Source organism: Ricinus communis, chromosome 7 (genome assembly GCF_019578655.1).
Source record: "Ricinus communis isolate WT05 ecotype wild-type chromosome 7, ASM1957865v1, whole genome shotgun sequence".
NCBI lineage: Eukaryota > Viridiplantae > Streptophyta > Magnoliopsida > Malpighiales > Euphorbiaceae > Ricinus > Ricinus communis.
The window spans coordinates 20,282,306-20,354,394 of record NC_063262.1 but is presented as its reverse complement, the minus strand read 5'-3'; the positions used below and the strand labels follow the sequence as shown (position 1 = coordinate 20,354,394).

Genomic DNA, 72,089 nt, shown 5'->3' with positions numbered 1-72,089 from the left:
ACAGTCAAATTTTCACAGCCTAGAGAGTTATATTCAATCAGGGCAAATTCCAAAAATAATCTTTTACTACCTGTTTCTGATTAATACCAGCGCGCGCGGTCCTGATGCAACCCATCAGGTGGCATGTTCTACTGCCGCCTCATTCTGAAGTTACAATTATAACAGACATGAGAATTATATGTTATAATAATAATAATAATAAAATAAAAAATAAAGATAATAGTCAATAATAATAATAATAGATTACAATGAGGATATAGAAATAACAAAAATAAAATAAAATTTATAATAATGACGCTTCTAGTATTCGTAATAATTATTAATCAAATAAAATTAATGATAATAATGCTAATAATAATCATAGTACTTATGTACCCTTTAGTATTGCATTTAATTTAAACATGACACAAGTTTAGTTGACTATATGACTTTAACTCACAGTTCTGCCGCACTGCAGTCTGATCCTACACTCCGGATGGAGCTAGCTGGACGGACAGATTATCTATTCACAAAAATAACTCGATTAGTATGATATTCTTAACTTTTCTTAGGCATAAACTCCTAGATTAGACTGCCTAAGGAAACCAGACTCAGGAATTTTACCGAAAATTCAGCAAAACCTTTCCTAAATATGGACGTTTACTCCCTATAAAACGGGTCTAGATCCTGCTAGAAACACTTCGAATATTCTACGATTATTTAATGGGAGTCGGGCCACCAAAATTGCATTATTTACCGACTCCACAACACAATCCAAATCACAATACAAAATCAATAGTCCAACAAAATAATAATATCATTCACGATACAACACAAGTATTTTCCTCGCATTTAATTTAATTAATTACAGTCTCAATTTACACAACAAAATAATAATTCCTTCTATAGTTAATCTGTAGTATTTCTAGGATCATGCTACTAATTAATTAAGTAATTTAATTAATTATTAATAACTAACAATTGATACACCAAATATTTTTTAATGATTTTCAAGATCTAAATAAAATTATACCGAGCTAAAATCCAAGATTGCGCATCCGAAAAACATCAGGGTCTGAAATCTGGTACTGCCAACGGTGCCGGATTTCGAATTCGGATATGCCTACGTGAAGCTTGAATTGCGAGGAGTCCGAAAACACTAAAATCACCGCCTAACCCTTGCGGTGAGAAGGGAGTTGCTCCACTGAGACTCTCCCAAGGCTGTTGGTGGAGGAAAAATGGTGAAGGGGAAGCTAGCTTGGGGTTGTCGACGGTGGGGAGCTTGATTCCGGCATCGCATTTACAAAGAAATGGCTGCAGGTGGTAGTTCTGGCGATGGCAGTAAAGAGGACGCCTTCCCATTTTGCTGCAGCGAAGAAAATGACGAGAGGGAGAAGGAAAGGGTGGCGCCGACGAGAAGAAGGAAGAGGGAGAGAAGCTTGGTGGTTGGGCGGCGGGGTTGTGGCCGAAAATAGTGGAAAACAGAGAGAGAGAGAGAGAGAGAGAGAGAGAGAGAGAGAGAGCAGCAGCAGCAGCAGCAGGGAGGAAGAAGGAGGAGAAGGGAAAGGAATGAAGGAAAAAAAGTTTTTTTCTTCCTTTATTATTTATTTATTTGTTATTATTATTTTTATTATTATTTTATTTAATTTTAGAGTATTACAAGGACAAATGTATAGAGACAAGGAAGTTCTTGAAACAATCATAAACTTCTATATAGTACAAAATCACTTTCAATACAAAGTGATTAAGTCATGTCACAACAAGTATCTACTGCAATGCATAGAAGACAATTACAAATGGTATATAAGAGTATCAAGATGTTCAAAGTTAAAAATGTTGAAAGTCAGAAAATTATACAATATTCATAATTGCTTTTTGGAGATCAGATTCAATGACAATCGATAAGCAACATTTGATATTGTAGAAGAGTGGACCAAATCAAAGTTCCTTGATATCAAAACCATATACACTCCAAATGATATAATAAAGAACATAAAGCAAGACTATGGTATTTCTATAAACTATGGAGATCAAAGGAAAAAGACTTTAGAAAAAATCAGAGGTATAATAAAGAAAATTCTTACGATTTAATATAATATTTCTTGTACATATATATACTATTATGTTATATCTTTTAGATATACCATAAATATCTTTTATATCTCGTACTTAACAATCAAAACGTAAATCTAAATTTAAAAATAATGTGTGATACAATTATATGGTATACTTATGATATCCTAGGGTATCTTATTTAATAAATTTAACTATTATTTACAGGTTACTAAATTAACTTATACACATACCATAAATATCTTTTAAATATCTCATTATTAAAAATAAAATAAATAAATTAATAAGTAATATTAAATACAATCACATAGTATATCTATGATATACTAAGAATATCTTATTTAATAAATATATCTAATATTTGTAGATGATCGAGAAGAATCTTATCAACTAGTATCAAATTTTTATACATGTTAGAGAATACAAATCTTGGTTCAATAGTTGATCTTGAAAGAGATGACAACAACAAATTTAATATATATATATAGCTCTAGATGTATCAATCAAGGGATGAAAATACTACAAGTCAATAATGGTGGTAGATGAAACTTTCTTAAAGGCGGCCTATGGAGGTACTCTACTCTCAGCAGCAACACAAGATGAAGGTGGCAAAATCTTTCTTCTTACATTCTGCATAGTGGATTCAGAAAATGATGCATCACAGGAATGATCTTTTTCTAGACTAAAAAAAACTTTTGATTCAAGAAGTAGCATGTGCATAATTTTGGATAGGCATGAAAGTAGTGAAACTTCTATTATAAAAACGTATCCAGAAGTATCTCATGGAGTTTGCATGTATCATCTGCTGAACAACTGAAAAGCAAATTCAAGAAAAATTTAAAAAAAAATTAAGGACTCTTTTTATATAGTAGCAAAGTCATACACAATTGATGAATTCAACTACCACATAAAAGAATTAGAAAGAATACATAAAAGTATCAAACTTTATCTAATATAAATTAGGTATCACAAATAGTCAAAAGCATACTCTTCAAACAATAGATACTTAACAATGATATTAAAAGTAGTTGAATATTTGAATGCAACAAATACAGCTGTTAGAGAACTATCAATTACAACTTTACTTGAGTACCTAGGAGCTCTAGTTCAAGATTGACATGGAAAAATAGAAATGTCACAAGGATTACATTCGCAAAGCTATTAAAAAGAGCATAAGAAATGTTAAGTGAAAACTACATCTTATCCATGAAAATGCATGTATGATTCAAAAAATATATACTTTCATAAAATATATTAAAAGTATATCAAAAGTATATTTTAAATGTATTGTTATAGAAAAACATAAATAAACTATATTTCAAATAATTCTAAAGTTTACTGATAAATAGTATCTTTATAGTATCTTATTAATAGCTTTTTGAAATATACATATTTGTAGGTGAAACCATCGAGTGACCAAGTGTACGATATGATAGATAATGCCTCAAAAGTTCAAGTTAATATGGAAAAGAAAACATTCAAATGCAACAAATTTCAAATTGATGAGATACCATATCCTCATGTATCAGCTATCATAAACAAATATATTCTGGATCCTTATGAACATTGTTCACATTGCTACACTAAATAGACAATGTTGGCTATATACGAAACAACTACCGAAAGCATATGAAATATATCAGAAGTAGTGAGAAATAAAGCTATTCTACCATCAGAAGGAATGATTAAATCTGGTAGACAAAAAAATAAGAATCAAAGCACCATGGGAGACTACAAAGGCAAAATAACTATAGAAAATGTAGACAACTTGGATATAATAGAAAGACATGTAGAAATCTAATAAAGAACAATTAAATAAATAATGATTTTACAGGAAATATAGAATTTATAAATAATGATTTCATACTTTATGAATTTTATTTTAAATTTTTGATATATAAATCTAAACAGAAAAAAGTTTACTGAGAAAGTATACTACAAGAATATTTGTAGTATAGAAATGTGTCTTATAATATATATAACTCTAATACAAGAGCATTAATGAAAATTCTTAGTTAATTTTATAATTTTGATAATCAGTAAATGCATGATACCTTCTCTAATTGTATTAAGACTTGAATCAAAATTTATAAATTTGTAATATATCAATTTAAGCAAATAAAAAAATATATTACAAATATCTTATTGGTATATTAAAAGTATCTTATAACATATATTTAATATTAATAAAAGAAAACTGGCATAATTACTCATTTATTATACATAATAATCTAGAACAATGAAAAAGTGAGAACTTTTTTTTTTCTTGTTTCGTTATTCCATTTTACAATATTAGTAAATCCTTCCATTGCTAAATATAATAGAATTGAATCAATGTTTGATCATTTTACAAAATATCAAGTTAATCAGAGAAAAAATATATTAAAGTATCTTATGAGTATATTAACAGTATCTTATGAATATACTACAAGAATATTTTTGGTATGTTAACCATATCTTATGATATATATAACTTTAATACAAAAGGATTAGTGAAACTTTTTATTCAATTTTTATAATTTTGATAATCAATAAATGCATGATACATTCGCTAAATAAATTAGACTTGAATAAATGTTTATCAATTTACAAAAAAATCAATTTGAGCATATAAAATAGATATATTATAAAATATCTTATTGGTATTTTAAAAGTATTTAAAAACATATATTTAACTTCAATAAAATAAAAATTGCATAATTTCTCATTAATTGTACATAATAATCTAGAAAATGAAAAGTGAGGACTTCTTTCTTTTTCTTGTTTCTTTATTCTATTTTTCAATATTAATAAATTTATTATACCTTCTATTGTTAAATCTAATAGAATTAAATCAATGTTTATTATTTTATAAAATATCAAATTAACCAGAAAAAAATTATATTAAAAGTATTTTATTAGTATATTAAAACTATCATATAATATATATAATTATAATCAAAAGAAATCTAGTATACTAAAACTATATTGTTAAAATCTTAGAATTTTTTCTGATAATGAATAAACAACTATATAGCAAAATGAACAAAACAAAAAGTAAATATTCAATATCATAATAATTTGCTGCTAACAACTAAAATAACTATATTTCCAACAGTAAATGTTATACAAATGAAATACGCATAAAAACTAAAACATATCCAAAACTAAAAATATTAATTTTTCACTATTTTTTCTTCTTTGACTTTAAATATTTTTTCTTTGTAGATCTTTCACGATCCTCTATCTCACTAACTTCTCCACTAATTCTTTAAACCTTGCATAATTGTACAGAGCAACAATATATTGGCTACGAAGATCATCAACAATAAATTTTACAGTAAACTTATCAACACCAAATGCAAAATATTTAGCAAAAGCAAGAATAAAAATACTATAATCACTAAAAAAAAAAAGATCAACTAATTAAAATCATAAAAATATGAACAAAATAAAATAAATAATAAATAATAAAACTAATACACAATCATACCTTGAAGTTTGACAAAGTAAATTATCAACTATGAAAACAATGAAATTATCAGTCATAGATTTTCCTTCAAAAGGACCAGAAAAGCAGTATCAATATCGTTTTGAAGATCAAAAAGCTCTAGAATTGAAAAAATTATGGTAACAAAATAGAATATGGCTCAACTACTGCAACTACTCTCTTGTCATAAAGATCGTACCTCCTAGAGTTATACACATAACTGCACTTATCCTTAAAGTTAATTGTACTAAAATTCAATGACTCTCAATTTTAACATTGATAGAAAAAGCACGTGGTCAATTTGTATAGTATTACAGTATATAAAAAAAAACTTTTATATAATTAATTACCACACGGTTCATAAAAATAACAGATATACATTTATTCTTTTTCTTGTAGAGATTGTACAACAAAGAAATGTGATGAAACTATCAACAGTTGTGAAATTAACTTTCATATGTTCTCAGTAGTTCCTCTTCTTCCTCAAATAGTAGAGTATCATATCAATATGCTGAAAAATATAAAATAACTAATTATAAGAAAAAAATAAAAAATAGTATATTGTCAAATATCATTTTAATATATTTTTATCTAGCAAATAATAAACAACACAAAAAATATAAAAAATTAAAGATAAATAAGAAAACTTACAAATCCTAAAAGAAACTCACTATAATTAAACAATTGATGAAACCATATATTTTTGTAGTAATAATACTACAACTAAAGTTAAAACCAGGACAAAACACATTACTTGTCCAACATAAAATTTCTTTCTACAACAAATAAAAAAGTGAAATAAACACAAAAATTAAAAAACTTAAAAGAATAAAAAAATATAATTATAAAAAGAAATATTACTTATTCCTCTTGTTCAATCCTTCATCAATTCAAACATCAAAATCTTCTCAACCTAAAAAACTTGGACCTTCTCTAATATTAATTTCAAAAGGATTAATCCCTACACAACTTTTTTTTTTCAGTTTTAGAAAAATCAAATTCTCCAAATGAACCAAAATCATTATAATGAAGATTGCAAATAAAAATTAGACGTAATATCATTTTTTGGATGAACATGAGTAATAGTTTGAATAGGAAGAATATTTAGAACTTTCATATCACCGGCCTATAAAAAAAAAATTAAAAACATAATAAATGTAATAACTTAAAGATATCATAACATTATTATTTCATATGAATTACCAACAAGGAAAATTGGTATATTATAGATATCATAATAATATCATTTTATATGAAAGACTAATAGAGAAAAAAATATTGTAAGTATATATTTAGTATCTTTTATAAAAAAAATACTTTTGTTGACTTCATCGAAAGTACAACATTAACAACAATGTCAATTTCTAAAAGAAATTTAGAATCAATATTATCAGAAAAGAAAGATGAACTAGAGTGAATTCTTCCATTTTCAGAATTTTGACTATTAAATTCTTGATTAACACTTTAAAAAATTAAAATAAAATAAAATATCAATATATTAACAAATAAAAATTATAATAAAAATCAATAAAATTATATAAAATAATTAATAAAGAATACCTGAAAATAAAAATAAGAATAATCATCAATATTATCATCACCTACTTTAGTTTTTCTAATATATTAACAACACCTTCCCCTTCAAGTTTCTTTCCATCTCCCTTATCACCAATACTACTACTCTTCTCAATATTTTTAACACAAACAGTATCTTCATTCAAGATGATATTATGTTTATCAGGTCCTTTACCATCATTATCAGAATCTAAATCATTATTAGAATGTCTTTTTTTTTTTTCATTATTATTATTTTCATCTTCAACATCTTCATCTCCCTTATTATTATCATCATCATCATCTTCTGCAATATATACATATATATATATATATATATATATATATATATTATGGACCTATCATATTATATATTTTTATTAATGAGCATATATATCTATTTTTTATTTATAATGTCATCTTAACAAAAATAGGTGTGGCCTTAACCTCATCTGATTGGTTATCATCAAAGTTTATATTATAAATGACACTTTAAAATTTAATATTATATGGATACCTATTTTATGCTGCTAGAAATTAATTATAAAAAGAACTCATTGAAATTTATCTTTAGATATATATCGGTTTTGCTATTTCATAATCTTAAATCTTAATTATATATATCACAACTGAAAATTTTCATTTCTTACTTTTGTTGTTTTCTAAATAACAAAAGTAACAATTTTGGAATAAAATATTCAATTTAAATATTAAAACATAAAAAGAATTATGATTTGTAATCAAGTTCTTAAATCCAAATAAAGAATGCAATTTTTCCTTATGATATTTATTTTCTTTATTCTTATTTGTATACGTAGAGCCTTTATTTTTGTGAACATTGATGTCTTGCATTTTTATCTTTTCAACATGAGGTAACGAATATCTTTTAATTTTTATAATTTTAAAAAGTTTAGATAAGTCCTTATATTTTAAATCTTAACTAATTAAATTCTTAATTATTTTAAAAACTTTACAAAGTTGCCTCACTAAACTTAATAAGAAATGAAAAATATAATCAAACTTAGAATATATAATAAAAGTAATTTAATTTATAAATTTATATTTATAAATCGTCAATTAGGTTATTAAATATAAAAACTAAAAAAATATGTATACAAATCTAAAGCTAATTTATGAATTCTTATTTATTAATTATTATAAACTTAAACTTAATAAGATTTTGGAAAACTATTTTTTAGATACAATAATATGAACATAAATTGATGTGTCTAAGTTAGTAGTCGAAGTATACGAACCATGCTTATAGTAAATGGCGGTAAAACACTATGAGATTGATATTTCAAGGAACTATGAGCCATTTATTATATAGATTAATTATCAACACAAAAACACTAAAAGTAAATCTAAACACTCTAAACTAATATTTTGAGAGATTAATATTCATAAAAGAAATACAACAAACTAATAAAGTAAATATGCAATGCAAATGCTTATGATTTAAAACTATATGCTAAAAATGGTATTTAGCCTAGCCAATTACTTAGTAACCCCCTTGTTTTACTTTAAGCCTAGATCTATTGAATCAAATGGTGATGTGCCTTTTTTTTTTAATTTCGCAAATTAATGATGCAACTAAAATTTCTTCTACCAACATTGATTGAAGCAAAGATGATGTTCTATTACATTCAATCTAACTATTTTCATAACAATTACTATTATTAAATTAATATGATGGTTAATTAATAATAATAACTGAAACTAATAAAAAATAACAAGGTTCATACATAAGTAAAAAGGCTAAACTAAATACTTATAAAAGTCGGCCTAGCATATTTAACCAAATGATCACGGTATTAAATAGAAAGACATAAAATAAGACTGAAAATTAAAGCTCCCTCTAGATCTAGAATTTCTTGAAGGTAAAAAAATAATTGATCCCCACTCTTCACTTCTTAAAAAGCTTATTAGATTTTAAAAGAACAATGAATACTAAAACTAAGTGTTTAATGTAGAATTATAGAGAATTGTAGAGATGAGTGGTGCACATATGCTAACGGGAGATATAGCAGAGAGCAAATATGAGAGACCTCTCCTCCTCTTTTTAGAATTAAATTTATAAAGATATATACAGAGTAGAGTCATCCACCAATATAAGTTTTCCTAAAGATAAGTATAACAATATAAGTCTATCTAATAGATAGAACTATAGATATTCTTATTTTTACCAAATATTATCCCAAAATAAATCTAACTCAAATCCTAATAATTAAATAAAGTGACTACATTGCCCCTAAATGAATAATGATTTTCCGCTAAGCCTTACAAATAGCAGTTTATGCATCTTAATATTGGTCTTCAACAGCAGCAGTCCTATTTAATCTCATCTTTTAGTATTTTTCTTCATATTTTTCTCTCTTAGCTAATATTACTTGAAAATATACAGTAAAGCTTAAGTGAAGTAAAAATACATATTTTCACTATATTATGTATAGAAAATATATCATAAATACTCTAAAATATCCTAAATAACCATATATAATTTTGGCCTATCATAAATCTATTTAAAGAATTCAACCAATATAGAAAAAAGAATTTAATAATATATATAATCTTTCTAAGGGCGCATTTGATTGCAAAGCAACTAGAAATTGCAAGTACACCAAATATGAGTCTAACTCTAATCTAGTAAAAGATTATTCCTCTTTTTCTATTTTTTAAACATGAATTTACTTGAAAGGCACTTTAAAAATGCACCCAAACATCTTAGTTATCTGAGCATTTCAGCTAGGATAACAAGTTATTCGGACCAACACAATGGGCATCCCAAAATACTTTATTAAAAAGAAATAACAATAAACAAGAATCAAAAAATTAAGAGAATCTATAATGCTCACATCCTTAGCTAAAGAAGATAAACAACAAACATGATGTGCAAACCACTACATAGCTACATCCAAACTAAGAATATGACGAGCTAAACAATCAGTAAGTGCACAAATTAAAAGCCTATCTAAATTCTTACCACTATATATATATATATATATGTAATTCAACCATTGACAAATCTCATAACGAAAATGCAAGCTTCTTCAGTTACCAGAAAACAATTGAAAAGTAGCATAAGAAATAAATTTTTCATTTAAATATAAATGTAAATTATAAATTCCATTTTATATATTAGTTCTTAATTTTTGTTTGTTCATTTGATTCACATTTATTTTATCTCAATGAGGTTTGAGTTTAAACTGTAAATGGTTAAAGTCTAAGAGACCGTGTCATAGTCGAACTCTTCTCGAGGAGTCTGACCCGACCTAGGACTTTTCAGACAGTCACGAGAATAAGTTCTATTGTAATTAGGACGACCTACATCTACAGAGTTCTTCTCCTAATAGGACAAAGAGATCTTCAACGTCTATATAAAAAGCTACAATATATTATTTTACACACTCATTATACTTTAAGCCATCCTTTCATAAATTATTAATTTAATTATCAAAGTAAGTGGTCGGACAACCCCATTCGACGCCTTTTAACCATTTTTATAGGTACTCCAGAGATCGGGTCAACCTTTCAATATCTTATTGATAGCTCATCTAGTTGACCGAGTTATCAATTGGCTCTGTCTATGGAAAAACTTTGCGCAAAAAACTTTATTTTCCTATCTCATCAAGCTAAATAACATCTGGTCAAGATCAAAAAGATGATGTTCTCCCACCAAGGACTGGAGTTGGAATCAGTGATACACCTACTAGACCTCTAATTGCCCCCACAAGTCGATCATCGATCCTCAAGTCCTACAGGAATGATCACACCATCTTTCCAGCCCTAGAGAAGAAATCTTTCCAATATTAATTTCATACCTGAGGAGATCTTCAGTGGAAATTATACCTAGAGAGGTCTATCCCTGTGGAGAGATTTTAGTTACTTGGCAAAGGGAGATGGGGCAGAAACCTCAAGCGCCTATATCTCAGTCCCCATTCTTCTCGTCGCCCATTACACCTCATAGCCGAGCTCTACCACTAGATCTCCCTCAACATCTTTAGCAAGCCTCGCCAAAGGATGTTGTTACTATGTATAATCAATAGGTGGGTGAAGAAGTATTATGAGAATGTTCTAGCTTAAACACTTGTAAGGCAAACTATGCCAATAAACACCAACCGAGCTCCTACAATGATAGAGTGTAGCATTGATATCAGTCCACCACCGACCATATAAATCTTGTGGATAAAAAATAATCAAATAAAGGATAATAGGTCTCGTAAAAGTAATAATCGAGCTAGAAAAATTGAGGAGGAGAGTTCTGATTCTCAAACTCATGATTCTGCATGTCTTGAGTAGACCATCAATAAGAAAGTAAATGATCTCTGAAAAAGTATCGTATAGGAAGAATAATGAGAGATGAGGTTCTATTTAAGGGTAATCCCCTATGTCCGAGCATCCCAGCAGAGCACTTCCCTAAGAAGCTAAGATTGCCACCTTTAGATTTCTATGATAGTTCAGGGAATCCACTAGATCATGTTAATAATTTTAACATTAACATAGGATTACATAATGTGTCATATCCAATCAGGTGTAGAATTTTCCTAACAACCCTAAAGAAAAGTGCACATAAGTGGTATCAGAGCTTGCCAGATGGCTCTATATATAACTTTGCTACTCTTGTTGAATTATTTAAAGCTCAGTTCCTCACTAGCATACCTCTAAAGATGAGGTCCAATGATCTAAAAAAGTATATTCAAAGGCGTGATGAAATCTTGAAAGATTTTATGGAAAGGTTGAACATAGAAGTTGTCCAAGTAGAAAAGCTCAACTAGGATACAACTATAGATGCAATGATTGACAATACTTGCATGAACACGTTCAAGGAATCATTAACCATTGACCTGCTAGAGTCATACGCTGAGCTCATGGATCGAGCTTACAGTTTCATCAGGTTAGACGAAGATTACCAAGTTACAAGAAGGACCAACCATGATAATCGGTCAAAAGGTAAGTCTGATCAGCCTAAGCAAGGGTATAGGGATGATATGAGGAAGAGTGATTCTAGGAGCAATAATACTAAAGACGTTCCTCTGAACACATTAAGAACCGACATCTTGATGTGGGTTCAAAAGAATAAAGGTGAGATCCAGTATCCAAGCAAACCGCAGATTGCAAGAATAAAAACAAATATTATAAGTTCCATAATGATCATGGTCATGATACAGAGGATTGCATTCGCCTTAAGAGAAATATTGACAGGCTGATTGAGAGAGAGCACCTTAAGAGGTTTATTGTTAGAAAAGAAGGTCAGTTCAATAAGGACATAAGTTATAAGGTCTCCAAAGGATCAAGAGATAGAGATCAGGAAGGGTCCCTAAGAAAGAGAGGTTTCGAGAAAGGTGATGTTTGTGTGATCTTTAGGGGAGCTATGTTTATGGCTAAGAGCTCTAAGAGAAAAAGAGGCTGAGTTATTGTAATGCGCACCTAATGCATTTGCATTTATTTTTATAACATGCATATCATATAGATATGAGAAATGCATGAGATATGTATGGTATTAGTGCTAATGTTAAATAAAAGAATATTATATATGTTACAATTAAGTCCATAATAAGAATTAGAAAGTTAAAGGATTGAGTTGATTAATGGAAAAAAATTAAGGGGTTAATTGAACCTAAAAAAAAAATATTAATGTGATAGAAAAGGGGAAGAAGAAAGAAAAGGTAGTAGTTCTTCTTCCTTCTTCTTCTTCTTCTTTCTTTCTTCTTCTTCTTCTTCAAAAAAAAGGAAACTGAATTTTCAAGTGGAATTTGGAGGTTTAAAATCCATTTTTGATCTTAATCTTCATCTACAAAGGCTTTAGAGGTTTATTTGGTAAGTAATTTTAATATTTTGTTAAATTGAGTTAGGGTTTAGAAGACATAGAATTCGAGTTCTAAAGATCTAATTTTTCAGTCTTATTTTTTTGATCATATCTTAAGCTAGAAAGCTTTAAATTGAGTGTTCTTTAATAATATAGAAATTTTAAGGGGTCATCTAAAGCTTTTATTTCTTTAGCTCGATCTGAATCAGACTCTATGTTAGTATAATAAGAGAATACATTTTATTGTTCAGTTTCCATCTTTGGTGTGAGTAAGGTGGATTGTTTTATACGAATATTTCTCTATACACCTCCAATTGAAACAAAATCAGTTTTAAATTATATTAGAGACATAAGGTTAGTGATATGAAAAGTTTCATTATGAAATTTATTGTATAGAAGTTTTGGTGGATTTTTAAATTCACTCTATTAATTCTGTCATAGTTGGCAGCCACACATATGTAGAGAGTTTAGTGACGTTATCATGCTATATGAAATTCTATTAACTTTGGGTATTTAAAAATAAGTGAATTATGATCTATTTCAGCTAAACTAATTTGGAATGAGGGTGACACCCAAGCTCAAGCAAAGGGAAGGGAGCAACAAAGGCAAGTGAATAACTTAATGTTCTATATGAATGTTGAATGGTGAATTCGAGTGTCCTGTTATAATGTGAATAATATATTTGATTTAGCCATATCTGGAGTTTTATAACTCCAAATGGAGTGCTACTTATTGCTATAGAAAATTTGAAATGTAATTTACAAATATTATAGAAATAGAGGAAGCTTGATTTTGCTGTTTTGATGGCCAATCTGGATCATACTTTCTGTTGCTTAATTTTATTGACAGCTTGACCATGGTAGAATGTTTTTGATGTTTCTCTTTCTATACACATCCATTTGATATAAAATCAGTTTTAAATTAATCTAGACTTATAATATTACTGATCTGGAGAATATGGCTTTGGAATTCCTAATGTGGAATGTTTGGTGTATTTGTGAATGCATACTATTAAATCTGCCATGTTGGAATATGGTATGTTTTTGGTATATCATAGGTATTATTATGGTTTCTTATATATTATGGAGATGTTAGTTATTTAAATGATATATATATATATATATATATATAAGAATTATGGTCAGATGATTGTAAGGACGCAATACTACTTGTGAATGAGGCAAGGCTGTGTGCGATATGGAATTCCCCATAAGATTATAGTTGGCTGTGTGCGTATGGGGATCCATGAAAATAAAAATATATATATTATTATGGAATTAAATATAATTCACAAGTTCATTGTTGTCCTAAAGAAAATGCTATGACAAGGTTTATGTAAACACTATAAAGTCATAATTAAATATCGAATAGTTTGATGTTTGATAATACTACACGTTTGATTGTGTTATTTTTCATTGGAAGTTATGTTATTCTTTTGCTGAGTTGCAGGCTCACTCCTCTGCATTATTTCTTTTTTAGGATTAGAAGAATTATAATTAGTTTTGACGAAACATTTACATCTATCGCACTAGCATTATGTCAAGTAGGTCAGCAGGAGGTCGCCCTCAGTTTTTCTTTCTTGGACGTGACATGTCTAGTGGATTTCATTATCATGTATAAATCTGGAGCATTCTATGTGTATAAAAGAAAAGTGTACTATTTGATGTTGTGAGCTTTTTGGTATGTGATATGTATGACTCATATAAATAGTTTTTGTTATACATATTAATTTGTGAGTTAAAAGTTAGTAGTTAAGAAATATGTTATGTATCAGTCTTTGCATACAATGTATGTCTGACATCCTTTACAGGTGTCACAGTTATGATGACCGAGAATGAGAAACTTTTAGATATAGTTTTCTCAGAGAAGGATAGAGAAGAAATTGAAATGCCTCACTAAGATGCCTTAGTAGTCTCAGGATTCATTGAGAACTACTAGGTAAGGAGGCTATTTATGGATCATAAAAATGCGATCAATATCATAGCTCTATAGTGCTACGAGGCCATCAGTAGGGGAGTGATGAATTTGAAGCTGTGCACGACTCAATTACTCAATTTAGGTAGCCAACCAGTACAACCTTTCGGGATAACTAAGCTAACGGTATAACTTAGGGAAAAACTAGGAAAGCATATAGAATTAAGGGACTGACCAAGAAGTGGCAAACCTCCTTCATGGTAATTGATATTCCATTTGCATACAATGTAATTTTCGGACGACCTATGCTGTGGAAATAAAGGCAGCCATGAACATCAACTATCTAAAGCTGAAGATTCTAATTTCTAGAGGGGTTATAACTATGCTCAGTAACTAGAAGATGGCGAGAGAATGCTATCTTACCTTATTGAAGAGGACATGACAAGCACTCCTTGTAGAAGCTTTGATGCATCCAACAATGGAAGGTTCAGCAAAAGTAGAGGTAATGGGAGAGTTAAAAAAGTTATCTTTAGCGGGGATCTAAAGAAGGTAGTTTAGGTCAGCATCGAATTGTCTGGTCAAGTGATCCAAAGTATATAACAGATGCTTACTGAGAAAATGCACATATTTGCTAGCTCACCTTCTGAAACAGTTAGGATTGATCCATGTATAATCTCCCATTAGTTAAATGTCAATCCTAGTTTTAAGTCGGTCAAGCAAAAGAAGAGAAGCTTTGCTCCTAAAAAGTAAATCACCATAGCTAAAGAAGTCAACAAGCTGCTAAAAGCTAGGTTCATCAGGCTAGTAACGTATCCTAATTAGGTAGCGAATGTGGTTTTGGTTAAGAAGCCAAATAGGGGATGGCGAATATGTGTAGATTGTACATATTTAAATAAGGCTTGTCCAAAAGATAGTTATCCCATTTCCAACATTGACCAGTTAGTGGATTCAATAAGTAATTATGTAGTATAAAACTTTGTCAATACTGCTCAGGGGTTCATTAGATTAAGATGTTTAATTCTGACGAAGAGAAGACTTCTTTTGTCACGGATATAGGTACCTTTTGTTATACAATAATGCCTTTTGGTCTAAATAATGCTGGAGCAACGTACCAAAGTTTGGTAAACACTATGTTCAAATATCAGAGCGGCAAAACTGTGGAGGTATATATGGATGATATGATCATCAAGTCAGCTAAGGCTGAGGATTATGCTAGAGATTTTAAGGAAGCACTCAACATCATAGAGAAGTACCAACTCAAATTAAACCCTGATAAGTATGCCTTTGGTGTTAAAGCTAGGATGTTCTTAGGATTCATGATCTTGTAGAAAGGGATAACGGCTAACCCTAAGAAATATCAAGGCAATCATAAAGATGAGTCCACCAAGTAGCATCAAGGAGGTGCAAAAGTTAAATGTCTAAATAATAGCTATTGGTCGGTTCATCCCTTGCTCAGCTAAAAGATGTCTGTCGTTCTTCAAGACTTTTAAGAATGTTAAAAACTTTGAATGGATAAAAGAATGTCAAAGGGCTTTCGAGGAGATGAAGAAGCTTCTAATTTCACCACCCTTACTTAGCAGAACTTTGAGTGGGGAAAATTTGTATTTATATCTAGCAGTGACTGAGGAAACCATTGCCTCGTCCTTGTTAAGGAGGAACATGGCGAGCAGAAGCCTATCTACTATACGAGTAAGGTCTTGAAAGGGGCAAAAACTCGGTATCCTATGATAGAAAAGTTGTCTTTAGCTGTCATCACCATTATTATTAAGCTCATATAGTATTTCTAAGAACACACAATAATAGTCAGAATGAACCAACCATTGAGAAAGGTACTGTAGTGGCTAGAGACATTTTGGTGACTTATCCATTGGTCGATTCAGGTGGGGGCTTTTGATGTTCGGTATGAGCCCAAAAAGGCTATGAAAGCACAAGTATTAGCTGACTTCGTGATAGAGATGAGCATGCCTGAAATTATAGAAAAAGTTGATGAAGATCTTGTCAAAGGGTTATTGCATGTTGATGGAGCATCTAATGTTGATAGGGCAGGAGCATGCATACATCTTGAGGGACTAAACAATATTCAGCTTAAAAGCTTGGTAAAAATTAAGTTTAAAGCTTCTAATAATATTGTCGAGTATGAAGCATTACTTATAGGTCTAAAGATGGCAGTAATAATGCGAGCCAAACATTTGAATATCATCAGTGATTCACAGCTAGTGGTCAATAAAATAATGGAGATCTTTGAAGTTAAAGATCTTGATCTCGCCAAGTATATAAGTCAGGCAAAAGCTATGTTATAGAGAATTGAGGATGGTAGAGACCAATGGAGTATTATCCAGGTCCCATGAGATAAAAACAAAGAAGTAGATTATCTAGCTAAGCTTGCCTCGCAATGGGAGCCAAGTAATAAGATTTTGTTCTACATACTTGAACAGCCCAACATAGCGAAAGAAGAGGTATTAGTCATCGAAGAGTACGACCTATGGATGAAAGAGATCATCCAGTACCTTGAAGAAGAAAAGTTACCAGAAGATGAGAATTTTGCAACTAAGATAGTGAAAATCTTAGCCATGTACTCTTTCAAGAGGGTATCTTTTATAGAAAGTTAATATCTCATCCTTGGTCTAGATGTATCTCGATGAAAAAAGCAGATTATGTCCTTAGAGAGATCTATGAAGGGATTTGTGGTGCTCATGAAGCATCTAGCACCATAGCTAGAAAAGCCATCCTTTGAGGATAGAAGTTCATTATCACGACCCTATCTGTGGGACTGTGACCGGTGCTAGGGAATGGGTAGGCTTAAGGCCACCAAAACCTGTAGCAAGCCTGACTAATCAATAACTCAAATAGTACCCACATATATAAATACTAGTCGAATATATCAACAATTTATTTACCAACATTCATTCATATAATCACAACACAATTAAATTAATCCATCAGCATGATCGCTTAATATTTTTCCACAGTTTTAACAGACCAAAATAAAATATTTAAGCTTTGGAACAATTATTGCAGAGAGTCTAGATTTTTAAATAGTTCAAAATACAAAGAAAGAAATTAATTACAATAGGCTTGAAGGAGGAGAAAGTCGAACTGTCAAGAGAAAGATGACGGAGAACTTAGATGTGACCTGAAAAATTAAAATTGAGACTGTCAGTCTCTAAAGTGAGTTAAAATCATATATCTAAATTTAAGCAGCCATATATATATATATATATATAAAATTAAATAATATAAAACATCACAGAATAATAATTATGTATCATATCATAATTTACAAATATGCAATTTTAACACATACGATACTAGTACTTCAGCAGAACCCTAATCTCAATATTATTAGCCTTTCGGCTCTTTTATTCCAATAAGACTAGCGTCTAGAAAGCGAAGCTAAACCAGGGTCCTTAAATCTAGCTTGGTCACTTAATTTCCAGTATAGCCGGCATCTAAAAAGTAATGCTTTACCAGGGATCTTTCCTCCGGCAATCAAATTTTCATAGTCTAGAAAGTTATACTCAACCAAGGCATATCATAAAATATATTCCCTTATTACCTATCTTTGATTTATACTGGTGTGCACACGGTCCTAATGCAATCTATCAGGTGGCATGTGATTATATGAAAATGACATAAATAGCAAGCAATCTTACCATTGTTCAATAACTTATTAAATAAAATTGAATAGAACATGTAATGCAGACCTAAATTTAATTAATTAGATAAATAATTTAAATCTATAAATCAATTAATTGAATACATAATAATAAATAATAAAAAATTTCAAGCAATATCTATAATAGCAAAAATATATTAATATGATAATAATACTAAAAATATTTGTGATAATTATTAGTCAAAAATGCTACATAAAAATTGGCAGGACACATGCAGAGGATATACAACCTTAACTCACTGTTCTGACGATCCCCTTGCTCTACTCCTATACCTCGGTTGGAGCAGGCTGAATCGACAGGGTATCTATTCACGGAAATAACACAATCAATAAAAGTAAAATATTTAGTAAACAACCTTAGGCCTAGACTCTTAGAATTAACTGTCTAAGAATTTCGACTCTAAAATTCTACCCGAAAATTTGGCAGAACCTCCCCTAAAATACGAACATTTATCCCCCGTAAAATGGGTCTAGAACCTACTAAGAAAACACTTATAATATTGTCCAATTATTTAACAGGAGTCGAGTCACTCATAACTGCATAATTTTTTTCGACTCTGTAACACAACCCAGTTCACAATTAATTTATGATCCAATCGCACATATAATTTCTCGCATCTTAATTTAATTACTCACAGCTACAACTTTCATCAAACCAAATAATAATTAACCACTAAAATAAATCCACAATATTTTTACAATTAAGCAAATAATTAATTAAATAATTTAATTAATTATTTATAACTAACAATTAATGTACCAAATATCTTTTAAAAAATTTTCAATAATTTTTGGGTCTAAATAAATTATACTGAGCTAAAAGCCCAAATTTCTACGGGCCGAAAAACACCAGAATCTGAAAGCCGGTACCATCAACGGTGTCATAATTTGAATTGGAAGGTGCCTACATGAAGCATGACTAATGTAGAGTTTGAATATGCAATTGCTTTTGCCAAAATCTCACCGGATCGAGGCCCGAGAGGTTTGGCTTCGCTGAATTTTGAACACCCTTTTTGGCGACGGAAAAGGAGGAAAAGAGGGCTATCCTAAGGTTTCTAATGGTGGAGAGTCTATTTTTAAAGTCATAATCACGAAATGGGGCTGGCAAGACATCATTCTAGCAGTGGCAGCGAGTTGCAGCTTTTTTGCATCCTTCTAGAGTGTTTTCCGGTGAGGGGTGGGATTGATAGTGGCATAGGCGGAAGGAGTAGGAGAAATGGTAGAGGCTGGTGGCTGCAATGGTAATGGGAGGGGGAACATTGTGTGTGTCGGAGAAGAAGAGAAAAGGAAAAGAAAAAAGAGAAAAGGGGAGGGGAGGGGCTATACATGATCCAACTAATTGTTTTTATTTTTTTAATTCTTTTTCCTTCCTTTTTTTTTGTAAATTTTCATTACAATCCCTTCTCTTAATTTATAGTACCAAAGCTCCCTTAAATTTAAATATTTACACTTACATATATATATATATATATATATATATATATATATATATAATATGATGATTAATCAAAATAAATTACTTGATAAAATTAATAAAATTACAATTTAATTATCTAAAATCACAAATCAATATAATATAATTATTTAGAAATGTTAAATTAGATAGCACTCATTTATTCATATAAATATTAATTTACCAATTTTCCCCTTAGAATTAGTGAAACTAGAATTTAAAATTTACAGGAATTACGCTCATACAAACTTGCACCAAGTGTCAAGAGCATCATATTGTATCTCATCTACATATATAACTATAGTTTTTGATCACCAGTCCCTGGCCTTTCGCAGCATGGGGCATGGACATAATTAGGCCTTTCGTGACGGCAGCATGTCAAAAGAAGTTCCTATTTGTAGCCATTGACCACTTCACAAAGTGGGTTGAGGTGGAAGTTGTGGCAACCATCATAAAAAATAATAATTAACTTCTTCTAGAGAGAAATCATTTGCAAATATGACATTCCTTATACCGTTGTGACTGAAAATAGGAAGCAGTTTGATAATAAGGAGTTCAAAAGATTCTATACTCATATAAAAATCAACCTAAGGTTTACCTCTATTGCTCGTCCCCAGTCCAATAGGCTAACGAAGGTCACAAATCAACCAATCCTCCAAGGGTAGAAAAAGAAGATAAGATAAAAGAAAAGGTAGATGGGTTGATGAGCTTCATAGTATTCTTTGGCCATACATAACCACACCTAGAACAGCTATTAGAGAGACGTCCTTTAAATTGGCATATGGAGCAAAAGTTATAATACTAGTCGAAATGGGAATGTCGACCTTAAGGATCCAGTGTTTTAATAAGAAGAAGAACGAGGATTATTGTTAGCACCCCTTTTCCGGATCTAGATATCGAGGGGAAAAGGAAAAACCCTATGATGAAAGTTATTGCCTTCTCGGGTCTCGGAAGGTGAAGGAAAAATGAATCCTAGGCTAAGGTCGAGGTTAATCCAGCTGGAATTATCTTTTTAAAATGAATTTGGACCTAATTGCCAAGAAAAACTAAATTTGAGTGTTAAAACGATGATTTTTTTATAAAATCAGGAACTAAATAACAAATTGTAAAACTTCCTCTATAGAGCCAATCGGCTCTTCATAGAACTGATTGGATTTTGACACTCTGACGTTGTATTTTCAGACAATTTTACAATCAATTACAAATTCTATAAGGTTTTCTTAGCGATGATTATAATTTTATCGATAATTATTTTAATTTTAAATAAATAAATTGGATATTTATCAATATTTCCTAAAAACCTATGCTTTCTCTAGAGTTTCTTTTGAAACCCCATCTCTATAAATAGAACGAGGTGTTTAAGGTTTCAAGGAGGAATCAAGAACTAAAATTCAACTGTAAGTTAAATCGATATAGAGAAAATATCGAGAAAGAAAGAACAGAGAGAAAATAAAAAAGAAAAGCATCATTAATCTTAGCTATCGTTATAGAGTAGAAGCCATTAAAGAAAGAGACATTTTAGGAAATAAGTCAGTTAAGAAATAGCATTTTAGAAACAATTTTTCAATTGATAGAAGATTTCACAAAGCTATTTTTTGATTCGACTGCATTCTTATTGCCCGAGACTCACAGATCCAACATTCAAGGTGACAACCTGAGGGTTCGTTCTACCATACATCCACATTCATCATAGAAATCAATTCTTGCATTTCTTCTTGTGTTTTTTATATTATCTATTCTTAGAAACATGATTAGAATTTTGATCTTATGATAAATATGATTAGATTAGGTTTGAATATGATAATAAGAACTTGGGACTTTTTTGAGATTTGATGTTTGACAAGCATAATTTTAGATTTGATTAGAAACATACTATAGAGTTAATATTTAGATCTATTTGTTATTATGATTAAGTAATTGAACCTATTCAAACATGATTCTTTTGTTTTGATTGTTTTCTATTAGTTTATGAGATTTAGGATTTTAGTGATTTATGGTTTTGATTTGCTTCTATAACTTTTATTTTTATATTTTTTTAATCTATTTTATCTCATTCTAATTAATTATTAACATCTATATATGTGAAAATCGGCTCTAAGAATGCGAGATTGTGTTGGTGATCGAAGGACACTCAATGATAACTTGCCTAAGGACCCTAGAGCTTATCAGTTCAATGAAGAGCCAATTGCTTTACATTGAGCTGATCGACTCCTCATGTATATTCGGCCAGTTGTTCAAGATAGACTCTAAGTTTAATATATTTTTGACATATTTTGATGTATTCCTAACCTCTATATAGTTTTAGGTCTTTTTCTTTTCACAATCGTAGTTGTAGGCAGATTGTAATAATTAGGAATTTTCTTTCTGCTTTATTTCATTTATTTTTATTTATTGTATGTTAAGTAAATATATAATTATATGATTGATTAATAAAAATGGGCCACATAGACTTAGGGTTAAAAGCTGATCCAACATGAATCTGGTAGTCTGATAGGCTTCCGGATCCATCTGTGGACTCTATAGTGTAAGCTTCTTTATGAAATTTGAGAAATACCACTCATTAGTAAAAGTGTCACAATGATCACCCGAGTGGCGACTCCCATCTCTCTGCTAGTCTTAGTGACTAGTTAGTGTGTTCCTGATTAGGTTGAAAAGCCTTACAATGCCATAGTCGTTAAAGACACTTGGGTGTGCTCCGGAAACCGCCGCCTATAGTGGTAACTCCACTAGAGATAAGAGAAGTTGATTTCAGTGTATGTTTGGCATTAATTTTATTATTTAATAAATTATTCTTGTATCATTACACTTTCACACACTATACACATTGGTCCTTATAGCCCTAATGGTGTCGACTAGCGGTTCTTTGGTTCCACTCGAATTTTAGAATTGCAACACTGGCTACCATCACTCACAAGTAAATAGTGTATTTTCTTTGTCGCATGGACCCTTGAGTGGGGAGACTAGCCAAGAAAGGATACCTTTTGCTTGTGGGAGCCTTTTATTCTTACCCAAGACTCAACTCATGGCAATGACCGTAATAAATCTCCCCTAGGAACCCTGTTGCTTGCTATGTGAGATGTTCTTCCTTGTAAGTGTTTTAAGCCCAAGCATTGAAACCTTGGCCAAATGCGAACTAGTCTCTAGGCCTAAAATATGCAGACTTTTATTATTACACTAAGAAACATCACCTTATTTATTTTAATCCGCTTTGAGAGCTTATGGCATGCTCGTCGGACCTATTATCCCCTATTGATGGAAAGCCCAAGCCAAAAATCCTAGGGAAAAAAGACTCATTAAGAACCGTGTGCGGGAGTAATAAGGTTAGAAGGATGAATTGTATATTACTTTGTATGTTAACCTTTTCTCTTTTGTTCATATGCATAGCACATAATACATCCCATACATTACATGCATCATATTAACCTTTTTCTCAGCCATATACACTCTCCCATGGGTTGGAAGAGATAAGATAATGAAAGGTTAGACATAGTCCATTTCTCTAAGAATCAGAACTGTGTTAGAGCATCTAGAAAGACCGAGATGCTAAAAAGAGATGACCAACGAAAGAGCTAATGAATAGGACGTCGAGACCCTTAAGAATGTTGTAATCAAAGACTTGAGGAGTGTGATTCGGGAGGAACTTCAACAACTCCTAGCTGGGATGGCTGCAGACTAAGCCTCACTATTGCTCCAGGGCCAATTACTATTGGGGTGTGGTTGCCATTAAGATTCTTTCGCTACTACTACTATCAAGGCCTAATGCCATAATGTTGAGGACCCAACCTAGTGAGGGAGTGCCCAAAACTTTTGGGATTCAATAAATTCATGCTTGACTAGGCTAAGATGGAGACTTCTCTTGCCACCAACAAAGCTATGAGTTGACTGAGTGCCCAACTTGATAAGATGTAAGGTATGCTGGAATCAAAGGTTTGGACCCAACCTATGATTTCGAAGAGCTGGTTTTGACAAGGAAAGACAAGCTGCTTACAAAGTTTAGGATGCTTGAGATGAACAAGTTTAACGGGAGTAGTGACTCGAAAGTTCATCCAAAGCAGTTTGTGATGAACATGGGAACTACTCAGCTAAGTAGGACACAAATTGTTAAGCTATTTGTGCTGTCACTAGAAGGGCCCGCGGTCAACTGGTACATAAGTCTGAAGAAATTCGCCAAAGCTGAGTGGCGTGATTTCTGCAATTCCTTTGTTAAGCAGTACGACTACAATACTCATTTGGAAGTGTCAATCAGGGATCTCGAATCAACTAAGCAGAAGCCAAATGAGTCTTTTGATTTCTTAACTAGATGGAGGAATAAGGCTAGCCTGATGAAGAACAAGCCCTCTGAAAAGGATCAGATTCGCATGGTGGTCTGAAATGTTCTTCCTAGATGTGTTGAAAGGTCACAGATGATGAACCCTGGATGTGAATGTTATGCAGCAACCGAGGAAGTTTTCTAACTTCAAGCAACTGCTCTCTAAGATCTTGAGAGACTGCTTCAAAATTGCATGCTCCAACCTATCACCCTAAAGAACCCATTGAACCCAAACACACTTGGATACAAGCCTAACACTTACTGCAAATTCCACCAAGCACTTGGCCACCACTCCAATAACTGCATCTGACCAAAGCATGAAATCCAAGATCTCATCGATGCCAGAAAGCTCACTAACCCATATTAACCCAGCACTAGAAGGAACCCCCTACCATGTTACAACATCACACCACTCCTGAACTAAGTGTCCAAGATCAACCTAGACTTCAACTAAGAAGAAATCATGAACTCCTTCATAGACCTACCCCAAACCGAGCCAGCAGTTGAGCCAAATAGTCCACAAAGAACCTTCACCAAGTTGGGGGCACCACTATCTGTAGTGCTTCGACACCTAAAATGGAGCGAGAAGCTTAAGCCCCAATCACCGAAAGATAGTCCTAAGCTTTACAATGATCAGTATTGTGCATTAGGCTTTTAGGAATGTGATTAATCATTGCAACCGTCTCAAGCACGAGGTCCAGGACTTTATCGACACTAGAAAATGGAAGGTTAAGCAACTTTCTCGGTATGAGTATGAAGACTTGCTTGGGCAGCCCCCAAGCAAATATGACTTCAAGGTTAGATATTTGAGGCCATCCTTAGCTGTATTCAGATCGAGGATATCGTGCTGAGTGGTTGGGGATCATATGACGATCAAGCTGCTTGTGAGGCTTGTCTCTTAGAGGTCTGGAATGAGGGGGGAAAAGAAGTTGGTGATGACTATCGACATCTGGTTTGAGAGTGAGGTTCAAGATGCCGAGGCCAAGGACATCTAGACAGACACCGACTGCGAGACTGAGCCAGCGGGTAAGGGTAAGGAAGCCGAGGTACAAGAGCTAAAACAAGAGAAGCAAGCACCTGAAGATGGAGATGTCGTGTTGCTAGAATGGTGTAGGAAGAAGAAAAAGACAGCTCATTTCTAGGAACTACTGATACATTCATCAGACCGCAGAAAGGCTCTGATCCAAGCCTTATTTGGTATAAGTGTCAACACAATAACTACTATTGAGGAGATGATCAAAACGGTAATTGATATCCTTGATATTACACATATTCGCATGCTTGATTTTAAGTTGTTTTACGGTAAATTATGTGTTTTTGTATTAATCACCCTATTTTAGTTTCCTTTGTATCTCAATGTTTTTCTAGGTACATTATCAAATTTAGAGAGAAATCAGACTAAAATCGGGAAGAAACGGACGAATCGAGCGCGTTAGATTGTTCAACATACTTGCCAATACACCCGTGCTGAGAAGCACGATTAGGGTCAGAGGGCGTGCTGAAATTCCTTACCCATGGCGAGAAATATGGTTCCCGAGAGTAACATGGCCTAGGAGCATTGCCCGTGCTAAGCATCACGGCCCAAATCCAAGTCGTGCTGAAAGAAGGCTAGATGTACAATTTTAGCCCAACACGGGATGGATCCAAGCAGTGCTGATCAGCACGGACCAAATCCAAGTTGTGTTGGATCCCGAAGCTTGATTTAAAAGAAAAGGAGATGAATTCCACTTCAACTTCATCTAGATAGCTATTCTTGAGGATTGGATTGAAGATTCAAAGGAAAGAAGAAGGAGATCTTGAGCCATAGAGATTGGATTCAGAGTTATTCAAGAGGGGATAGTATTTCCACCATTTATGAAAAGGGGGTATATGTTCTTTTTGATTCTTGTTTATTTTGTATTTGATTCTTGTATTATTTTAATCATGAACATGTGTAACTAATCTTATTAAACCTATTGGGGGTGATCTTTAGCTATGCTAGGCTTGTTTTATGCTTAATTGATTGAATTGTTGACTTAAGATTGTAGCTTTCATTCAAGTATAATAAAATCTATTGTTTCTTCTTCATTGTTGAATCAATTTGAGAGCTCCTTTGTAATTGAAAAATTCAATTGAGTTTGGAGAACTGCTTGTATGATTAAGTGATGTGCATCTTAGAGATAAGTGTAATAACTTACTAGAATAAGAACTAGACATTCTTATTAGTGGTAATTTAAAGATTAATGCTATTCTAATATCAATTATTAAGAAGAGATTCCAACTTTATATCTTTAGGATTAGAAATTCGTTAACTCGAGAGAGAGGTTAATTCATTTAAGAAATTATCCACAGACCGCAATTCTTAAGTAATCAATTCATAAATTATTGCTTTAAGCCGGCTAGCTAAAGAGATCCCCAATTGGGTTAACTCATTTCATTGTCTTTTTCAAGCTTTCATTCTCTTTATTAAAATTTAGTTTTCATTTGCATTCTTAATCATTTTAGTTAATGATCTTCACCTTCTTTTGAACGGTTAGATAATAGGAATAACATAGTAGCAGTAGCTTCTCAGTTCCTATGGAATACAACATTGATACTTGCCATAGCTAGATTACATATGATAGGTGCACTTGCTTGTAGATTGTTAGTCATGTTTAGCTCACATCAGTAATTGACAAGACTACCAGGATGATCACCTTCTCAGATGAGGACCTACCGCTTAAGGAAAGGGAGCACAATAAGGCCCTCTACAAAGTAGTAGAGGTGAAAGGAAAAAGAACCACATATGTGATGGTTGATGACGGGTCAACCATCAATGTATGTCCATCTTACATACTCCCTAAACTAGGATAACTGCAAAGGACCAAAAACCATCAGACATGGTCATAAGGGCCTATGACGAGACTAAAAGGGATGTAGAAGGGACATTTTCAGCACTGGTGAAGACGGGTCCAATTGAATCCTTGGTGGAGTTCACTGTCCTGGACATCCCAGTGACTTTTGCACTATCATTGGGAAGGCCATGGTTCCATGCCATAAGAGCAGTCCCTTCTACTATACTTCAAAAGGTAAAATTCTTTCACGAAGACGAGATAGTCACCATCTATGTCGAAGGTGGTAAGGTGATCTTAGCAATCTAGGAAGCTATCAAAGAAGTGGATGCCCCTACTAGATTCCAAGTTGTTATTCTTTATAAGGACTGCATGGATCCTAAAGTAGCTAGCATGTTCAAAAAAAGGAACTTCATGCATGGAATGGGTTGGAGAAGAATCAGTAGGGTGTTGCGGAGCTATTGAACTTCAAAGGTCAGAACACTCGGTAATGTTTGGGGTATTCTAAGGAAGAAAATGAGGGCAAACCGGGGGGCAAGACTCTAAAAGGCATTTTTTTTCCATGATTTCAAGCCCTATCTGGCGAACCTGAACCTGTTCTTGTAGTTGAGACTAAGGTACCTAGGTTCGAGATTTTCAAGAACTTGATCATCGAGAGGATGATCAAATTGAGTATCAAGGAAGTCCGTGAGAAGGTCACCACCAAGATGGAAGAGTTGAAGCTGGAAAAGCCTGCCACTCAGTCGAAAAGATAAGTTAAGAGATTCTACCTGCTCTAATTGAAAATAATATCATTGATGTATTTTATGACAATGATGTAATAACGTCTGACATTTATGAGGATGATGTTTCTTTTTCTTTTTAAGAATAATGATATGAATGACTTTGCTTACTTATATGATTATTTTCCTAATGGTAGTGTGCATTTTGATAATCATGACATGTGCATGTTTAACATTAATTCTATACAAATTGATTCATTTAATTTAGGCACAGATGCAATTCTACGAAATGTTTGATAACTCACAATATAACGCTTGAGGAAAAGAGAAAATTAAAAAAATAATAGAAAAAAGAAAGGAAGTATTTGCTTAGTCATACGACGACATGCCAGGTCTAGACAGGAAAACAACAAAGCACTATATCCTAACTCATTCGCACATCAAGCTGGTTAAACAGAAGATGAGAATACTAAGGTTAGAATGGGGAGAGAAGATATCAAAGGAGGTTGCTAAGCAGGTTAAAGCCAATTTTCTCGATATGGTTAACTACCCTGAATGGTTGGCGAACATTGTTCTAGTCCTGAAGAAGGATGGTAAGGTTCGAATGTGTATGGACTATTGGGACTTGAACAAAGCATGCTCGAAGGACGCCTTTCCTCTACCTCACATAAATGTGATAGTCGATAGCGCTGCTTCAAACGTAATGTACTCCTTTATGAACGGGTTCTCTGGATATAATCAAATTATGATGGCAATAGTGGACAAGCTGAAGACATTGTTCATCACCGAGTGAGGGACATATTGCTACAAGGTTATGCCTTTTGGAATAAAGAACGCGAGGGGAACTTATCAGAGAGCAGCCACTACCTTGTTTCATGACATGATGCTCGACCATTATCCCATGTGAATTAAAAACCCATGAAGCCCAAATTAACCAAGTTATGCTTCTCAATCACCTCAATAAATATCATCATATGTCATTATTGGTTTGGCCTCCTACCTTCCTTTTCATTAGGTTGTATTATTTTATTGAAGTCACTACAACAAACCTAAGGCATATAATACTTTAGAGCATCTCATCAAGTAATTTTGACGATTTTCACTTATCTTTAATTTTGGCTAACCATAAACCTAGTTCCTTTCCACTAATTCAACCCATTAATTGGATCACTAACTAAAATTAATAAAGTGCTCCAAATGCGATTTAGTCTCAAGCTCAATATATCTTTACACATCAACTTAAGCACACCTAAACGACCATTACTATCAACCATATAAGAATTATAAATAGAAGCAAAACTTAATTGTGTGAGCCTTATTTCCACTAAGAATATAATACTCGAGCAATGTGCTCTAACTATTTTAATCAAGGAGCAAAACTTTTAGGGATTACCTTAGTCCTTAGACATTCCAGCTTAAGTAACTCATTGTTACTCCATCAATTGCATCCTTAGCACGATTCTGATCGATCAAATCCTCAAGAAAAGAAGAAACATTAATATTATAATCTAATACCCTTTCCTATCTATTCTTGTTAAAGCATAATCACCACCAATCTTTATATATCCTCGATCTACTTTCCTCATTCTTCTTATTTTTATCTTTTTACTATTTTTCCTTGTTAGCCTAAGTCCTTTAATGACTCAAGGCACCTTTGATTTTGACCTTGGCAATTAAAATTGAGTGCATTTAACCTTGGTTTTAAGTGTTCTTTATAAAGGTTCATTGTTGGGTCTAATCAACTCAAGTTACCAAAATTGCCTTATAAATTATGATCGCCACAAGCATGTCTCAAACATAATTGCATAATCTACTTGACTATTAGAGTAAATGAGCATATCGCAATTGTAAGCAAAGGATAACAACTGCAAAAATAAGATTTTAGAGGGTATTGGTTTCGCGATCAAGAGCAATTGGGTCGCGCCTACAAAGCTCAATTTTGAGAAGGCAGTAGGTATCACGCCTACACCTTAAGTTTCATAAACGCGATTTGCATAAACCTCAAAGAAAAATACAAATGGTTCCTTCTAATATAGCAAATCATGGAGTGCCACGTGGATTATAGCAGTTGCCATTTTAAGTTTTGCGACCCCAAAAAGTCAGTTGTGACCAAGATTAAGGTGTAGCGACTTTGACAGTGTATTCAATGCACTATCTTGAGCTAGAAGCAAAGATTTGGCTATGTACCTATTTGTAATGTCTATTTGGTTGTTAGAGGGTATAAACACCCCCTCTAAGAGATAGTTATGAATGATCAACAACTTCAAAAGTGTCAAATTCATTGCTATTCATTTCACATCTTTTCCTTATTAATTTTTTATATAGTCAACCTTGTAAAGGTAGAAAGAGCTTGTATGTTGTTGTGAAATTTTGTGTGTGAGCCTAGGTATTAATAAAAATACAAGAAATTGGATATTGAGTTCCCATTAAAACTCAAGGGTAAAGGGACTTAGTGAGGGATTGACACACTAAGGGAAGAGGTTCGGTGTTAGCCTATTAAAACACCAAGTTGTTAGGTGAGCTTGTAAAATTCAAAGGTTTAATCAAGTGTTGATTATAGTAAAATACTCAAGTATGATCTTAAGGAGTTGACGTAGAGAGGATTGTTGCCAAACCACTATAAATGTCTTGTCTCAATCTTCTTAACCCTTACTCTTTATCCTTTACTTGTTTGATTCCTTGTATGACTCTAAAACTTGCACTTCATCTATTTTTTTGCGATTTGGAGTCACCAATTCAATCCTTCCTTCTTGGTTCTAAGGGACAACGAGTCGTATAAGAGCTTAATCATTTATTTTCAAGCTTCATTGCGAGTGTAAAAATCAATGGCAACCAATGAAGGAGCTCAACATCTCAAGCCATACTTTGATGGATCTTATTATACTTTTTAAAAATTCGAACGGAAATCTATTTAGATTCATATGAAATTGAGGTGTGAGATTATATAGTGAATGAATGGAAGGCTCCCACTGAGATGAGAAATGGTGAAAGAAAGGGTTCTTTCTAGAGAAGAATGGATTGATGCTCACAAGAAACAAAACCACAAAATTAAACAAGTTATGCCCATGCTTGTGAGTTGTCTATCTAGAAAGAGTGTTGGATAGTCCAACATTACACTACGGCTCATTAGATTTGGACTATCTTGGAGAACTATCATGAAGGCACAAAACAAGTTAAGTCAAGAAAGATCCAAATATACATCACAAAAATATGAAATGTTCAAGATGAAGCCAAGTAATTCTATCACTGACATGACAAATAGACTACTAAACATTATCAATAAGGCATTATGAGCTTGTGGATATTAATAATAAAATTCTTAAGAGTCTTCCTTTGGATAAGTATGGTGCTAGAGTGGCTAGCATAAAAGAAGCAAATGAAGACCTTGAGAAGACTCCAACATATGTTGTCATAGGTAAACTTATAACCTATGAGATGTCTCTAGTCAAGGATGAGTTTGATAGAGATGGTGGGAAGAAGAAGGCTCTAACACTTAAGATTAGCACAAGAGCTCAAGATGCAAATGATATCCAAGTAATAATAAAGACCAAGAAAAAGCTCAAAATGAAAGCAATGATGTGGCCGTAATCACCAAACATGTCAAGAGGATTCTAGAGGCCAAAAGAAAAAGGAGCAACAAGCTTTTTATAAACAAGAAATCTTTGTCTAAGCTAAGACCAAGCAAGGACAAAAAGGATGATGTTACTTGCTATGAATGTGGAAAGCAAGGACACTTGAAACCAAATTGTCCTAAATACTTAAAGAGAAAGTAAGGAGACAAAGAAAATAAAAATGACTAGAAGGCTACTTGGAGTGATTCATCCTCAACCTCCAACGTGGAAAATGATTAAGATGAAAAGGCCAACTTTTATTTCATGGCCAACATGGAGTACACACATGAGATAAGCTCTACTTTTCATTCTTTTAATTCATCGTCTTCTTATTCATCTGCTCGTTCTTTTGTTGATGATGTATTGGATGATCAGGATGAGCTATTACAAAAACATGTTATCAAAATTAAATTTTTATAAATATAAAGGTTCCAATTTAGAAAAACATCTTGAGATTTCAAAAAAAGAAATTACAAGTCTTAAAACATTCAACAAGGACTTAAGAAAATCATTGGATGAAGTTTTTAAAGAAAAGCTTTTTAGAGAGAATAATTTATTGAAAAACAAAGTTGAGGAGCTTAAGAATTCAATTTTCAAATTTCACAAAGGGAATAAGTCTCTTGATACATTAGTTGTATCTTAAAAGCTACCTTTTATGAGACATGGACTTGGATTTAATCGAGCTTTCTTATCCACATCTCCAACATCTCACACAATAACATTCGTAAAGGCCACTCAATCTTTGAAAGTTAAAAGAACTCCTAAAGGAACTTCAAAGGCCAAAGAACATACCAAGCCTCCTATTTAAAAGAATAAAGGAATGGCATCATAATTTTTAAAGACTAAGCCTAAAGGAACAAAACATGCATACATGTATAAGCAATCAAAAGTCAATAAAAATCTTGCTTATGCATGTGCAATAACAAAGTGAATACTTTGAGGTCCAAGCCTCAAGCAAAAATGGTAAATGACCTCACACTCCTCCTAATTCAAAGGTTGCTTTCCACTATTGCATGAAAGTTGGACATATCTATGTTAAATGCAAATAAGGAAGATGCACCTCTTCATGATGACACTTTCAAAGTTAACTCCTAAGAATCCAATCTTGTTTAGGTGCCTAAAACCAAGTGAATTGACTTTTTCTTGTAGGTGTGTCTTAAGCCCACAAGCACAAATCTTTGGCATGTTGAGAGTGGATGTTTAAGGCACATAACAGAAAACAAGAGCCTCTTTGTTAATATCAAAAGTTAGAGGCAAAGTCATATTTGGTAATGATGTCAATAGTAAAATAATTGGTATTGGTTCTATTGGTAAGAATGGACAATCCATTGTAAATAATGTTTTCCTAGTTGATGGTTTAAGACACAGTTTATTAAGTGTAAGTCAATTATGTGACAAAGGTAATAAAGTCACTTTTGACTTCAATAGATGCTATGTCAACACTCTAGTGGTTGATAAAATAGTATTCATGGGAGAAAGAAGTGACGATACTAACTCAATTGACATACACAAGATTATTAACCATCTTTCAAGTGTTTTGTCTCTATTAGTAATAAATCTTGGCTATGGCATAAAAAACTTGCAGATACAAGTATGGATCTTGTACAAAAGTTAGCCAAGGAGGAACTAATGAATGACTTTCTAAGGTAAACCTTGTGAACCATATTAAATGGAGAAACAATATCTATCATCATTCAAATAAAGGAACATTATAAGTACCTCTAGATCAATCCAACTACAATATATGGATTTGTTTGGACCAACTAGAGTAACTAGCTTGGGTGGAAATTCATATGCATTTATTATCGTTGATGACTACTCTAGATTTACTTAAGTTAATTTTCTTGCTTATAAGAATGAACCTTTCAATGTTTTCCAAAGTTTTACAAAACGTATTCAAAATGAAAAATGGTAGAGTGATCACAAAAAAATATTTGAAAATGATTTCTTTGAAACACTTTGCAAAACAAGGGCATTTCTTACAATTTTTCATCTCTTAGGACATCATAACAAAATGAAATGTGAGAGAAAAAATAGAACACTAGTGAAAATAGCTAGAACAATGCTCAATGTAAATAAACTTCCTTCTTACTTTTGGGTGGAAGCCATTAACACTAGTTATTATGTTGCAAATAGAGTTTTCAGAAGACCTTTAGTAAATAAAACATCTTATGAGCTTTGGAATGAAAGAAAGCCTAAGGTTTCATATTTTAAAGTATTTAGATGCAAATGCTATATTTTAAACACCAAGAAAAATCTTAGTAAATTTGACTCCAAAACCGATATAGAAATCTTTCTTGGCTATTCCACATCAAGCAAAGCTTATTGAGCCTTTAACAAACGTACTTTAGTAGTTAAAGAGTCTATAAACGTTGTATTTGATGAATCAAGCAAGCTTGATCTTGGAAAAAGTATTTGTGTGAATGATCTTGTAGGTACATTTGAGGAACTAAATATCAATCTTGATGACCCATCAAAAGGAATTGAAGAATCCATAAGGCTACTCAGAAAATCCAACCTAACCATGATGCAACTCAAAAAGTCAAACTATGGAGAGTTCATAAAATCTTTCCAAGAAATTGAATTTTAAGAAGGAACATCCTCCTATTCAAATTATTGGAGATCTATCAAATGGTGTAAGTACTCATTCTAAACTTGTGGTAATGAATATTCTAGCCTTTGTTTCTAGTTTTGAGCCAAGGACTATTGATGAGACTCGAAGTTATGGGAGTTGGGTGATTGTTATGCAAGATGAGCTCAACCAATTTGAGAGAAACAAAGTGTGAGAACTTGTTCCTAGACCTAAAGACCACCAAATTATTGGATGCAAATAGGTATTTAGAAACAAATGAGATGAGCAAGGCTTAATTACTATAAACAAAGCTAGATTGGTCGTAAAAGGTTATAACCAAGAGGAATGATTGACTATGATGAGACCTTGCTTTGGTTACTAAATTAGAAGCCATTAGAATTCTTTTAGCTCATGCATGTCACATGAATTTCAAATTAATTCAAATAGATGTGAAGAATGTGATTCTAAATGGTTTTATCAAGGAGGAAATGTATGTTGAATAGGCTCTAGAGTTTGAAAATCATAAGTCTCTAAATCATATTGTAAGTTAACTAAAGCCTTATATGGTTTAAATAAGCTCGTAGAGCTTGATATGAAAGGCTTAGTTTCTTTTTGATAGAAAATAATTTTTTCAAAGAAAAAGTTGACACTACTTTGTTTATAAAGAAGCACAAACATGAAACTCTCATTGTGCAAATTTATGTTGATGACATTATCTTTGGTGCTACTAATGAATTGCTTTGTGAGGATTTTGCTAAGTGTATGACTGAGAAATTTAAACAAGCATGATGGGAGAGCTCAGATTCTTCATTGATCTTCAAATTAAACAAAGCAATTAAGGAATATTCATCCATCAATCTAAGTTTACAAAGGAGCTTTTAAAGAAATTTGAGATGGATGGGTGCAAAGTAGCAAAAACACATATGAATGTCTCAATAAAATTGGACAAAGATGAGAAGGTGAATGAAAATATTTATAGAGGTATGATCAGACTTCTTTTATATTTGACTGCCTTTAGACCCAATATCATGTATAGTATTTTTATTTGTGCTATATTTCAATCAAGTCTTAAAGAGTCTTACTTAAATGCAGTTATAAGAATTTTGAAATACTTGTATGGCACATTGCATTTAGGACTTTAGTATCCTAGAAATTCGTCTTTTGACATAATTGGCTTTTCATATGCTGATTATGCAGGAAGTCTTTTAGATAAGAAGAGCACTTCCGGACATTGTCATCTTCTAGTTAAATGTTTAGTCTCTTGGTTTAGCAAGAAACAAATTTCAATTGCTCTCTCCACCGTGGAAGCCAAATATATGGTGATGAGGTGTTGTTGCACTCAAATCCTATGGATGAAGCAAAAACTAAGAGATTAGAGGAGAGAGGTTGATCACAATCCTATTAAATTTAACAACACTAGTGCTATAAATCTCTCTAACAATCCTATTCAACATTCTAAGTAAGTACATAGACATTAAGCATCATTTCTTGAGAGACCATGTGCAAAATAGTGATGTGGTATTAGAATTTATTGACACCAATAACCAACTTGCTAACATCTTTACCAAACCCCTAAATGAAGAAATACTAAATTTCATTAAGAGGGAACTTGGCATGATAGATGGAGACTCTTTTGATTCTTAAAACATGGTATATATATTGATGTATTTACTTGTTTTATTGCTCTTATTTTTTTATAATGGTGCATTCATTCCATCATGAGACAAAAATGATTGAGTTTTTGCTCATTATTAATAATAATGGCTTTTGTCATATGTAACTCTATCATTTGTTATGCTAGTTATGCTTTATCTTCTGCTCTACTTATTTTGTTTTTGATTTTGCTAAAGGGGATTAAGAGAATTGAGATAGAAAAAGATAAATAATTTAGAAAAAGAATTGAAATAAAAATAGAGTTAAGTTACATTATCAATAGAGAGATAAACTGGAGAGAACATTAAAAATGACACATAATAAAATGAAAAGGGGGAGAGCTAAATACAATATCTTTAAGACAAAGGAGAGAGAAGCATAAGTAACTCAAAGGGGAGTTAGGTTCAAAAACTTCATAAAAAAAGGAGGAGTCTTTTGAAAAGATATAGGAGGAGAGAAACTCTTCTTATTTCATTTCTTTATAGGGGAGAGATAAACTCTTCTTATTTCATTTCTTTTATCTTATTATTTTATCTCTCAAACTCAACCTTAATTGTCAAAATAAAAAAGGGGGAGATTGTTAGCCTAAGTTCTTTCATGACTTAAGGCACTCTTGATTCTAACCTTGACAATTAAAATCAAGTGCATTTAACCTTGACTTTAAATGTTATTTGTAAAGGTTCATTATTGAGGCTTAATTAACACAAGTTACCAAAATTGCCTTATAAATCGCAACTGCCATAAGCATGTCGCAAACACGACTTTCTTAATTAACTTGACCGTTGAAGTAAATGAGAATATCGGGATTGCGAGCAAAGAAAAGCGCTTGTGGAAAGGAGATTTCAGAGGGCAGTAGATTTTTCGACCGCGAGCAACTGGATCACATCTACAAAGCTCAATTTTGAGAAGGTAGTAGGTATCACGCCTGCACCTCGGGTTTTACAAATGCGATTTGCATAAACCTTAAAGAAAACTGCCAGCGATTAAATTTGACATGGCAAATCACAGAGTGCCACGTGGACTATAGTTGTTGCTACTTTAAGTTTTACGATCGTGAAAAGCCAGTCGCGACTGCAATTTAGGTGTAGCGACTGTGACTATGCTCTAACAGTGCATTTAATGCACTATCTAGAGCTAGAAGTAAAGATTTGGATATGTACCTATTTATAACATCTATTTGGTTGTTAGAGGGTATAAAACCTACCTCTAAGAAACATTTATGTTTAGCGAACAATCTTGAAAAGTGTCATATTCATTGCTATTCATTTCACATCTTTTCCTTACTATTTTTTTTGTGTGTAATCAACCTTATAAAGGTTGCAAGAGCTTGTATGCTCTTGTGAAGGTTTATGTGTAAGCCTAGATATTAAAAATATAAGGCATTGGTTGTTGAGTTTTTATTAAAATAAAAGGGTAAAGGGACTTAGTAAAGGAATGATACACTAAGAGAAAAGGTTCGGTGTTAGCCTGTTAAAAAATCAAGTAGTTGGGTGAGCTTGTAAAACCTAACTGTTAAAAAATCAAGTAGTTGGGTGAGCTTGTAAAACCTAAGGATTGTAATCAATTGTTGATTATAGTGAAATACTCAAGTGTGATCTTGAAGACTAGACATAGGGAGAATTGTTCTCGAACTATTATAAATCCCTTATCTCAATCTTCTTAACTCTTACTCTCTATCCTTATTCAATTTCTTGTGTGACTCTAAAACTTACACTTCATTTATTTTCCGAGATTTGAAGTCACCAATTCAACTCCGCCCTTCTTGGTTCCAAGGATAATGTTCATTTCTCATATCTTTCTTTTTCTTACACCCATAACCATTATTATGAATACTAGTCCTTATATTTCATTCAAACCAACTTGAATGAAAAGAGACAAGAATGCTTGATACTAAAGGGGAATATTAAATGCCATATCATATTCATGTAGAGTGAAACTAGACCCTGCACGACATTATTTCTTATATGGTAACGATATTCTATTACAACCACCATACTCTCCTAACTTTTGGACCAACCTTGAATTAAAACACCACTCTCATGTCAAACAATCATGATATTATTAGTTTTATTGCAATGCTTACATTATACACTTACACGCCATTTTGGTCCTCCATTAACTTTATTTGTAGGTCTATATTATTTAATTTCTCCTCCCTACTCACACTTTGCTCATCTTTCGTTCTCAAAATTTTTTAACCCTAAACTATCATTATTGAATTGTAATGTGGGTTGAGCTCTAATTGCTGGATCACCTTATTGTCTATGGTTAAATGCCAATAAAGCACTAGTAATGCCTCCTTAAAAAAAATCCTATTACATGCCGGAGAAGCACACACAATAGGATCAGAAGGCCATCCTTCCTTAATTCTCTTCTCATTATTCTTTTCAGAATCCTTCAACCCATGATACAACCAACCATAAACATAGAAAGAATCTGATAATCTTTAATAATGAAAGTACACCTAAACACGTTCCTTCCTCTCATTGATAACACAAGTTCCTCGAACCGAAGGCCTCTTCAAATCAACTATCATCGTAACCTTAGCATATGGATTCAAAGATTGTTGTGTTGTCTTTAATTCTATCACCCTTCCAATTGACTTCACAAATAGATTCATCAGTTCAGTGGTTCAAAGGAAAATTATAGACCCTTACTCAAAAAGCAGCCTCATTGAGAATTAACCTAGAAGGTTGATTGTCTCCTAAATTTTCTTAAGTACCTTTAAATGCTTGTAAAAATTGCTGAGGTCTAATATTGACAATAACCTTTTGATTAACTTTAAAGTTAAAGTGACAAGTAAAAAGCACACTTATTAGTCTCCTTAATCAATAATCCCTTTATTGGGTGCCAAGTCCGTATCAATACATTTTTCATAATAATAGTAAAACTCTACCCACCATAAAAGAACACACCACTTAAACTACTAGAGCCATTTTCTAAATAACCTACTCTCCACCTCCTCAACTAATTTAAACTTATTCAGTAAGTCTTCCAATTCTTAGACTATGTTAACCCTAGTGCAAACTAAAATGCGACCTTACTGAAAGAAGCCCTAGAATTTACAAGAGTAAGAAAAAAAAAGGCAATAAAGAGAAAGAAAATGAGAAGGCCTCAAGCAGAAGAAATCCTAAAAAACCTAGGAACCTTAGTTGCTAGATAAACCATAGCTACAGTGATTATATGATAAAATTCTCAATTTTAATACAAATTAAATTTTAAACAATGAGTATTACTATAGAAAGAAATAGAAGAATGATCCTTATTTCACTTTTCATTTTATGTAGACTTATTTATTTTATAAATATGGTTAAGCTTGACTATAGATTTAAATTCTCCAATAGGTTGACTATTTACATTGTAGGCTAGATTTATTTTTGGTTCAAGTTGTTCGCCCAACTCTAAGTTTAATTCAATTCGAATATTTGAATTTAAAATTTTATAAATTTAATTTTAAAATGAGAAAGATCAAATTTTTATAAAAATATTTTATTTAATATAAATGCATAAATATGTGTCATACTTTGCTATTTTGAGTTCAAGAAAGTAAATTTAAAAAAAATAGTGTGTCCAATTTGAATTATCAAAATTTCTTTTAGGTGATATTCAATGGGTTTAGCAAATATTTGGGGTGAAGTTTTCAATATAAATAAAAATAAAACCATATTCGGCCTCTTTTTTTTTTTTTTTTTTTTTTTTCTGAATTAGGTTCTTATACTTTTATTCGGTGATATTGAGTCTTTATACTTTTACTTTTATAAAATTTAAATCCTTTTCTAACAGTAATTAGGAGCGTATTACACGCGCTATTAATGTGTATAGAAATAAATTTTAGATTCTTAGTACTCAATTTTTATAATTAATTAATTATATTAATTAAAATATGATGTTTAATTAATAAAAATTTGAAATGAACTAATACGAAGAAAGGTATAAACTATTTATAAAAAGATGAATAAAAAAATTCTAACAAATAATAAAAAATTAAGAAAAATTAATAAATATTTATTATAAAATAAGTTTTTATAATTTTTATATATGAGTTTGAATATTTATTATAAATAAATCTACATAATTTTTAATTAATATATAACTCAAAAAGAAATATTTATTCTTTATTCTTAAATAAAGTACATAATTAAGTCAAACTACTAAATTATTGAACCATTTTTAAATTAATTTTAAATAATTTTAATGTGTTAATTTAAAAAAAAAATTAGTTAAAAATTAAAATATAAAAATCTGATAGGTAAAATTAAAAAATACAGAAACCAAATAATATCTTTTGAATATTGAAGTAAACATATTTATACGTTTCTTAAAAAATGACTTAAAAATTTAATGAAAATAAAACTACAAAAACTTATTCCAAAAGAAATGAAAATACAAAGTGCCATATTTGCATTATTCCATTTGAATATAATATGAAGGAGCTGCATGCACGTGGTGATTTCCTTTTTATGGATGTGTATGTGTATGCAGCGTAAGCAGTGTCCACATGTTTCACACACTTGAAGACAGGACCCCACTTGATATTATTACTTTTAATTTCTCATCAGACCGGCACTGGTACCGGCCAAAAAGGTCATTACCCACACTAACTCCTTACACATCTGACGTCGACATCTTACAAACGAACATTATTTTATATTAATTTCTCCAAAGTTGAAATGTAATTAATTATTATTAATCAAAACTTGTATATTAAATTAACAAATTGATAATAATGGGTCCTATCCTATTAGTGTTAAAATTCTGACGACCGTCGACCCTTTTAGCCACTTCGCATTCTTATATTACAAGGCATTCAATGGTTTGAATATAAATCTGATAAATCATGATTTAATTTGGAATCTTTTTTAATTGTAAGATTATTATATATTAAAATTATAATTTCTAAAATCTTTTGATACGTATTTAATAATTTTAATATAAAATATGATTTTAATAAATAAATATAATACTAGTGTTTGATTTTTTTGTTTTATTATCTTTTAATATGAACTCATTGTTTATATTGTAGGACTAAGTGTTATTATTTTAATTATAAATAATAATTTCAGATAAATTAATTAAATAATTTAACAAATTATTTAAATTAATCTTATTATTTATTTTATTTAAAAATATAATTAAAATATTTTTATATTTTAAATATTTTTGATATTTTAAAATTATATAATATTTAAAATTAATATTTATTAATTGATGTACTAACTATATTATAAAATTAGAATTAAAATATTTATATATAGAGAATTAAAATTATATATTAATTAATCTAATAATTCTTAATTAAATAATTTCAACTTTAAGGACACTAAATTAAATATAATTTTATTTTCAACTAATAATTAATATTAATTACTAGTAAACATATTAGAAATTGTATTACAAAGAATTCAAATATTTAATTTGATTCTAATATTATTAATTTTTTATTAAAATTTTAATATATAATATACTTTTTAAATTTGTTATGAAGAATAATTATAATCATTCGAAGTTCAACTCAATTCATGGTAAGAAAGATGCAACGGAACGACTACCGTCCAGAATAGTTGGATTTGCAATGAAAAGATAAAAATGAATAAATAAAAAACACAAGAATAAAATCGAATGGAGATAAGAAAAGAAAGAGAATGATTCTTTGCTTGAGCTCAGAAGACTATTTTGAGCTTTTATGGCTCTTCTGTCTTTCTTTTCTATCTTTAATGGATGTGAAGTGTTTGTGTTTAGTGTTGGGTACTCTTCAGTTCAAGAGTTCATATGTGTATATAACAGACTCCATGAACTGTGCACATATGCCATATTTGGTAATGAAGTTAAGCTTTCATTACTACTCCTTTCACTAAATATGAACTTGACCGTACAATTTTTTAATTTTTTTTAAGTTTCTTGTTTCATTTGTTTATAATTGCATGTGGGTTAAAAGAACTAATCTTTTATTTAGTTAGTATCCTATATTATTATTATTATCTAATCATGATAAAGAGAGTATCTGGGGTTTTGTATACATATACCCTATTTTTAAAATTAGTGCTCTTTCAATACTTTATTTGTTTTAGTGGGTAGCATAGCACTGGGTTTTAGGTGTCATTAGCAGTCTTTTGTTTTAGGAATTGTAGTTTATTGTAGAGAATCTATTTTACAATTATGAATTTTCTTTTCGGGTACCAACAAGTTTATGGTATTCATGTTCATGTTTATATTCAAGTTTCTGTTGTTGGTATAGGCAGGTGCTCATGTTGAAGGAATGTGGATGTGAATTAAGGAGTCAATAGTAGAACTGCAAGCTTTTCCTAGCCATGATTGTATCATTGAATACAAGGTCTACCAACAGACAAATCATGGCTAGGATACAGTTGCTATTGATTGTCAGTAGTGCTTTTATCCCCATGGAAGTTTTGTGTAAGGTTGGAAATGCTAGTGTTACTGTTTCTTCTTCTAGGCCAAGTGTTGTCAATATAGGAGCTCTATTTACTATTAATTCTGTAATTGGAAGAGCAGCTAAGCCAGCAATTGCAGCTGCAGTGGGTGATGTAAATTCTGATTCCAGTATTCTTCCCGGGACAAAATTGAACCTCATTGTACAAGACACCAATTGCAGTGGATTTATTGGAACCATAGAAGGTACTTTTATGAAACTCAGATACTTCAATTTGATCATATTTGAATTTATCTATTTCATTTAGTTTTAGTTTGATTTTTGAAGAGATTCTTTGTATTTGAGATTCTACTTCTACTTTCTTTATGTTTAGAATCCTGCTATTGCTATTTAGGTTACAGTATCTAGTTCCAATTTCTTCATTGATTTTTAGCATTCCAGGATTGTGTTCCTAACCGTAGCATATTGCACAAACTATGATGTCGACAGCAGACTGTCCATTGGCTACTGTAGCTCCATCATCGAATTGCATTATTATTGCTAATATCATTGTTTAGCATTTTATCGTATAACTTCTTATTAGGAATTTCGGAATAGAGTAATATATGCAGGCAGTTAGTTTGATTTGAATAATTATTGCAGTTTCAATTTAGTGTATGATTTCTATGCCTGCCAAAAGTCTCTTACTTGTTCTGATGTTTCTAGTAAAAATACTGTTAATCTCAAAATGAAGTATACTGAATCCATTCCTGATGGTAGACTCATCTACTTTCAATTTCGGAGTTGGGACTATTCAAGCGTTTATAGCATATTATCTAGAAATCTGTGTCAAATTGAGGATCTCTATAATGGACCCCAAAATACAAAAGTAATACTGTGGGTTGATGTGCACAATCTACATTGCTGCCTCTTACCCTCTGATAGACTGTAAAGATAAAGATTTTGATGGAAAGTTCTTTGTTATGTAGCTTTGAAGCTGATGGAAGATGATGTGGTTGTTGCAATTGGCCCCCAGTCTTCTGGAATAGCTCATGTCATCTCACATGTTGTAAATGAACTTCATGTGCCACTTTTGTCATTTGGAGCAACAGATCCTTCTCTTTCTGCACTACAGTACCCGTATTTCCTCCGCTCTACCCAAAGTGACTATTACCAAATGTTTGCAGTTGCTGATCTGGTCTCATATTTTGATTGGAGGGAGGTAATTGCTATCTTTGTAGATGATGATTACGGCAGAAATGGCATATCTGTATTGGGTGATGCTCTGGTAAAGAAACGTTGCAAGATCTCTTACAAAGCTGCCTTTACCCCTGGAGCACCCAAAAGTGCAATCAATGACTTGTTAGTTGGAGTAAATCTAATGGAATCTCGGGTTTATGTTGTGCATGTGAATCCTGATTCTGGTCTGCAAATTTTTTCGGTTGCCCAGAGTCTTGGGATGATGAGCAAGGGCTATGTTTGGATTGCTACAGATTGGCTTCCTTCTCTTCTAGATTCAGTAGAACCAGTTGACATTGACATGATGAATCTCTTACAAGGGGTTGTTGCTCTTCGTCATTACACACCTGATACTGATCAGAAGAAAAGGTTCATGTCCAGGTGGAACAGCCTAAAGAATAAAGAGAGCACAGGACCTGCTGGGTTTAATTCTTACGCGCTCTATGCTTATGATTCAGTATGGTTAGCTGCTCGAGCTCTTGATGCTTTTCTCAATGAAGGTGGAAATGTATCTTTCTCTAATGACCCAAAGTTGCATCATACAAATGGAAGCAAATTGCATTTGGAGTCGCTCAGAATTTTTAATGGAGGTCAACAGTATCTCCAGACAATTCTTAGGATGAACTTCACAGGTCTCACTGGTCAAATTCAATTTGATGATGATAAGAATTTAGTTCACCCAGCATATGATGTTCTTAATATTGGTGGGACAGGATCCCGCAGGATTGGCTATTGGTCAAATTACTCTGGCCTTTCAATTGTTTCTCCAGAGACCTTATATGAGAAGCCTCCCAATAATTCTAACAGTAACCAACATCTTTACACCGTAATATGGCCAGGTGAAAGTACGAAAATTCCTCGAGGATGGGTATTCCCAAACAATGGGAAGCCACTGCGCATTGCAGTACCAAATCGAGTAAGTTATAAAGAATTTGTGGCTAAAGACAAAAACCCTCCAGGGGTTAGAGGATATTGCATTGATGTGTTTGAGGCTGCAATAAACTTGCTGCCTTATCCTGTCCCACGCGCATATATGTTATATGGAAATGGCAAGGATAACCCTGTCTACAATGAACTTATCAATGCAGTTGCTCAAGATGTGAGTATCTGGCTTTGATTTTGTATGTTTACTGGGTGGTTGGCAACTTTTGTTTGTTTACAGGCTCAGATTACTGCTCTGATGTTCACATTCTAGTACTAAGCCTTTATTCTCTTCCTTTTGCAGAAGTATGATGCAGTTGTGGGTGATGTTACAATCATTACAAATAGAACAAGAATCGTGGATTTCACACAGCCTTACATGGAATCAGGACTGGTTGTAGTTGCACCTGTCAAGGAACAAAAGTCCAGGCCTTGGGCTTTCCTTAAACCATTTACTGTATCCATGTGGGGTGTCACAGCTGCCTTCTTTCTTTTTGTGGGTGCTGTTGTCTGGATTCTTGAGCACCGGATCAATCATGAATTCCGTGGTCCACCAAGGCAACAACTTATAACAATTTTCTGGTTAGTACGCTGTTGAACTAGTCAAGATTCCTCATATTTGAGTAAAGATCACATTTCTCATTTCAGTTCTCCTGGCATTATGCTTGATTGTTGCTTAGCTGCCTCAAAATCTCCTGGTAATACATTGGGAGTGACAAGCCAAATTAACTTTATTTTAAAGAAAATCATGGACACCTTTTGGTTATTTTGTGTATTCAATATTACTTGGTGAATTGTTCTTTCAGTTGTATAGCGGGAAAAAAAACTCATTGTCATCTGCTATGCTTATTTTATTGATCATCTTATTTCAGCATGTCATCAGATAATAGTTTAGAAAAAGCCTGTAGAGACCAGTATGAATGTAATGTCTAAGTTCCAGTAACTTTAGTTGCAACGTAGTTAGGTGGCTCTCTAGTTTAGGATCCTACTGAGCTGCTGTGAACCATGTGTTAATTACCCTTGTTCTAGGCAATACACTGGCCTTTTCTACTCATCTTTCAGTTATTTCTTTGCTTCTAACTGACAATAGTTCTAATCTTGCAGGTTTAGTTTCTCAACAATGTTCTTCTCCCACAGTATGTGAATTATGCTTTATCTGCTATGCTTTCTTTACTTCATCATATAATATTTCTTGTGGAAGCTCTCAACACCTTCTGCTATTTGGACATAATGTAGGAGAGAACACTGTGAGCGCCTTGGGACGTTTTGTGCTTCTCATATGGCTATTTGTAGTGTTGATCATCAATTCAAGCTATACAGCCAGTCTGACATCTATCCTGACAGTGCAGCAGTTAACATCACGGATTGAAGGGATTGACAGCTTGATCTCAAGTACTGAACCTATTGGAGTCCAAGAGGGATCATTTGCATTGAACTACCTGGTTGATGAGCTCAACATTGCCCAATCTAGACTTGTAATATTGAGAAACCAAGAACATTATCTTACTGCTCTTCAACGCGGACCAAAAGGTGGTGGGGTGGCTGCCATTGTTGATGAGCTTCCTTATGTTGAGCTCTTCTTGTCCAACACGAACTGTGCATTCAGAACAGTTGGGCAGGAGTTCACGAAAAGCGGATGGGGATTTGTGAGTATCAACTTTAAAGTTGTCATTCTAGTGAGTATTTTCCATTTAAATATGGTAAATTTGACTGGCTATGATAGCCACATAGGCATTGAAATTATGCAACATATAGGATGGAGCATACTCGATACTATCTTTACAAGAGAAAATTATCAGATTATGATGGTCTCAATGGTTATACAATAGAAATAAGCAACTATCTCGAAAATTAAAGATAATGGGGCAGACTATGTGAAACTGAGAATAGTGGTATAGAATTCTAAGTTATGGTTTTTCTTTAACTCTTAAGTAACTCTTTGAGCTGTTGTGTTCCATGTTTCCCTGCCTCCAAAAATGGGAGAACGAAGAAATGTTGTTGCATTTCTCATGCATGCCTTATCCTTGTTTTTTCAATTTATTTGACTAGAAACTATGCTACAATAGTTGCAATGTCAGTAGGCATTTGATATTCACATTCTGTACTTAGCACACTAGCACAGTGTTAGAACACTTGTAATCATTATCATCCCTGTGGAGATGGATCTTTATCTGTTGTTATAGCTCAAAAATGACAACCGCTTATTATTCTAAATCATCTTTCATTTCTACACCCAAGTTACCTGAGAAAACTATGTCCTGTGCATAATATTGTTGGGATGCGTTTAATGATGAATAAAATAGTAAAGCAGTTCCACCTTTTGTAGAATTTGATTTTTTTACTTTTTTTCTTTTTGCTTGTATGCTAAGATTTTTAGATCTGTTGCTTGTTCATGTCAAAGATTTGATGATCGGATCTTGCTTGCAGTTTTAATCAAATGACAGACAAAGTTAAATTTCTGTTTAATCATTGATTACTTAGCAGACCATTAATTTCTTGCAATATCAAAATTTGTGTTAAAATTAGCTAGGTTTACAGATTGTTTCCAATAATGTTCTCACATTCAGCCTTTCTGGTTACAGGCATTTCAGAGGGATTCGCCCCTTGCAATTGACTTGTCAACTGCCATTCTCCAACTCTCGGAAAATGGCGATCTCCAGAAAATTCATAACAAATGGCTGACACGCACAGAGTGCTCTATGCAAATCGGCCAAGTTGATGCAGACCGGCTCTCCCTGAGCAGCTTCTGGGGTCTGTTCCTCATCTGTGGCCTTGCATGCTGCATTGCCCTTACTTTGTTCTTCTGTAGGGTGTTTGGTCAGTTCCGCAGATTTTCTCCAGAAGAAGTTGAAGAGAGGGAGGTGGAGGAGATTGAGCCAGCAAGGCCTAGACGTTCCCTGCGCTCAACTAGCTTCAAAGATTTGCTTGATTTTGTAGATAAGAAAGAAGCCGAGATTAAGGAGATGCTTAAGAGGAAGAGCAGTGATAACAAGCGTCAAGCGAGCCCCAGCCCCACCACAGATGAGCAGGCAAGTTCACCTGCTTAGGGAAGAAAAGCAGTAGGAAGTGTTCTATTGGTAAATGAGTTTTCTAAATGGTTCTTGCCTTGAGAAACTACAATTATTCACGTTTTTTCATATACTGATAATTTTTCTTTTTGATAGAGATACAGAAATGTTAGGCAGATAGAAAGATGTTAAATTAGAAGAATGCTCACTAGTTGTAGTGCATTTTGTATCATACAAAGATGTTTTGTATGCCTTTATATATAAATATAAAAGTTTTCCTTTTCTTATCAGGTAATGATTGATACATGACAATTTTTATTGACTCATTTTTTAGGAACTTGATTGTTGAATTGAAAGTTCTACTGAGAAAGAGTACCCTTTTTCTTTTCCTTCATTTACTCTAATGTAAATCATTGGCAGATGCAAGATTTAAATGGGGATGTTACTATTTAATACTTTATCATATGAAATAGGAGTACCCATGGTCAAAATACTGGTGGGTCAAATGTTTATACATAATTTTAACTCTTACGATAGCACATTTCTTCTGAGGATCAGAAATTATGTGAGGTCCAAGAATTATTTTGGATTGACCAAGTTAATAGTAAGCCTATGAAAACAAGAAACCTAACATAACATAAAACACAAGCTAGAAAGACAAAAGGAGGGATCACCGATCAGCTAATCAATCAATCAACCGGTACAAACTGTATCAAATAATCAGCTTTATATCAAACAAAGGTAAACAGAGATGTGGGAAGAAACCCCACTGCATAAGTCAGCAGCTAACAATTTTATGAAACCCACAGGGGATACTGCAGAATCTGGAACCCTTGATCGGCATCCAAAGCAGCTTTAGCTAACCAGTTGGCAACTCGTTTGCTTCCCGTCTAATCTGCGGGCAGCTCACTTCCCAATCTCTCGACAAGAGATCATGAACTCTAGCAGAACCATGAGCCTCTCGTCTTTGGCATATGTAGTCAACAGCAAGAGACGACTCTATCTCAACCACAACTGACTTGTATCCATGATTCCAAGCCTAATAGCACACCCCACAATTCTGCATCTAATGGAGAACGGTTACCAATAGGATGTAAGAAACCTATTAACCAACCACCACTACTGTCTTGCAGCAAGCCCCCAGCTGAAGCTCTCCTCACCAACTCCACGCATGCACCATCTGTGTTTAAGTTTCACCTTCCTAGCAGTTGGAGGCTTCAAAATATAATTCTCAATGGAAGCTGGCTCACCATGCAGCAGCCAGCTACATTTAGCATTTGAATGGGTGAATAGCCCGCTGGTACCAAAATTATGTTACGTTGATACCAAAATTATGTCCTATGTTTTCAGTTAGTATCAAAATTTTAATTTTTTTTTCTTTTTGTACCATACTATTAATTTTCATTATAGAGCAAGGTACCTATCGAGGATCCGGCCAACTTTTGCTTAGCTGGACGGCGGAGCTCTACGTCATAAGCTGTAAATTATTCAGTCATACTTCACTTTATCCATAAGCTCCTGGTCTCATATCATTAATTATTGCTTTTAGCTTATTTAACCTAGCTAAGTTAGATATCAAAGTTTTTCACCCTCAGCTACTATCGTTTTACAAAAGCTCTCTTTTACAAAAATAAAGTATCTTCTTAAACCTCCACATCTTTAACCTCCACATTCTTGTCATGGTTAAAGGAAATTAGTAAGCTTTTCATTGGTGAAGGAAGCAAGGAGAATGACACACAATTGGTGTTTGAGTAACAAAGGTGAAAAACACCCCCAGTACAGTAAGTTTTGAAGCAAGCTAATTTTTTTCGATTTAACTTGACATTTGGATATGAAATAGAAGTTCTTATGTTTGTTTGATACTTGTGTGACTCAATTTTTGCAATGTGGTTTTGATTGATTAGGTTTTGTTGTATATGAATTAGGGTTTTAATTATTAGACTTGAAAAAGGATTTTTACTGCACTTTATAAAATTGATTAGGTTTCTGTGATTGTTAGAATTGATTAGGCTTTTGTGATTATTTTATGTGATGTGAATTTTTTTTTTTATTTGCTTTTTGTGTAGTTGATGATCGATACATATAGTGGCATACTTTTACAATAGACAATAGTAGAAAAGTTAGACTTAGTGATGCGGGTTGGATTGACTTTTGTTCCTTTGAGAAGATTTCTGAATTAAAAAAATTAGTGGAATGGCATGGGAACTGGGGCTGGTAGTTGATGAGAAACAAATATTTTGGAAGCATCATATGAAGAATTATAGTAACGGATTGAGGGATTTACACACTCATAGTGTCCTCCTTGCATAAACAAACACAAAGATCACTCATCACTAATACTCAAGTTTCTTCCATATTGATTACTCATCACTAACCATAGAGAAAGGAAGCAAAAACTAAATCATTAATTATCTGATGAGCGCATCTCAGAATTTTCGACCAGGATTCCTTAGTCCTTGACACGTAAAGCTTTGATGGGATTCCATATCCACAACGTGATACCTCTCCTCCAAATGTAAACTCTTCAATGTTAAGGACATTGCAAGCATTACCAAGTTTTTCGTCTTCTATGAGCTTTGTCAATAGTTGAACTTTTTCAATCTAGGGTAACGTTTGTGAGGTAAAAGAATGTGTAATAAAATCAATTTTAGGGAATTTAATTGTTGGAATCTATTTTAGGGATCCAATGCTTATGTGGATTGAAAGATTGACTAATGAGTGACATGTCTAACTACATAGCTTGTAACGTGGAGCTCCATCTTCGAGCTAAGCAAAAATTAGTCAGATCCCTAATGGATACCTTGCTTTGTAACAAAAATTAATATTATAGTAGTAAAAAGAAAAAAAATTAAACCTTTGGTACCAATTGAAAACAGAAGGCTTAGTTTTAGTACTAGCGGGGCTACTTGCTCACATTTGAATCAACAATCTCTCCATAGCTTCTCCTAATCATTTGGAGAGGGTCTTGAATATTTTTTGTATGATCCTAAAAGACAAACATATTGTGCTAATACCAAAGATGCGAAGTTACCATTCCAAATAGAAGATTTCATTTGATCTGACAATCCTTAGGATTAAACTGTCTATCCAGATTTCTCGCCATCCAATCCTTAGGATTTAAAGAAATAAAATCCTCCAACTCAATCTTATGTTCTTATTAATAAGGTTTTTTGGCTATTTCCAATTCATTTTCTTTTTTGAGCTCGTGAAATCTCAATTCTAGCGTCTACTTATAAAGTAGTCTTAATTTATTACTAGACTAAAATACTAGATGTTGCTAACTCCAATTATAATTAGTGAGTGCAATTCTCATTACACTTAACATATTAGTTTTCCTCATATTTGATGTTGGAATATAAAACTTGGTTGAGATTTATTAAGATATTTTTTTATAATTTATCGACAAGGAGTGGAACTCCTTGTTTTTTTAAAAAAGAAAACAAGTTAAAAAGAGTCAAAAATAACAGTGAACCATACTTGTTAGATAGCTACAGTATGACGTGTGTTATTGGTTTGGCTCTATATAAAGAGCATAAAATGTTAAGTTTGTGTATGTGCATGAAAAAGCAAACCAAAATGAAGAAGAAAAAAAATATTTTTCTATGAAGTGTTCTGTTTTTAGGTTTTAATTTCTTTTTATGTATTTGCTATATGTTTCTTAAATGCTCATCTTCTTCGTAAATTCAATATTTGGCATTCTCGAGTTTAGCAAAACTACATTATCATAGCTAAGAAATCAAAGAATTCTAATTGACAATCAATTAGTTGAGATAATTTTATTTCTGCCACTCTTCACACTAATTGTAAAGAACCAAAAATAGTTTATTCAAAAATGTTTAAGTTCATGTGTGATGTGTCTAAATTAGTACTCGCAAGTGTACGAACCGTTCTTATAGTAAAGCGGTAAATTCATCCCGAGGTCGATATCTCAAAGAACTATGAGACAGCTTATTATAAAGACTAATTATCAACATAAAACAATAAAAGTAAATCTAAACACTTTAAACTAGTATTTTTAGAGAATAATATTCATAAATAAAAGTAACCAAATAATAATTAAATATGCAATGCAAAATGCTTATGATTTAAAACTATATGATGAAAATAGTATTTAGCCTAGCCACTTACTTAGTAATCTCCATGTTTTACTTTAAGCTAAAATCTAATGAATGAGATGATGATGTGTCTTTTCCTTTAGCCACTCAAACTAATAATACAACTAAAGTTTCTTCTACCAACATAGATTGAAGCAAAGATGGTGTCTCTAATACATTCAACATAAATATTTTTATAAAAATTATTATCACTAAATTAATTTGATGGTTAACTAACAATAATAACTGAAATTAATAAAGATATGAAACTAAAGAAATCACTAATTAAATAAATAAATAACAAGCTTCATATATAAGTAGAAAAGCTAAACTAAGCACTCATAAAAACTAGCATAATATATTTAACCCAATGATCATGGTATTAAATAGAAAAACATAAAACAATAAAGTAAAAGCTCCCTCTAGATCCATAATTTCTTCAAGTAGGAAGATGATTGATCCTCACTTTCCACTTCTTGATAAGCTCTTTAAATCCTAAAAAGAGTAATGAAAACTAAACTAAAGTGTTTATGGAAGAATTATAGAGAAAATAGTGGTGGATAGATGCATAAAGCATATAGGAGAAAACTCTTATCCTTCTCTAGAATTAGGTTTGCAGAGATATATATAAAGAAGAGTCATCCTCTAAGTAAGTTTTTCTAAAGATAAATATACCAATATAAGTCTATTTGATTGATAAGATTATAAATATCCTTATATCCACCAAATATTATCCTATAAATAACTCTTAATATAAATTCTAATAATAATATAAAATGACTAAAATTGCCCCCTTGGGCCTGGTATAATTCGGCTAGCACAACAAATAGCAGGTCCATGTATCTTAATCTTGGGCCTTTACGCGAACATATTCAATTAAACTCCTTTTTGAGTATTCTCTATTGGCTAATATTACCTGAAAATAGACAATTAAGCTTAAGTGAGGTAAAAACACATATTTTCAACATATTGTATATAAAATATACTATTAAAGCACTAAAACATCATAAATATATATATATATATATATAATTTGGACCTATCAAATACCCCCACACTTAAACCTTTACTTGTCTCAAGTAAATAACAACTTAGGAATTAACCTTTGCAAAAATAATGAAGAACATTCATACTCAACTTCAAGATATTATTTAAAAAAATCTCACTAATGCAAAGATCATATCAACCCAAGAACACTTAAAGCATAATAATTTTGTTTAAAAATGTAAACTCAATCATTGTTAATCAAAAGACTCAAACATTCAATCTTTCACACATGTTTTACTATAAATAGCCTAACTCATTTTTAAAGGATACAACTATGATGAATAATTCAAATTATCATAACTCTATCAAAAAGGAAAAACCTTCATTCATAATAAGAGATCGATAGCATTTGTACATTTTTTATATCACTTTTTTTTCAAGCTCTTTTTTTTTTTCTTTTCTTTACACCTCTTGGATTTTAATTTTTGATACTTGGGGTATTTCCTTCTTTCTTGAGCTGTTATGTATTTTTATGCAAATACAGCATGGGTGATGAATGCACCTGGTTACTCAATAAAACAACATCAAGATGCTTTATATACTCATAATTTTAATTGTCTTTTTACGCAAAAATCAACATTTGGTCATGAAGATTTTCGGTTACTAAGCGACGAAAATAAGCGGAGTTGGAGCTTTTACTTGCCCATATCATATCTCACAAACTTAGGCATGCTCATTTAATAACAAGGAAATAATAATCTAAATCATACACTTCTCATTATACCCATCTCAAATTTGCCAAACTACTAATCATGTCCATATGTAAAAGAACACTTGATCATTTAAGTGCAAATAAACTTATGAGTTCACATATATATGTTAAATATTAATTCAAGAGTTCAAAAATCTTGACATAATAGCATTCTTTTATTGACTCTTATAAAGAAAAATAATAAAAAGTTGAGTAAAAAAATTTATAATTTTGCAAAAGATTAACCAAAGTTGCTAATTCTCATGGCATATAAAGTATAATTGAAGAAATATTCTATTTTCTTCCCCCATACATAAATTTGGCATTGTCCTTAATGTCATTGCATATATAAAAATAACAAGAAAGGAGGAAAAAGATAAAACACTCCTTTGGAGTTTTGCAATGCATAGTAAGTCATGAACTTGAATTCCAATCTCCACCATCTAACCTTAGAAGCACACTTAAACACACATCATTGATAATTATAAAAGAAATAAAGAATTGAAAATAATAAACTATCCTAAATGAACTAGAAAAATTAGAGCTTAAGATAATTAAAAGCTAGGTCCTAAAATTAATAAATATAAATCCTAGAATAAAATCTAAAATAAAACCCTAAATCAATGATATAATTGTTTATGTTGAGGAAATGGATATGTATTTAATTTATAAAGAGAGTGTTTTAACTTAAAAATAACTCTATTTTTCATTATAATTAATTCCTATTTTTTTTTGGATTTAATTATTTTAATTTTCATCCAAAAATAACTAAAAGCTCAAAATTTTTACACTTTCAACGCCCCGTGATATTTTCCGAGCCATGCGGACTGCATCGTGAAGCTGATGTCGCGTCTGCCTACACTGCAGGCCTTCTGCGCCCCCATTGATTGCTGGTGCTCCAGCATCTGTGCTGCTTGCAGGCCCATCTGTGCTACCATTGATCCTCCTATGGGCCCGTGCAACTTTGCGTGTATCTTCCATATCAAATACTATAAAATCAACAGAAATTATTAACTTACCTACTTGAACTAGCAAGTCTTCCATTATACCTCTAGGATATTTTATTGATTTATCTACAATTTGCAAAGATATGGTGGTTGGCTTCAACTCTCCCAAACCAAGTTGTTCATAAATTGAATAAGGCATCAAGTTGATGCTCACTCCCAAATCTAATATGGTTTTTATAACCTTTTTATCACCTAATGTAATATCAATGGTGAAGCTACCAAGATCCTTCATTTTAAGGGGCAACTGATGTTGAAGCACTGCACTTGCTACTTTTACTTTTTTTATTGTTCATATATCGCATTTTGTTGATATTCAACTCTTTATATAACTTTGCATAAGCTGGCTTATTCCTAATAACATTTAACAAAAGTAAATTAGTGTTAACTTTAGAAAGAATCTCAATATTTTTAAAAAATTATTTGTTCTCTTTTAGTCGGTTGGAAAAAGGAATAGGTGGCCTCTAAGGCTGAGCTGCCTTATGAAATTCAGATCCAAAAAATGCTTCCTTTTCTTTCTTCTCAAGCCTAAGATTAGGCGCTACTTTTTCTTCCTTTTCCATGCTCTCTTCATTAAATTTTACTTCCACTAATCCATAATTTTTAAATATACCTGCATAAGAAGAATCTTTTTCAGTTTTCATATCAATCTTATTATCAATAACCTCACATTTTCTAATAGTAGTAACATAATTGGCTTGTTCAGGTTGACTTGATAATTTCTCTTTCTTGAGCTATTGAAAAACTTCAATAATTTGTCACATTTGCTTTTCTAAACATTTCATTGAAGCCCCAATATAATTTGTCTTTTTCTCATTCTTTTCCATCCTATCATGAGAAGCCATCATAAATGATTGAAGTGTTTCTTCTAAACTTGGCTTTCTTTACTCATTAGATTAAAAAAAAAAATTATTCTTGATCTTAAAAGAAAGGATTGAAGTTTCTTTGGAATTGAGAATATTAGTCTTGATAATGAGGTTGATTTGGTTTCTAAATAATTGTGGTGGGTTTTGATCATTGTATCTCCAAGAAAAATTTTGATGTTTTCTCCAATTTGAGTTATATGTGTTGAAATAAGGGTCATTCATAGGGTGCATGGGTTGGTAAGAATATATTAAATTTACTTGGTCATGCATATTTTCTTTATAATTATTAAAAGATGAACAAACATTAACACTATGACCATAAATACCACAAATACCACATACTTCATTGGTTGGTGCGATTTTATTGAAGCAAGCATCTTAACTTGCTTATTCAATTCAGCCAATTGCATGACCATCTCACTACTAGCTACTACTTCATTTACTCCTACTCTTTTTATCATCACACTCTTTTGTTGAGAATTGGCTCCTAACATCCTAAAGATGTCATAAACCTCGTCAGCTATCCTTTTTAACATAACACCCCTAGCTGCATTATCAACCACACATTAATATTATTGTATCAACCCATCCTAAAATAGTTGGTTAGTTATTGAAAGTGGATATCTATGGTGTGGGCATTGCAATAGAAGTGATTTAAAGTGATCTCATACTTCATGAAAGGACTTAGTATTCTTTTGATAAAAAATAGAAATTCAGCTCTTAATTCTTTGGTCTTTTGATGTGAGTAAAACCTACTCATAAACTTTTGATAAACTTCACCTCAAGTTCTCAAAAAATTAGGATGCAATAACCAAGCCTTTGCTCTATCTTTCAATAAATAAGAGAAACACCTCATTCTCAATTGATCCTCATTAAGTCTAGATAATGGAAAGTATAAACTATAGCATAAAATTCTATAATGAATGTTAATGCATCTTCATTAGACGTACCATAAAATGAAGGAAGCATGTTAAAATGAATGTTTGTTTAGTTCATAATTCATAGATGCATCACTTAGAACTATGCATGAAGTAATATTACCAATTATAGGTCGTGCATAATCTTTTATAGCCATTTGCTTTTCAGCTCCTACTTTTCTTAGTGGGGTTGCCATGATTTCAATTTCTTCTTTTGATTCCTTTTCAATCTCTTGAGTTGATGAGTTACTTGATTTAGTTTTTCTTCTTCATATACAAAACAAAAGAAAATTTCAGATTTAAAAACTTAAAATAATAAAATTGAAAAATAAAATAAAAATGCAAAAAAACACAAAATACAAAATAAAAAAATAAAAGACACTTTTGATAATCAATCAATATAATAAAATTTGGACAGAGTTTCCTAGCAACGACGCTAAAAACTTGATGTGTCTAAGTTAATACTCGCAAGTGCACGAACCGTTCTTATAGTAAAGCGGTAAATTCACCCTGAGGTCGATCTATCAAAGAACTATGAGACCACTTATTATAAAGACTAATTATCAACATAAAATTATAAAAGTAAATCTAAACACTATAAACCAGTATTTTGAGAGAATAATATTCATAAATAAAAGTAACCAAATAATAACTGAATATACAATGCAAATGCTTATGATTTAAAACTATATAATGAAAATAGTATTTAGTCTAGCCAATTATTTAGTAATCTTCTTTTTTTACTTTAAGCCAAGATCTAATGAATGAGATAGTGATGTGTTTTTTTCTTGAGCTACTCAAACTAATGATGCAACCAAAGTTTCTTCTACCAATACAGATTGAAGCAAAGATGGTGTCTCTAATACATTCAATCTAAATATTTTTATAAAAATTATTATCATTAAATTAATATGATGGTTAACTAACAATAATAACTAAAACTAATAAATATATGAAGGTAAAGAAATCACTCATTAAATAAACAAATAACAAGGTTCATACATAAGTAAAAATGCTAAACTAAATACTTATGAAAACTAGCCTAACATATTTAACCCAATGATCATGATATTAAATAGAAAGACATAAAATAATAAAGTAAGAGCTCCCTTTAGATCTAGAATTTCTTCAAGTAGAAAGATAATTGATCCTCACTTTCCTCTTCTTGAAAAACTTCTTAAATCTTAAAAAGAGTAACGAGAACTAAACTAAAGTGTTTATGGAAGAATTATATAGAAAATAGTGGTGGACAGATGTAGAAAGCAGAATGGAGAGAACTCTCCTCCTCATCTAGAACTAGATTTGTAGAGATTTATATTAAAAAGAGTCCACCTCTAACTAAGTCTCGCTCGAGACAAGTATATCAATATAAGTCTATATGATAGATAAGATTATACATATCATTATCTTCACTAAATATTATTACATAAATAACTCTTAATATAAATCCTAATAATAATACAAAATGATTAAAAGGCCCATCTTGGTCATTTTATAATTCGGTTAGCACAGCAAATAGCAGGTTCATGTGTCTTAATCCTGAGCCTTTATACGAACATGTCCAATTAAGCTTATTTCTCATTTTTAATATTTTTCTCCATATTTTTCTTTCTTGGCTAATATTATATGAAAATAGACAATTAAACTTAAATAACTCACCATATTGTATAAAATATATTATTAAAGCACTAAAACATCCTCTATATATAATGGACCTATCAATACAATCTAAAACAAAATCTTTGATGAATTTAGGATTTTAACTCAGAATTTCAAATTACAATTAAAAATATGCTATTTGAATTTTTTATTTTAATATTTAATAGCTAAATTTTTGAATTAAATCCATACACATAATTAAAGTATTTTCGGTTCAAATGTGCATATCATGGATATAAACTTATATTCTTTTAATTGAGTAAACATGCTTAGACTAAGCGTCGTAAATTTTAGTATGCATTGGTCGATTTACTACAAAGTATAATTACAAATGTTCATATATACTATAAAAGTATTTTAATAAAGTTAAATTAAAAAATATTTAAATTTTAGAATGTAATTTAATGAAAAAACCTACAAAGTAGAAAAAAAAAAACTAAAAATAAGTATATAAACTTAAAAACTAAAATAAAAAATTAAAATTTATTATCTTTTATTTTATTCTTTCCTAAATTATAGCATCATTCTATATTTTTTTGTCCTCTAAAACCTAGAGTCTAATAACTATCTCATTTATTACTAATTAAGTCAAAAAATTTGAAAGAAAAGAAAATATTCTAATGTTTATTTTTTCTAAATAGTAGCATTTCATAAGAATTATTTTCAAAGTATGGTAATATATTTAATTTTTTTTATTACTAATAAGAAATAAGAATCTCTTAATAATTATAATTTAATATAAAATATCTCGATCTTAAATATCACATGTATTCTAATATTAATGGTTTTAATTTATTTTTGAATTTAAATTTTTTTAAAAATAGCAAAAAGGAATAATACTCTCATTATAATACTTAATGTAATAAATTTTTGCTAAAATACTTTATTGCATATAGAATACTATTTATCTATTACAGTTGCATCTATAAAACAAGTTGAAAACAAATTAAAAAAATTAAAAAATTATTTACGAATGATTATGTTTCAATATATAAATTAATTAGTTTAACAATCTTATTTATCAAAAATATTTTATTGGCTAAATCTAAATACAAAATTTAATTAGTAGTTTTGCATTGAGAAATGCCAAAAGTAGTGTAATTTGAATTTAATTTGTATATTTAACATTAAAAGGCCTCATTTTTATAACTTGCCTAAGGCTTCCGTAAATAGTAAGCCACTCCGAAATAAGGATGAAAAATGTCTGCTTTTTTAACTTCAGAAATACCATAGAAAGATCTTGCAGCAGAATCAACAATATGCTTCCCGAAATACACAGCTGAGTTTGAGAAGTTAATTGCCTGCTGAAGGAAAGCTGTAATGATCTAATACTCTTTCAGTTGTAAAGCTTCATTAAAGGATGCCTTGCTAAAGATAATATATGCGAATAGCATATGGGAGAGAGTAGGGTTGGATCGTCTAAGCTTTATCCCTTCAAGATTACCATTACAGATCCCTACAGTCAACCTTCGAGAAAGAACATTTGTGACTAACAAGAATAAAAATGGTGATATGGGGTCTCCTTGACCTCTAGATGGATTAAAAGACTGCAATTTCTAGCCATTCACATTTATTGAGAAAGTTACATTTCAAACACAGTACATAATCATCTGGACCCAATGCTCATTGAAGCCGAAACATCTCAGAACCACCTTTAAGAAATCCTGATTTAACATGGATGTAGGCCTTTAATAGGTCCAACTCTTTATGAAAAACTTTATCTTAAAAAAGTTGTGCACAAAGCTCACAACGTCATGCCCGTAGTCATATGGGTAGGCATAATTGGAAGTATAATCAAGGATTAAGGCTAGGACAAAGATTTAATGGCAATAGATAGAATTTTTGTTACAACAGTTCAAGTTCAAGAGTCAGTACTTGTCAAATGTGTGGCAAGCCATATTAGGGAGCGTGCCTAGTATCTAATAAAGCTTGTTTCAGATGTGGTGAGATGGGTCATATGGCTCGAGCATGCCTTCGATATTTCAATAAGCTAGCTTTTTCTCAAGGTTCATCTACTAGTATAGCCCGACCAACTTATTCAGCAGCTCCTAGTTATTCCCAGGTTAGAACTTAATTTGCCGACCAGCAGGGTCGTGGTTCGGAGGCAAGGCTAGGCAAGCCAAGGGGTAGAATTTAGAACCAGGCATCAGGTTCACAGAAGTCAGGCCGTGGACAAACTAGAGTGTTCACTCTCACATATCAGAATGCCTGAGTTTCCAATATTGTGGTGTCAAGTATTATTCCAGTTTGTTATTTTGATACTAGAGAATTGTTAGACCCTGGGCTACTTGTTCTTCTATATCTCCTAACTTTGCAATAAGATTGCGTATTCAACTAATTAGGCTTCAGGTTCCCATGTCTGTGACTATGTTGTTAAGTGATGCTTTAGAGACTGACATCATTTTTCAATCATGTCTAGTGTCAGTTGAAGATCGAGATATGACTGCCGATATAATTTTGTTGCACGCCCTAAACTTTGATGTAATTTTGGAAATAGATTGGTTGGCTATGCATTATGACACGTTGGATTGTTTGGGAAAACATATGATTTTTAGAATTCCAAGAGACTCAAAGTTTCACTTCAAGGGTAATCAGATGCCTACACCATCAAATCTCATGTCTACTATTACGGCTAGATAGATGCTTCACTATGAATGTTAGGGATTATTAGGCAAATTCCGCAAGTTCACGAATCACAACAAGTAGTGAAGAGTGAATATAAGTATTATTTCCACAAGGAGATTAATACCAAGTATCAGCCCAAATTATATTTTCACAATCTAATAAAATCGAATAATTGTAATTGAATAAATAACTAATAAGAAAAGAGAATTTAAAGCTAATAATATTTTTTTAAATCTAATAATTAAAATTAGAGCTCAGATTTGTTTCACTAGCTATTACTCGGATTATAAGATCTTTTCACAATTGAATTCATTAACCTTAGTCAAGGGTAAATCACTCAAACTGCTTAAAGTTTCTTTCGAGCTCATCTAAGAATATCAAAGTCAAGTACAACCTATTTTCATGGTCATGTCAATTAACTAGGGTTGATTAAGTTCGTTAGCAATTTATTACTCCCCAAATAATTCATCTATTTTCTTGTTCAAGGTTCCTAAGTTTACAAGTCTATAAGCTGATAAATTATGCAACTTTTCTTGTCAAAAACATGTATTTTATCAGGCCTAAAATCAAATACAAGAATAATTAGCAACTTATAAAATTGAGTGAATATTAATTCATTGAAAGGAAATAAAGATCCAAAAAAGTAATAGACTAGCTACACAAATCTAAACCCTAAGAAGAGTTTAGTTGAACATGATTGCGGCAAAACACATAAACATCATTAAAGAAATCAAAGAAGAAAATGAAGTAGTTAGTTCAAACTCTTGAATCCTTTCACAAATCTTCTTGATCTCCTTGAATGAGTGTTCAAATTTTTTTATCTGTAATGGTTGTTCCCCCAAAATAGCTATTTATGCCCCCCCCCCCCCCCCCCTTCTTTTATAGCCAAGACTTAAAAGAAACCTTATTCTGCTCTAAATTTCTAAGTTTCATATGAAAGAAAACTCTATTTTATTCGATACGGCTTGGCACGTGACCATGTCACAGCCTCTGCCTTAGGACATGACTTATCGCACGCCCGTGTTTAAAGCCATGTTGAACTTTCACAACTTCTTCGATTCGGGCAGAAACAAACACTATTTGGAGGATGCTCGTGTGTCATATTCTTCAAAATCCAGAAGTAGGCATAGCTTTTGGCATGACTGTGTGTCAAGTCATGCTTTCTGATCCTTCTTTCAGTGTGTAACACGGGCACATTTAACCATGATATAGCTTTTCATGATTGTTTAGGGTCCTTTTTCTCATCTTTTCTATAAAAAAGGAAAAAAATTATTAAAATCAAATACAAATTCCTAAATAAACCAAAAGTAAATAAAATACTAGAATAATGATATAACTTAAATAAACTCCTAATTAATACTAACTATTTACTCAAAAGTCATTAAAATTCAACTCAAATACATGTGTAAAATTACTAGCTTTGGTCAAGGACACTTCGGTAAAAAAAGGCAGAGTTGAGGATATTCATATTGTTTGTGAGTTTTCCGATGTTTTTCCAAAGGAGTTGCTAGGATTACTACCTGATAGGGAAATAGAGTTCTGCATCGATGTGGTACCAAGTATAGTTCCCATTTCTATGCCACCTTATAAGATGGTATCAGCAGAGTTAAAGGAGCAATTGCAGGACCTTCTGAATAAGAGTTTTATCAAAACTAATATGTCTTTATGAGGTGCTCCAGTATTGTTTATGAAGAAGAAGAATGGTACCTTGTGCCTCTGTATTGATTACTAACAGTTGAATAAGGCGGCGATTTGCAATAAATATCCGCTTCCTCGTAATGATGATTTATTCCATCAGCTTTAGTGTGCTGCATGCTTTTCCAAGATTGATCTGTGATCGGGGTATCGCCAATTGAGGATTCGTGAGGAAGATATACTTAAGACGGCATTTAGGACGTGTTATACACAGTATAAGTTCTTCGTAATGTCGTTTAAACTCAATAATGCTTTTGTAGCCTTTATGAATCTAATGAATCAGTTGTTTAAGTTGTTCTTGGATTGCTTTATCATCATATTTATTGATGATAAGTGAAGAAGAGCATGTGTTCCATTTGAGGATGGTACTTCAGACTTTAAGGGAGAACCTGCTAAATTCTGCAAATGCAAGTTTTGGTTGGAAAGTGTAGCTTTTCTGAGACACGTGGTGTACAAATAGTGTATTCAAGTAGATTCTACAAAAGTAAAGGCAGTAACTGATTGGCAGAGACCAACTATAGTGACAGAGCTTCGTAGCTTTTTGGGTTTGGCAGGCTACTACCGCCGATTTGTGCAGGATTTTTCAAGGATAGTGGCGCCTTTAACTAGGTTGACCTCAGAAGAATGTCAAGTTCTATCGCACTGATGCTTATTAATGGAGCTTTTAGAGGTTGAAGGATTATTTGACCTCAGCTCTAGTGCTAACCTATCACTATGTATTGTGATGCTTCTAAAGTGGGACTGGGTTGTGTTTTGATGCAACATGGCAAGGTAATGGCTTATGCATCTATACAATTGAAGAGGCATGAGCGAAATTATTCCACTCATGATTCGAAAATGGCAGTAGTAGTTTTTGCTCTTAAGATCTGGAGGCACTGTTTCTACAAGGAGACATGCGAAATAAATATGGATCACAAGAGTTTAAACTATATATTCTAGCAAAAAGAGTTGAATCTGAGGCAAAGAAGATGGTTGGAGCTTCTAAATGATTATGATTGTGCTATTCTTTACCATCCAAGTAAAGTAGAAAGTCAATAGGTAGCTTGCTCATATCAGCATAAAGAAAAGACCTCTGACTAAAGAGTTGCATGAGTTGTACAATCTAGGGTTGCAGTTGGAGGTACTAGAATCAAGAGTATTGTTGGCACATTTCAGAGTTCAGTTCATACTTGTTAACAGAATCAAGTCAGTTCAAAGTCAGGATCTACAATTAAGAAAAATCTGGAAAGAAGTGCAGTAGGGTTAAGCTAGTGATTTTGTTATAGATGATGATGGCACTCTCAGGATTAGCACTTGGTTGTGTGTTCCCAATGTAGATAATCTCAAGAAGGAGATTTTAGAAGAAACTCACTACACAGCTTACAGTGTCCACCCTGGTTGTAATAGGATGTATCATGATTTGAAAGGTATCTATTGGTGGAACGGGATGAAGAAGGATTCATGAGAGTCTATTTTCAAATGTCTGATGTGTCAACAAGTTAAGCTTGAGCACCAGAAGCTGTTAGGTTGTTATGGAAATAGAAAAGGAATACTATGGATTTTGTGTCAGATTTGCTTAAGACTTTGGCTGAGTATGACTCTATTTGGGTAATTATGGATCGGTTGACTAAGTCAACGCACTTTCTACCAGTAAAGACTATTATTTAGTGGCTAAGTATGCAAGGATATACCTAGAAAGGATTGTAATTCTTCATGGAGCTTCTATCTCTATAGTGTCTGATAGAGGACCACAATTCACTTCAAGGTTTTAAAAAAAGCTACAAGAAGAGCTTGGTATCCAATTAGACTTTATCACAGCTTTCCACCCCTAGACTGATGGTCGGAAAGGACAATTTTAGACCTTGGAGGATATGCTCCAAATGTGTGTTATAGACTTTGGTGGTCAGTGAGATTGGTACTTGTCATTGATTGAGTTTGCTTATAATAACAGTTATTATGTGAGAATTAAGATGGCTCCTTGTGAGGCATTATATAATAGAAAATGCAGATCTCCTGTATGTTGGGAAGAAGTTGGTGAGCGGAAGTTAACAGAAGTAGAGTTGTTTAATATTACTTCTGAAAAGATTTCTATCATCTGCGAAAGACTGAAGATAGCTTTTAGTAGACATAAGAGCTACATGAATCCAAAACGAAAGTACGTGAAATTCAGTATTAGGGAGTATGCATTTCCTGATGGTGTCTCCTATGCAAGGTGTGATGCGGTTTGATAAGCATGGCAAGTTAGCCCCATATTATGTGAGACCTTTCAATATTATTGACAGAATTAGAGAAGCAACCTATAAGTTGGAATTACTACCGAATTTCTCGCATGTGCATCCCGTATTTCATATATCTATATTGAGGAAGTATATTTTAGATCCTTCGCACATGGTGCAACCTCAGTATGTGGAGGTAAGGGAAGATTTGACTTAATAGTAGCCAGTCATGGTTGTGGATACTCAAGTTCGCTAGCTTCACTCTAAAGTTCTATCAATGGTGAAGGTGCTGTGGCGGAATCATTCTACCGAGGAATGTGCCTGAGAGATCGAGCAAAAGATGAGCGATTCCTACCCTCTTTTATTGCAGTCTTGAAATAAGCCTTGTTTCTTTTAAATTTGAGGATGAATTTTATTTAGGGGTGGAGATGGAGGACCCCATAATGTTTAAATTTTAATTTCATTTATTTTTGGGAGAATCTTAGTAAATAGATATTTTCAAAGTTAAATTGAGCATTTAAAAGACATTTTAATAACCGGTTACTATAAGTACCATTTAGTTTGGTATTATCACAAATAATTATATCATATTGATTTTGGTAATTTTAAATATAGCTTTGTAATTTTAAATAAGTGAATCAAAATTTATTTAAATTAGCTTTAGTTTGTACATATATTCTTAAAAGAAAAGGTGGAACTAATTCATATTAAATATTGTCTATTTTGTATTATTATTATTTTATTGAGTCTAAAACTAATGTAAATTTATTTTAATTATAACTAAGTATTATATATATATATGTATATATTCACGAAAAGAATAAAATAACCAATTTAAGAGTATTGTAGCAATGTCTACATTTTAAGGGGGGCTTAGGAGCATTTATATTTTGTTTTGAGAAGTTACACCAAGGCCCCCATCTCCTTCCTCATCTCCATTGATGCCACCACCAACTCCCTCCCCATTTCTGCCATTTCTGCCGCCTGCATCATCACCCCAGCCACCAAACTCCTTCATCTCTTCCATCCTTTCACCGATGCTAACTCATTTTCCATCCTTTCATCGAAAACTGAAGAAAAGTGGAGGAGAATCCGTCATCCTCGCACCCACTATGGAACCAGCCACTTACCAGCGTTTTCCGGCCAAATCAACCCTAGAAACAGCTTCCCCGCCCCCTTGAACCCCAAGAGTAACCTTTCTCATCCTCTTTCCTCCACCAATAGTAAGGTACATGCCTCATTAGAGTAGATTCTTCTCCACCGCGATTTAGCACTTTCCAACGGCATTTAGGCTGCGATTTTAATGTATTTGGACTCTATGCATCTCATGCTTCATGTAGGCATCTTCGGATTCGACTTTCGACACCATTAAGTGTACTGACTTTCGACACCATTAAGTGTACCGACTTTCTAACCATGGCGTTTTTTGGAAGCACAAAATATTAGATTCTCGACTTGGAGTAATCTACTTTGGACCCAAAAAATTATTTAACAATTATTAGCAAATATTAAATCTATTAATCGTTAATTATAAATAAACAATTAATTTAATTTAATTAATTGATAGTTGAATTATAAATATTATGGATTAATTAGTGTGATTAATTATTATTCGTATTGTAATAATGATTGGCTATAAATAATTAAATTAAGTACTGGAGAATTATTGTGAGCAATTTGTGATTGATAATTAAGCCGGTTAATTTATTATTAAATATTTTGTTCTGATGTGTGACGAGTCGAAAAAATAATGCAATTATAGGTGGCCTGACTACTGTTAATTTTTAATAATTATTATAAGTATTTTTAGCAGGTTCTACACCCGTTTTATAAGTGTAAACATTCGTATATTAGGGGAGGTTTTATCGAATTTTTGGTAAAATTTTCAAGTCGAGACAATCGAGATTTTTAGGCAGTCTAATTCTAAGAGTCTAGGCCTAGGATTAATTATGAAATATTTTATTAATTGAATTATTTCCTTGAATAGATAATTCGACGGTTCAGTCAGCTCCACCAGAAGCGTAGTAGCAACTAGGAGAATTCGAGAAAACTGTGAATTAAAGTCATATAATCCACGGTGCACGTGTCATGTTACTATCTAAATGTAATATTTTTAATTAATAATTATTAAAAATAATAATTTTATTTTCATTATTGTCACCATCATTTTTATCAATATTATTATTATTATTATTATTATTGTTGTTGTTATTGTTATTGTTATTGTTGCCGCCACTATTTTACCACTTTTATTATTATTATTACAAATATTGTATTTTAATAATTGTATGACAATATGTGATTTATGTTCTTTTTAATATGATTGATGCTATAATTATAATGTAACTCGGGATGAGAAAGCAGTAGGACAATGCCATTTGATGGTTACATGAGGACCATGTGTGCAACAGTAATACTTAGAACAAGTAGCAAAGAAATAATTTTGTAATGTGCTCTGGTCGAGCATAGCTCTCTAGACTTATGAAAATTTTGATTTGCTGGAGGAAAAGTCCCTGGTTAAGCATTGCTCTCTAGGTACCGACTATATTGGTAATTTAAGTGACCATATTGGATCTTAAGGATCTTGGTTGAGCTCGACTCTATAGGCGATAGTATTATTGGAAATAAGAAAGTCGATTGGCTGATATTGAAGTATAGGGTTCTGTTGATGTTCTCGTCCAATATATATAAAAATTGAATCTTCTGAATTATGACATGACACCCATTTTATTTATTCTATAATTATTTATATTAATTAACTATTTTATTTATTTAGACGATTGTATTTTTTTTGAAATATATGATTTTAACTCACTCTCGAGACTGACAGTCTCAATTTAATTTTTCAGGTAGCAGATAGATTTTCTACAGTTCCTCTCTTTTTGCAGCCCGACTTCCTCATTTCTCGGGCTCGACATAATTACTTTTTGTTGTATTCTTAACTATTTGAATTTCTAGAACTCCGTAGTAATTATCTTAAGACCTATTATTAAGATTTGGCATGTTAAACCTCTAATGTTGTATTAACTGTTTATAATGATGGACTGATATAATATATATAGTAACTGTATGAATGATTATTGGTAAGTGAAATATTATCATATTGGATAAAAATATATTTTATTTAAACTATAAATTAGTTAGGCTTGCTATGATCTCAGTGGCTTTATACTTACCCATTCTCTAGTGTTGGTCATGGATCCATATATCGGATCGTGACATGTATGATGGGCTTAAAGGAGAAGAATAGATCTAAATTTAGGATACTAAACACAATGATTTTAGGTAAAGAAATATATCTAATAGACTATGATATTTGAATTGTTATTTAATGGATTTAATTATGCCCTTGAATGATATCTTAATTGAACACAATCTAATAGCTTTATAGAATATTAGAATTTCTTAAAAACAGTTGCATTTAAGAATTGAGAATTTGATTTAACTTTTATGATGATTGCCATTGAATGAAATCTAGATTTCTATTGTTTTTAACTATTGAAATTTAATTGCTTTTATTATTTCAATATCCAATTTTTACAATTTAATTTTTTTATTTTACATAAGTTTTAGCAAATATCAATTGATTTATCCTTGTGGATAGATGTTGATTCACTATCCTATGCTGTAATTACCTTGTACGCATGCAAGTCAAGATTTTAGTGGTCATAGAGACTGGTGAAGAATTGATTACAAGCTTCTTGAATATGAATTCAGTTTAAATTGTAACAATAAAAAATATAAAGTTACCATTTTGATCTCACCATTAGTAATAAAATTACTTTGACTTAAATATTTACAAAAATACCAATCCTAGTGTTTTTGCATAATGACCCCTCATATTATTAGATTTTCATCATTAAGCGTATGTATATCTCAAATATCAATTTAATATAGTTACTTTTTTTATTTAATCAAATAAATTCAAATAAAAGTATAACTATCCAAGACAATATTATAATTTAATACTAACCATACTTAAAGATGACAATTTCAATAATACATAAATTATAAAATCCAATTTTTATTAAAATTTCTACACTATATACCAATTATTTGGTTTTATTATATATATATATATATATATATATAGACTAACAAGTTTCTGGTGTGCAGGATCCTTAGACAAGGCAAGCACAGAGCATACACTTGTTAAATCTTAAAAGAAATAGTAAAATAAAATAACAAGTCTTTGTTTATTGTTGAATGAACAAATATACAAACTGTGAAATAGAAGCTTTAAAATGAAAGATTTAAACAAAAGAAATATAACTTACAAGAGTTGATGAATAAAAGAGGAAGGTGGTTTCTCACTATTACTCTCACTCTCTCTTTTCTTACTATATTTCTAATGGTATGACTTGAAGAATATAAGAGTTTCTTCTTATTTTTTCAGTCTGCCTTCTTCTTTGGAAACTTCTCTATTTATAGAGGTCTTCAGCCTCGAGGCTCTGTAATTGTTGCTTTGGATACTCTTCATAATGGAGTGAAGGGCTCCACGTCTTTTGGATGCTTTTGATAATGGAGTGAGAGGCTCCATGACTTTTACAGAAATTGTCTGCCACGTTTCAACAGTGAGGAATCTTTTACTTTAAAAAAAGTAAAGGTGTAGAGTTTTTTGTCTTCTTTCTTTTCTTTTAAAATGACTTTTTCTTTAATTATTATTATTATTAGGCATTTGGCCCATTGCAAAATTATTTTGGGCTGCCATTTCTGGTTTTCAACCCAAGGGCTTTACAAAGATATTATTTGATGGGGTTAAATATCCCAAGACAGTCATCTTCGTTCGAGTCTCCATCCAGATCAATTGCTGCTGAGCTGGTGCTAGAAGAGGAAGATGAAGCTTTAGATTTTCCTTTTGAAGAGGCGGTTTCTAACAACTGTTTGATCAATTGTAAGAAATCTTCTTCTGTTTGAGCCGCCGCTAGCTTTGGAATAATGAAAGAGTTTTGTGCCAGGAAAGTGGTATGTTCTTTCGGAGGTGGCAAGAAGCTATTCTTTGAAAGAAAACTTTGTACCATCTTTAGTGATAATTTTTCTTGGTGGTTAAATTTATCCCACCATTTAACTTTGAATCTTCGGGTAAGGATGATTTCTCCATCTGTTGCTTAGTTGAAATGGAAATACCATACACATACCTACGGGAGAAAGAAGTTTAAACAAAATAAAAGTAAATGGGGAAAACGTCTTTCTATTTTGTTTGGTTTATAGTGGGCTTTGAATAGATTAAACAGAGGTAGAACTTTTAGAATTATGGTCTCTGGAGCATTGCCATAAAAATTCCACTATTGTTTAAACCAATATAGAATTTTTGAAGTTTGGATTGTGCTTGTGTCGAAGTAGAAAAGCCAAGAATGGCTTTGTCCTTCGTTTTGTAAAAAAAAGCGTATTAAACCAAGCTTGTTGGTAATCCTAATAGTTGAAAGAAGTATTTACGGTTGATGGGTAGGAGCTTTGGAGGAAAGTTGGAAAAAATCTTGGTGAATGTAAATCCATTCCCCAATCTGAAGGGTGGAGAATTCTTTGGATGGTGCATGTGGAATATGTTGGGTCTTTGTGGTCTTTGTGCTTTTTGAAGTGCTTGAACTTTGCAGAACCAGTTACCTTAAGGATAGACTGGTAGTAAGATTGGGGCCTTGAAATATTCCAGGGTTTAAAATACCATCCTGGAGGGAAAATTTTTAAAACTAGTTTTGAGGGCTTTCTGTACAGAATCCTTCCTCAATAGTTAAAATGCTTTGAAAATTTTATTTTTCTACATACTCATTGGTTTTGAAAAGTTTTGTTTGCGACAAAACTATTTCTTGTGAGTTAGGCTTTGAAATACTTTGAGAGCTCTGAGATAGGTTTTGAGGGAAACTTGCTATCTCAGGTTTTGAAAAAGGGATAGAAAGTATACCTTTACCTTTGTTGGAAGAGGAGGATGTCTTTGGAGAGACTTTGGGGTAAAGTTAGACTAGTTGCTTTGAATATTCTTCGACCCTCTTTAAAAATTCGGGAGTTTGCTGTGCAAGCCACTCCTGAATATGAAATTGCTTTTGGGCTGGGTCTTCTTTTATTTCTTCCTGGATGATTTCAATCCAGGTTTTGATAGGCTTTGAAGAGGAGGGTAAAATCTCCTTTTTCGGGCTTTGAACAACTTTAGTTGACTTTTCCACTTTGTCTTTTGCTCTCGATTTTCTTGGCATTTTCACTCCTGTTTTTAAAGGAACTTTCTGGTTAGAAAGTCTGGAATTGAATTCGAATCTCCTCTTATGTATTCGATTTCAAAATTAAAAACAGAAAGAATGGCTTGCCATTTGGAAAAAATTTGTTTTAAAGTTATATTTTGAACATCTTTTTGTAAAACTTCTTTGGCGGATTTACAATCAATTCTTAAAAGAAATTTTTGATTTAAAAGGTTGCTTTGAAATTTTGAAATGCACAAAACTATCGAAAGAATTTCTTTTTTGATAGTTGAATAATTCTTTTGTGTATCATTCCAGTGTGCAGAAGTAAACTGGACAATGCATTCTTTGTTATTCTGAACTTGCTTAAGAATTCCACCATATCCTAAATTTCATGCATCAGTTTCAACAATTTTGAATGCAGATGGATCAGCTAGGTGTAAGCATGAAATTTCAGAAACTTGCTTTTTAATGCTTTGGACAATCTTTGTATGCTCATCAGTCCATACATGGGGATTTTTCTTTAATATATCATGGATGGGCTTTGCTAAACAGTTCAAATTTGGATAAAAATCCATGACATAATTCAAACTGCCAAGAAACCTTTGCAATTGAGTTTTTTCCAAAATTTTGTTTAGAAATTTTGAAGTAAAGGCTAGAGACCTTTCAATTGGGATGATAGTTCCCCGGGAGATGTAGTGTCCAAGAAATCAAATTTTTGTTTGGAATAAAGATATCTTGGACTTTGAAATAGAAAAATGTCTCAAAATTTTTGAAATGTTGCTCTAGAGAATTTGAAAATATCAACACATCGTCGATATAGACAATGCAAAACTTTGAATAAGGATTGAAAATGTCATTCATAATTTTTTGAAATTCAGAAGGAGCATTTTTTAATCCGAAGGGCATTACATTCCATTCGTACTGGCCAAATGTAACTGTAAATGCAGTTTTGTACCGGTCTTTAGGATGAATCTGGATTTGCCAAAATCCTGATTTCATATTAAACTTTGAAAAAATAAAAGCAGAATGAAGCTTTTGAAGAAGATCTTTTTTGTTTGAAGAGAATCCTAGATCAACTGCAAAATGATTTTATTCAAAGAAAAATTTCTGATTTTCAAATGAAGATTGAGAATGAACTCTGTTCTGATCTTCCAAATGCTTTTTGGAATCGAAAGCAACATATGGTAGATTTGCCATATGAAAACGATTTTTCAGATACGCAAATCCCTACTAAAGCCAGACCCATTCAGATGAATGAGTCCTTAGAAAGCCATTGCAGATTATCTATGATTCCCTGTAATTCAAAAAAATAGAAGAAGAAGTTTTGCAAAAGATTTCTGCTCTTCTAGTTGATTCATCTGAATCAGAGTTCTCAAACAGTGAGGAAGAATTTCAAATTGATGAAATCAAAACCTCAATCGATTGTTCGAGACAGATTCAGAGAGCTCTTCGAAGAACATTAATATGCTCACTAGGCAACAAGAAGCTCTTCTTGGTACAAAGCATATTAGTGATCCTCTTATTCAAAAGCAAGTTTTAAAAGAAATTTTAAAAATCGAATCTCAGTTCCTTCATCTAGTAAGAATACTTATGATCTTACTATGATTTTGGACAAAGGAAAGAAGTTGAAAACCCTCTTCCTACTGTTCAGAACTCCGGAAGGAGATTAAAACCATCAAAACAGAACTCAAAGAGTTGAAAGAAAAACAACAAAATGATTCACATTTTTGCTTCAAAGCCCGATCCTCAGCGAGAATAGTGATTCGATTCCGATGAGGAAAATGATTTTCAAAACCTTGAAGTTTCCGAAATGTTCCCGAAAACTTTATCAATGTTTTAAAGGAAATTACTTCAAGAAAATATTTGATTCAAATAAAGCTTGTTTTCCTGGAGATTTCGGATAGAAACCATCGCCTTGTTTGATCTGAGCGGACCTCAATTGTATCAATCGGTTCCTAAAAGGTTTCACCAAGAAACCAAAGAAAGGCCG

The 72,089-nt window shown here is 32.0% G+C and overlaps 1 protein-coding gene, 1 long non-coding RNA gene and 1 other non-coding gene across 6 annotated transcripts in view; 2 read left to right on the top strand and 1 right to left on the bottom strand.

Moving 5' to 3' along the window:
- LOC107261656 overlaps positions 1-1,791 on the bottom strand; it is a 2,378-nt gene extending 587 nt beyond the window's left edge. The window contains exons 1-3 of one of the 2 annotated variants that reach the window (XR_001535560.3): positions 1,013-1,791; positions 440-502; positions 71-144 (exon numbers count right to left, since the gene is read on the bottom strand). This is a non-coding gene — a long non-coding RNA (uncharacterized LOC107261656). The remainder of the gene's footprint in view (positions 1-70; positions 145-439; positions 503-1,012) is intronic. The other variant, XR_007216560.1, reaches the window with a different exon arrangement.
- A 39,320-nt stretch (positions 1,792-41,111) lies between these two features.
- LOC8274830 (glutamate receptor 3.4) lies at positions 41,112-47,426 on the top strand. Of its 3 annotated transcripts, XM_015722397.3 has the most exons (7): positions 41,112-41,417; positions 41,837-42,234; positions 42,958-44,306; positions 44,433-44,710; positions 45,233-45,264; positions 45,365-45,804; positions 46,711-47,426. In XM_015722397.3, the coding sequence occupies exons 2-7, from the start codon at positions 41,910-41,912 to the stop codon at positions 47,173-47,175; spliced, it is 2,889 nt and encodes a 962-aa protein (XP_015577883.1). In that variant the 5' UTR covers positions 41,112-41,417; positions 41,837-41,909; the 3' UTR covers positions 47,176-47,426. The 3 variants fall into 3 exon arrangements, with proteins under 3 accessions (XP_015577883.1, XP_015577882.1, XP_002524179.2); XM_015722396.3 differs by having other exon boundaries at positions 41,112-42,234; XM_002524133.4 differs by having other exon boundaries at positions 41,113-42,234; positions 45,365-45,774.
- Positions 47,427-55,459: 8,033 nt separating this feature from the next.
- On the top strand, positions 55,460-55,566 carry LOC112535610. The gene has a single exon (XR_003079699.1). It is a non-coding gene; the product is annotated as a small nucleolar RNA R71 (small nucleolar RNA).
- The last annotated feature ends 16,523 nt before the right edge of the window (positions 55,567-72,089 follow it).

Bases quoted from the DNA above. Each gene is read 5' to 3' on its own strand.
- LOC8274830 (XM_015722397.3), top strand. From the start codon at position 41,910: ATGATTGTATCATTGAATACAAGGTCTACCAACAGACAAATCATGGCT. The intron at 42,235-42,957 runs GTACTTTTATGA...TTTGTTATGTAG, and splicing joins ATTTATTGGAACCATAGAAG to CTTTGAAGCTGATGGAAGAT. The intron at 45,805-46,710 runs GTGAGTATTTTC...TTCTGGTTACAG, and splicing joins ACTTTAAAGTTGTCATTCTA to GCATTTCAGAGGGATTCGCC.